Below are 60,948 nucleotides of genomic sequence, written 5' to 3'. Positions count from 1 at the left end.
CCGCAGAACTCGCTCGGGCTCCCTCCCTGTGGGAACATATACACTCAGTCAGTGTCGCTTCGGTACCTCAGAGGAGCCACTGACACGCGACGCTTATAATTCATAAATCATCCACGTGTACGTGCGCACATACGAAGTGAGACGAAGGGGTCCGGGGGGGGGAGCGATGCCGCAACTTGTCGAAAGCCGGCTCGCGGTGAACTTTGTTTGTCAGCGGACGAATCCGTCGAGCGAAACTCGGTACAGAGAAAGAAAGAACAAGGTTTGGTAACGTCAGGTACCGTAGCGCGAGCGTTTAAAGGAAACCCCTCGCGCGTTCTGTGTGTCCCTGATTAAACGTGTCAGTTTATGGAGGAATTTTGGAGCGCTTTCAGCGCCGCAACGCGTTGCAATCATCAAGGCAGCCAAGCGCGCGCGCACACGTGAACACACACACACACACACACACGCGCGCGCGCGCCCTTTCGCTAGAGCTGCGCACCTTCGCTTGGAACCGGTCGCGGGCTCCGCCGCTCCCGTCACGTGGTGCCGCCGTTAGCTCGCGGTGCGGTCTCGTGCGCTCTCTCGCCGTTTCCCGCCGCAAACTCGCGCTGCTGTGCAAGTGGCGAGTCGCGTGCGCACGCGATGCGCTCGGCGCGCGATCCGTCCCTTCTCTGACTTGTCCAAGTGTCGTGTTTTCCGCTGAAGGAGGACTAGTGAAGAATGCAGCTTCTCACCTGCACAACTTTTTTGGGATTTCTCCTTGGAACAGGTACGTGCCATGAACGCGTTGTGTGTGTGTGTTGAGGGGCGCGCAGGCCCGTGTGCGTGTGTGAGGAACCAGGAACGTGTGTGTTTCTGAGGCAGCTCTTGTTGGGCCCTGCTGCTGTGTGCGGATACATAAAAGTGTTAACTTGAAGGACAAAGGAAACGGGTTGGACGCGATGTATTGGAGATAATTTTTGAACACGAACGAACGGCACGCACCTCAGCTATTTTTATTCTTCAGTTTCTTGCGTGTATCATCATGTATGTACATACACGCGACATCATGTATTACAGTGGACACGATCAACATGTTCCATCGCTCGCTGAATGTGGAAAGCAGGGAAAACATCTGTCACGGAGGAGAGCATCGAGCCGGAGGAAGCAGGCACTGTCATGGTAACGGCGGTGCGTACCGTGTGTGTTGGGCGTGTGTGGCGGGCTGCGAAAAATCACACCGCGGCGCGAAGTTCGCCTACGTTAAGAGCGCGTGCGTCGGCACGTGCCGCACACGCCCCGCGCGCCCGCAGCCGAAGGTGTTTCGCCTCGTTTTCCTACTTGTCGCGCGCTGGACGGAGCCGCTCCTCACACGGTGACATCATGTGTGTGGAAATCACGCGCAGAGAAGAAAACGATTCCTGCAAATGCGGCTCTGACACTTGGATGCAGTCCGAGGGTCCCGCGCACAATCTGTAACTAACTCTGTATAGAACTCAATATATAACTATGTATATAACTAACTGAATATAACTCAGTATAACTAACTATATAAGTAACTGTGTATAATTAATTATAGCTCAGTATATAACTAACTCTATGTAAGTAACTGTGTATAATTAATTATATAGCTCAGTATATAACTAAGTCTATATAAGAAGTAACTGTATCATATAATTAGTTTTATTATATATAGCTCAGTATATAACTCACTACATAACTGTCTATAACTCAGTATATAACTAAGTCTATATAAGAAGTAACTGTATCATATAATTAGTTTTATTATATATAGCTCAGTATATAACTCACTACATAACTGTCTATAACTCAGTATATAACTAACTGTCTGTATATAATACCTCCCTTATGAAAGCCAAATATTTCGCAGCGTTAGCAAAGTCTGTCTGTATGCAGCAATTTAAAAGGTGAAAAGAGCAGGAGGATCTTTACACTGAAGGCGACTTCTAATTAAATGATACGCTGCCCTTCATAAAGGAAAACAAATTACATATAATCATATTCATTATATATTGCTGAAGTGAAATGCAAAATTCACCTATTAATTCTCAGTTTATCCTTGAGGAAATGATTAGTTCCAGTCTCGGTATTTTATGATTTTATGACGACTCATGTCCCTGCTGACAGCACATGACTGGTGGTTGGATTTCTCTGTCACACTTTAAAACTCTCTCTGTCCTCACACAGCTTTTGTTCTTTATGGCTCACCTTTTTAAGAGAAAATGTAATTCAGTTTTTTCCCCCTCTCATTTTCACATTCGTTAAATAACCGGAGTATGGTAAAGCATTTGCTAATGAATAAACTACATTTTTTAATAATTGAAACAACAATAGTTGCCATCGAGAAAAGAATTTTTCTGAAAAACAATTCTATATCGGTGCGAAAAGTATACTTCAGTGTAAATGTTATTACTAGGTACTTGTTTTTAAATTAAACTAATGTGAAAATTAACAAAAAACACGAGCACAATGAATTATTTGTGAATGTTTTCTCTTTTGATATTTTCAGTATTTTTTTTTAAGGAAAAAAAGGTAATATTTAAATATTCTTTAAACAGCCAGTATTTACGTGTTGGTGAATGGTGAACATTGTCTGCATTTTGGTGGCCAGCAAGGACTTTGGATGTGTCACCTCTTCCTGGAAGCACTTCAGCATAACAGCTTTCACTGGAAGCTCAAAGATGCTTTGTCATTCAGAATGGCTCTCGTGAGGATTTTTTATTTTTTTTTTATTTTCAAGTCTCCAAATTACTGGTTTGATGGCGACAGCATCCAAAGTGCACTTAACTGTAGATTCAAATGTAGCATGCAACACACAAGGTGATGGATATGTTTAAAATGCACATTAATTTCTCTTATGCAGCCTGATTTGTTTTGCTTACAGCAATTCCCAGAGGTGTGTATAAGTAACTGATCGAGTGGAAAAGATCTACTTTGAAGCCCGAGGAGAAAAGAATGTGTGATTAGCGGTGCAAAAGAGCGGAGCAAATAAATGGTTCCTCTCGCTGAACTGTTTGCCAGGCATTGCCCTGCAGATCCAGTGCTACCAGTGTGAGGAGGTGAAGCACAATGACTGCTCCTCGCCCGAGTTCATCGTCAACTGCACGGTCAACGTGCAGGACATGTGCCAGAAGGAGGTGCTCGTGAAGGAGGATGGTAAGAGCTCCGCTTTCTGGGTTGTGCTCAAGGTCATGGTGTTGCTGGAGTGCAGATGCACATGGAAAAGAGAAGAGGTGCTTAGAAGGGGAAAAAAAAAAAAAAAAAAAGACATATACAAATGTATACTCTCTACCTCTGAGGTTGACGGACAGCCTGTCGTGTAGAGCATGCTGACCGAACGGCCGTATTACACCAGCGGACGGTACTGCGAGAGTAAGACGTGTGTTTGCATCGACGTTTCTCCGTGCCTTGGTGAAATGTGCTGTTGTTTACTCCAAGTTGTACCGTGCTTTGGAGAAAAGCATCTCTTAAAGAAACAAATGTAAATGTGGACGAGTGAGATGGATATGGCTTATTTTACATGTGTATCTAAGAATATCTTGCAACAGGAAGTTACTCATTCTGCCTATTTATCTGCTAAACATAGTGCTGATTGAAAACCGGCACTTTTAATAGGTTAAAAAAGCAGACTCTCTGTTTCTGTGTCGTCAGTGATGGTACTTGTTGTCATTTGCGCATTCGACACACATCCCGTGAGGCCTCAGGCCTTTTCAACCGCCAATTCCTTCTTGAAAATAAATGAACAATGTGAGTACTTTATAACACTGTTTTCAAGGTTCTGGCAGGATGTAAAATCTTCCCTTGTTAGTTCGCTTTCTGGAAATCCACACTCGGCTTTCTTCGCAAACTGCGACGGCACCAAGAGATCATCATCTGTACAGGAGTAACTACTTTTCTTGAGTGCTTAAATTCATGTTTAAACTACCTGGGTGAAATGCAGTGGATGGAAGTGCGTCTTAATTAGCTGAAATTGTCGATACGCTGAGAAACTTTAGGAGAGCTTTTCATTTACAGTATACAAGAAGAATAAAAATGGAAGTTTAGTTATTTCTGTAATGGTACCGTAATTTCCCTTGATTCAGTTGACCTCTCTCTATTAGAGTCTTTAGGGGAACACCTTACAGTATTTATTTAACTCAGAAATTGAATAATTTGGATGTATGAAAGCTGAATTAATTTTTTCCAGGTTTTGCCCTGTGAACCGGTTGTTTGAAGATCATCTACGGTTTTAATGAGTGCGCCATACAGCATGTACGGTGGAGAGACCACCGTCTTGATTTCATTTAATACTTTGTTGTTGAAATGCTGAGAAAATGTAGACCATATTTAAACTATGGTTTTGTGTAGGCTTTATCCACAAAACCATATTAAAGAAAAAAACACAAGAAGGGAGAAAATGTTTTTCACGCATGTTGTTCATGATAGCTAACTTCCCTGAATCGAGGATTAGCCATCCACAGTCAGCGGTTTACCGGAATTCTGCTTTTTAAAACGGAGATGTTGCTGCACAGTTACTTTGAATAATAATCATTCAGCATGATATGGCATAAAATCGGTAGACAGCCATACGTACTACTACAGCAAGTGGTAGGTAACAAACTAGGTTTGCTTGAGACTTTCATGTCTGCAGCGCTCTCTCTTTCTCTTAATGTAATGCATAAATTGTACTTTTGCTGAGATGTAGGTTGCTTTGGACTAAAGCGTCTGCTAAATGTAGATGTAAATGTAAAACGCACTGTGGTATGGAAAGAAACTATATGGTAAGTGATTGTTTTGAAATACTTCCTGTCGGCCGCAAAGGCTTGAATAAAAGCGAGAGTGCTGGATAAAGACGAGAAAATTTTAGTTAAAATGAGCCTAATATTTCAGACATTTTATTATTGCAGACATGACCAATTCGTGTGCTTGAAATTCATAAAGTATAGTTTTTTTTACCGTATCTCAGGTATGAGGTATTGAAATAGTTGTAAATTATTCTTTATGCAAACCTGGTCGATGTGCCTTGTGTGATGTCTTGTGTTAATGTGTAGCTTTATTTGGAAGCACTATGCATTCTTTATTTATTCATTATATTTTCTTTTCTCTTGCATCCCTGTATGGGTGTCCTTCTTTTGTAATATGTCACTGTGTTGGACAGAGGGGCTATGATGCAAAACAAATTTCCAGGAAACCTGACAATGAAGTTGAGCTGTATGGTATCGTGTTAACTGATATATTGAACTGCTGTTTGCTACAGTAGGATTTCATTGTGAGGGTGGAATGGTGATGCGGCAGGTAGCTCATAAACTCCGCGGTCTGATCTGATCCACGGATGTTCTTGCGTTTCTGTGGGTTTCCTCTGGGTGCTCTTGTTTTCTCCCCCAATTTAAAGACGTTTCAGATGAAGCGGTAACTCTAAATTGCCCTTAGTGTGCGCTTGTGTTTTTCCTCTCACGGCCTCTCATGCTGTCAGGGTTTATCGCACTTTGTGCCCTGTGCTCCCCGGGATTGGCTCCACACTGCCTCAAACTACCACTGGATGCAGCAGCTGCTGAAAATGCATGGATGGACTTTTTTTTTTTTCTGAACGATTCAAGGATTTAACCAAATGAAAACCTCTTTAAAGCATTTAAATAAATTTTAAAGCTGAATTCTGGTTAAGTTTACCACACTGCACACAGTGTCTTACAGTGATTTTGGAGTTTTTTAGCCTTGAATGATTCAAGCAAGAATGGCTCTTCAAATAAGTCAAATTTGCAAGGGTATGCTGAAGGGTTTTTTTTTTTTCTTTTTTTAGAGGGAAAGTAAGTGTATGTGAACAACATCATAAAAGTGACAATCTGCCATTTATTAACCACAGCCACATCATTTTTAATCACGACCTGTTGTTCAATACACGTGACGACTCAAACGCATAATTACCTTTAGTGTTAATGGTAAAAGTATTTATGTTCCGAGCCCCAAAAACTGACACGATTTATGCTCAAATATAATTAAATCCAATTGAAATTCTCACAAAATGTTTAATAGTTAACTGCGTATCTTGGTTTTCCTTTTCATTAATTACTCTGCAGTACTGTATGGTTTTTATTATTATTATAAATTAGTAGTAGTAGTAACAGGAGTAGTAGTATCTATGGCTGTCTACCTGCATTCATTCAGCTCTTTCTGATTTACAACATACGTCACATGTGGATGCTCAGAAAAACATACATACATACATACATCCCTTTAATGCTTAAAAAAAAAAACAAAGGACAACAGCAAAGACAAAAAGAAAGTATGTTAACCATGCAAATAAATTTGTATTCACTGAGCAAACGGACGGGGTGTTGCAGCCCTTAGGCTGTGCAATTCAGTGTGAGCTCAACCCCAGCGTGGTGTGAGTGCGGTTCCAGTGGGTTTCTTCCCGAAGATGTGTTTCACTGGTGGCTCTAAATTGCTGGTTGTGTGTGTGTGTGTGTGTGTGTGTGTGTGTGTGTGTTTCATTGCTCTGCTGTATAGATGTGTGAATTAATGTAGGGAGTTTACTGTAGTGTATCTAATACTGTAAAGGTGTCAGCTAAATACTAATTAATAATCACTGTAATTCACTCGAGAGAAGCATACGTTAAATAAATAAATGTAAATGTAAGTGTCTTGCACTGCTCAGTGGTCAAGAGGTGCACAAAATCCAAACTTGGTCCTTGGAAATGCAATCAAATGCCTTCTGAGTCAAAGTGGGGTATTAAATGAACCTCCTTGTAAAGTTGAATCCTTGTAACTCGGATTGTGCCTGTCTTGGGGATGACCGTATTCAACGGTCAAGGAGATCAAGATAAAGAAATGAAGACGCAGCAGAAAAATAAAATTTAAGACACAATAAGTCATGTTCCGGTAAATATTTTATGGCAAAACTCTGGAAATGGGTTTCAAACTATCCTGCAGTAACTCCTACGACTTAATCCTCTTCGTCCATTATATTGGTGCCTTTGGCTTGGTAGTCCATCAAAGTAGTCCATCCTTAATAGAATTTCCGGATTTTTTTTTTTTCTTTTTCTACGATGAAATTAATTGACTGATTACAATAAAACAGCTTACAACCATTCGCTATATTGAAAACATCAAACTGATCAGCTGGTGGCGTAGTGGTTAGAGCTACTGCCTTTCAATTCAAAGGTTGCAGGTTTAGTCCCCACCTCTGGCTGTAGTACCCTTAGGCAAGGTACTTACCCGAAATTGTTCCAGTAAAATTATCCAGCTGTCTAAATGGGTAAATACCTTCACACTGTAAGTTGCTTTGGAGAAAAGCGTCAGCTGAATAAATCAATGTAAGTGATCGCTTCATTCTTACCTGTGGACTCTGATTGTTCTTTCATGTTGGGCTGTATTTACACTGCCTGCTAAATACATGGACATTGATCATTCAAATAGTGTGTTCAGACATTTGTTTATAGCTGACTTTATTACATTACCTTACTTTTGGGAAGTCTAAGTATCTTTAAATACCGTATGAACATTTCCTTACCAATCATCGGTGCTCAGGAAGGAAGAAGGAAGCAGGTTTATATAGGTTATGAGGAGACCCTTGATAGACAGCTGTGATTGGCAGAATGGTTTGCCACTGATCTTTATCTTTGCTGTTGACCTTTTTAGGCATCTGTATGTTTTGATCCCGTCCAGCCTGTGTGAGCTCTTTACCCTTAATTAGGTCGAGAACAGCATCGAAATCCATGTGCCAGAGAACCAGGCCTCCAGAAACTCACTACCATCTCTACAGCTGGATTGAGCAGAACCCTCACACTGTCCCAAAACGATAACCATTTTTTCTCATGATGACTGATAAGGCTCAAAAATGATTTTTTGTACTTGAAACACGTATACCTATGAGGTGCAATATGTTAAATACACTATAAATACAGATACGTTTTCTCATTACCATTTGGATTTCTTTCCACCTAACATTGGTGCCGTGAGTCATCAACATGGACTTTCTACCTTGAGACTAGATATTTGGGGAGATGGTTCTCAAACATAGCAGACTATTGCTGGAGTCTCATTAAAGTTCCAGGACCCAGTTACAAACAAAAGAAAGAGGTTTTTTTTTTTTTTTTTTTTTTTAAATGTTTTTTAGGGTTTTTAAATTTTTTTATGTCTAAAATATTTTTATGACAGGCATTTTTCAATCATTTTTCATGTCCGGCATGTTTGAATTAATCAAAGGACATGTTTAGATGTCTTTGGCATTGGTAGATGATGTATTAAAGATGGTATTTTTTAGTAATTTTTTTTGATAAAAAAATAAAATTGTCATACTTGAAGAAAATGGTATGTGATAAACACTTTAGGGTTCGTTTTTGAATTCAGGGTATGTGATTGAGTGAAAAGTAACTGTTTTTGTTTAAAAAGTATGAATTAGTTGATCAGTGATTAAAGTTGATCAGGGGTAAAGCACTTCTGAGTGCAGACAGGCCTACGCAGGATTGCAGACCACGTATGAGATGGGTTTGATCTGTTCTGTGAGGAGCCTAAAGGTACAAAGGTGTAAAAGTAGTAGCATGGCGGGGCTGTCTGCATCAGAAAGGAGCACGGTATCATTAGCGACTTAACAGGTTAATAGAGTTCCAGAGCTGCGGTGACAGTGTAAATCCAACAGACATTCATTCTATGGCTGTTGAACAAGGAGCGGAGGAGGAGATGGCGTGTGCCTGGGATACCATAAATAAACAGCCGAGGAGTTTTAAATGTCTCGCTGTATATCTGAAGGTAGAGTACTGTGCAAGTCTTAGGAACTTGGATGTTTCACAAAAATATTTGTTTTTGACGGTTATTTAATGTCTTCTGCTTTAGTGTCAATGGGAAAGAGCATATTCTAGATTTCCAAGCATTCCTTTTGCCAAAGGCTACAGTATTACAGTAAGGGTTTTGTGTGTCGTCAAAGAAAGAAAGTACACACACACACACACACACACACACACACACACACACACACACACACACAGTCTGAAACCGCTTATCCCCAGCAGGGTCGCGGGGAGCCGGAGCCTAACCCGGCAACACTGGGCGCAAGGCTGGAGGGGGAGGGGACACACCCAGGACGGGATGCCAGTCCATCGCAAGGCACCCCAAACGGGACTCGACCCCCAGACCCGCCAGAGAGCGGGACCCGGGCAAACCCGCCGCGACCCTGCTCGGGACAAGCGGTTGTTGACGATGGATGGTTACTAAGCTTTGTAGGAAGTTTATTAATTAAGAGCATCAGTTTTGGAAGCATTCTCACTTTACAGCTTTTTTCCCCCAAGTGCCTAAAACTTTTGCACAGTACTGTAAATATGTGTGGGTGAGTGTGTGTGTGTGTGTGTTTTTTTATATATATATATATATATATATATATATATATATATATATATATATATATATATATATATATATATATATAGGGGGGTGCGGTGGTGCGGTGGGTTGGACTGCAGTCCTGCTCTCCGGTGGGTCTGGGGTTCGAGTCCCGCTTGGGGTGCCTTGCGATGGACTGGCGTCCCGTCCTGGGTGTGTCCCCTCCCCCTCCGGCCTTACGCCCTGTGTTGCCGGGTTAGGCTCCGGTTCCCCGTGACCCCGTATGGGACAAGCGGTTCTGAAAATGTGTGTGTGTGTGTGTGTGTGTGTATATATATATATATACACACACACACATATACACACTGTATATACACACACATTTTGTGGCAACTATGATGTAGGAAATTGTTTCCAATGAAAATTCATTTGGAATTTGAACAACTGGAAACATTTGAATATAGTTTGTATGCTCAGGTCCCTTGTAATGGGACCCGGTAACAGTTTATAAAAATATATAACCTTTTTTAATACAATGGGCTTATGATCCAGTACAATGGAACATTTCTCATGATGTGGGTCATTTTACTTCCACAATGGGTCAAAAAAAGAGCTGATATAAAAAGGCCGGCGTCCTTTGCTCTGTGTCATTTCAGCAGGTTTTTAAAGGGACCGCATCAGTAGCCGAGGGCCTTTGAGGTCCTCCTCATGCACGTGTACAAAGCACTTTTATGAGGGCAACAATCACAAAAAGTGTGGACCCTGAAAAATAATTAATGAAAGAGTACCAGTTGGACATATTTTGTTTTTTTTTTTTTTTTTCTCCCAACCTGTAGCTTTTAGAGAAAACAAATCACTGTGTGGGCAGCTTTTAGGCTGTTGTACAAACTGTCATAAGGACAGTGCAATAAAAACAAAGTTAAGAACACTAAAAGGGTGCTCTTTACAAACAGCTCAGGAGATTTTCTCTCTGTGCTTCTGGGTGTGTGTGGGTTTTTCTTTTTTTTTTTTCTTTTGAGTGTGTTTGTAACACTGCTGTTGAGTTCAACAACAACTTTGCTGAAAGAAGTTAAAATGATTGTTTTCTTCAAAACACAATACGATATAAAAAAGGTAATCAATGATAAGAGACTTTGAAAAGGCGCCGAGTGTTTTCCTCCGTTCTTAGTACAGTACAGGGTTTCCCTGAAGGAGAAGAGCGGAGCTCCGTACTCCAAGTGCAGCTCCTTAAGCCGAGGCTAAAGTGTCGTAACAACGTGGACCACCGTGACCCTGCCTTGGCCAATTTCTTACTAATAAAACATGAATGAAAATATATTTTATGCTATACTGGAAATAATTTTTGTTAAAATACATAAATATTTAGTATTATACCTATATTTATGTTGATATTCCTGCATACATAAAATTTCCTTTCATTTTTGTATTTTAGTTAATTTTAGGTGACGTATTTGATATAACAGGAAGCAGTTGTTTTTCCATAAGAAATAATGTTTCTTTGATTTCCTCCCAACTGGAATGTGGAACAGGGTGATTTCACAGAATGAATGAACCCCATTAACTAAGGGATGGCTGTACATTTGGAATAGCGTGTTTTATACAGCGCTTTAGTTTATTAGCCGTTCCATCAATCGGTCCATTTTCAGGTCTGGAGCCTGTGAAGCACGGCTACAAGGCAGGGTGCTTTCCTGCACTTTCTAAACATATCTCCATTCCTAAGATATGGGAGAGCATTAAAATGCCAGGCGTAAATCCACACGAATAAAACGTAAACTCCACACGGACGAAGGCGGATCGAGCACAGAGCCAAAGAGCCACGTGCACCTCCGCGTGCATTACTGAACTCCACTCGCCAGCACAGATATTAGCAGCTTTTAAAAATAAAAAGAATATAAAGTTAAACCCAGGCTCGAGTTGCCTTGTTGTAAGTCGTTAAAACTACAATTTCAAAAAGTGGAGCAGCACTTAGACACATGAGATGCACTTTAACTTCGCTCAGTGTGTTTTTCACCCCAGGTTGGCTTCTGTTTCATTTCACGGCAGTTATGCCCTATTTCGCACTCAACTAAAGCAAGAAGCTAAACTTGCTGTGATTAATCAAATCCCATAGACATCATCACAGATTGGCTTTTTTCTCGTTTCAGTAAATCCCGTGAGCACATTATGCCTTAACGTCACTGAACTGAATCAAAGTATGGAAGACAGAAGATTAATCGATATGCTTTTCAGTAATTTGCTTCTCTTCTCTTTAGCTGCCTTAACTAACCAGGCATGTCACACTCCACTTTGAGAAAACACAGCCTTATTACATTTTTGAATATTTAGAATAACGCTGTAAAGAAGCTTCACTGTAAAAATGTTTGTGCATCGTGGCAACAAGAAACCTAAGCAGTAGAAGTACGGCTTGTACCCTATATACCTTAAGGTCTTGTGGGTAGCAAGTGTATCGGTTAGAGCTGATGCCTTACGGTTCAAAGATCTGCTCTTGAACCGTATTCCTGCTGTAGTACACTTGATCACAATACTTTATTTGTTCCAGTAAATATTACTCAGTTGTATAGATGGATCAATTATTATATTTATTGAGCTGATGCTTTTCTCCATCTTACAGCATTAAACTACCTACAGTTATGTACCCTGGTTATACAGCTGAATGATTGTCAACTTGATCAACGGTAGTACAGCAGGAGTTGGGATTTGAACCTGTGACCATCCTCCCCCCCAATGAGTAAGAAATCTTTGCACAAAAAAACTAATTTTGTAAGTAATTTTCCAGAAAAACATCAACTGCATAAATGTAATAAATCTGAAACAAATATTGAAGCTTAGGTGAAGGTTGAACTGTATTTATTCATCTTATGTTAAATTTTAAAACCGTATTACTCATGTGAATTAAAAATGAATTTGATGTTATAGCTTAAATTATTCCATTTACGTCGGTTCTCAAAATGGTTCGGAGCCGTTTGTACCCGCACTGAAAATGCCTCTATTTCTCTACATCCAACAAAATTCCGTTACAACGACTTCCCCGTAGGCCAGCTTCGTTCGAAATCACATATGCCCACGTAGTTTATTATGTTTACTGTAAGGACATATAATCAACATGCAGCGATCCTATTGTTACGCCCACACCATCAAGCCAAGCAACCGCACCCTCCACAAATCAGACGGGCCAGGTATAAAAGGAAGGACGTCAACTCACCGGGGTGTGGAACCATACAGAGCCCACCCTCTTGGCTTGCGATTCAGCGCACCTTCTTCTTCCACTTCTACACCCCTTGTTCCTTGTCCCTCGTCTCGGATTTACTGGCTTTTGACCTCCTGCTCGTCCGCTCAGTTTTGATTTTTGCCTCACCCTCAAAGACATATGCGGCTTGGAAGACACACGCCTGCTCACGACCTCGTGTCCGTTCCCGTATCCCCTCCCGAAATAAACGAACCTGCATTTGGGTCCGAACCTTACCTCCTGTCTCCCCTCAGTGTTCTTGACGCCTATACTGTATTGTACAAAAGGCCTTTATCATTTTTTCTCTCATTTCACACTTTATTCATGTTAATACAAATAATAAAATAACAAATACAGTAAAATATAATTGCTGCCCACACACGCACACAGAGAACATGCAAACTCTGTGCAGACTGAGCGGATTTGAAGTTGGACCCGGGCAACAGCTTTGGCCGATGTGCCGGCGTGTCGCTGCAAACAGCTTCTGTTGATGTCAAGTTTCCCAACTAAGTTTTCTCAAGTTTTTAACATTTCTAGCTCTTTGAAAACTCTTTTATACCCTTTAAAGAATGAATCTGTATCCTCTTGACATTTCAAAATGCGCAACACTATAATTCCCTTTTACCGCGATAGACTTTCGCTCATTTCCCAACTGCTGAGGGTTTTTTTTTTTTTTTTTTTTCACTGCTACATCATTCACAAGTGCAAGAAGCCAGGTAGAATCATTTCAGCTGTTACAATGTGGCAGCCAACTGTAATGATGTACTTGTAGCACTCTTTGCAGTTTGTCTGAGCAGGAACTTCCAGTATTCAGGTCGTAACAGTGAAACGGTTGGAAAGTGCCCGCGCACATCTTAGTGATGCTTGCAATGCCATGGAGAAGCGACGAAGGATTTGGGGAATTTACATGTACATTTTAATCCGCTGCAGTGTGAGTTAATCAGGCCTTGGTTAGACGTGTATTGTGCCGCACGCTATACTGCACTTGTCTGTTTCATATTTGGTTACAGGGCTCTGTGTCAGACAGTTGTAGTACACAGGAGGAAGGGATGTAGCCTGAATTGCTCCACTTACAATATATTGCTCCGTAAATAGGCACATAATTGTAACTATTGTTAATGTACAAACATGACATGAAGCTGCCCTGAACAAAACATCTGCTAAATAAAGTGTAGTAATAAATTGCTCCGTCATCATTGTCCTGAATTCAGACAAGAGTCAGTATCTCTGGAAGTTATTTGCTCTGATTTTTTTTTTTTTCCCCCTTTTGCTAAGTCGGAGTGACAACTACATTGATTACATCGCGATTTTAAAAAGGGTGAAATAGGTCATTCACAATGAGTGTTGGGGTTACATTCATAACCATTTGTTAGAATGTTGTGTGGAACAATTATAATGATCATATTATTAGCACTGCTACGAGAAACATTGCGAATTATGTTTTTAGCTGCACTTTGAGTATTAAACAAATATACTAAATATATTTAGGCTACAGCCCCTGCATTTAATATTACAAATTTATGCAACACAGATATATCACAAATGCGTTTTTCCACTAAAATATGAACTGCAAAGATCAGACATTAAATTAGTTTAAATGTCCTCTCGTCCTTTGAGTAATGGGTAGATTAAAATTAGATGTGTAGTGGATGAAGGGGCAGGCTAAAGTGTATCGTAGGGATTTTATGCTGTGATTGATTCAGAACTCTTATTTCATATGAGTTGCATTTACAGCAGACATGGAGTCTTTTCTCAGATGAGGAAAAAATGTTAGAAAAATGTCGTGGAGATGGGGGGGGGGGGGAAAAAGGCAGTAAGGAATCGTCACTTTATGCGTTCCTTACATGTGGCAAAAACCAAACATTACATTTCACAGGGTCTGGGGATGTTTTGCTGCTGCAGGACTTGGGCTCCTTGCTATTATTGAAGGAGCTCTTTTCAGTATGAGGAAGCTCTAAAGGAGAATATTGGGTCATCGGTCTGTGAGTTGAAGCCGGAGCACAGTTGCAGTCATTGCAGCTAAAGGTGGCACAACCGGTGATTGACTGTAAATGGTCAAATAAATTTTCACACGTCCGGTTACACGTTTCATTATTTTCCACGCCAAGGAGATGACATAAAAACAACGCTGGTGTCACGTTTTGTCTCTCGGGCTAAATTCATATACTGCGAGAACTGTCAAATAGACGTGATCAAATTTTATGTTAATAGAAGGGGAACAAATTCTTTTTCCACAGCGCTGTGTGTTTATGCTTCGGTTTACACCCTAGTTAGCTGATGTTACCATTCACTCCGTGTTCTAGTCCGCTGCTGTCTCTGTTGTTTGGCTCACACACTTATTCAGTTGACACACACTTATTCCGTTGACACTTGCTTTTTGTTTGGTGCCGTCATTTGTCATCACCGATGCTCAGTTTGCTCCTTTGTTCATTGCCCACCCCCTCTAATTTTGTCATGCTCATCACCGGTGCTGGCACTGGCACTACTTGTGATTCAGCGTGTCCATTAATCTATGGCTCCTTCTTTGATTCGCACCCTTGTTCATTGGTAATGATGCTCCTTGCTTTCCACCCTTATTCTGCATGTGTCTTTGCATCCTTATTTCAGCTATTACGTTGTCTATATTCATTGTGACTTCGGTTCGTGCCGCGGATCTCGCCGGTGTGGTTAGTTGGTTCACGGCATTTGCCTCGTGCCGCTGCTACACGGCCCATGTCATTGATGGGCTCCCTTGTTCACGCGCCTTGTCGTCATTCAGTGCGGCTATTAGCCATTGTGTGACTCACACCGGCACCACCGACACTGCCATGTTCTCCACGCTGTCGTTCCATCCGTAACGCGTCCTTTTCTTTGCGATTCTCTCGTCTTTGACGTCAAGCATCCGTACAGCTAATTTCTCTGCGCTACTTTTTAACACACAGTCTAACGTCTCAGTCGTGGTCATCGTGTCCCTGCCTTTTCACTTTCTTGGGAGCTTTAGTTTACTCTACTGTACATGTCTAATTTTTTTTTGTCTAATTAGCCACTCAAGGGACTTAATAAATTAGTGTAAATTACTGACCGTACAAGTTACCGTACTAGATACAGGAATCAGTTGAAGCAATAGATTTTTTTGTAAATCAACTCCCAGGGTTGAGGTTTCCTTGTCTCCCCATGATTCTTCCGTCATATAGACGGTAACTATTTGCCTTGTGTTGTTTCTAGGTGCCGATTACACTACGAGCTCTGCTTTGCTGCTTGGGACTACTAAACCCCTTACTGTAACGCTTCTACTTTCTCCATATCCACACCAAGCATTAAAGCTGCTGATGATCTACAGTACCATTCAAACACTGTAGTTACAGCTTACTCTCCTAAAGCTGGTCCCCAGTGAATGTGGGGCCAGTACTGTTGATGGTTTCAAAACTTCTTCAAGTCTCTTCTAAATCCGTTTTAGCTCTCGTTGTAAACCAAATCATTACCACCTACATTTACATTTACTTTCATTCATTTAGCAGACACTTTTCTCCAAAGCAACGAACATCTCATCTCGCCTCTGTTATCGAAAGTATTGTAAAGCAAAATACCAGGGTGGAGCAGGAGACGGGCGTGCAAAGTTTGGACCCGTCTGCTTAGCCTCGTGTCACTGTGACCTTTTGTAGCGCAAGCAGGAGGAAAGCGACTCACTGGAATAAGTTGAAAAATGGATCCGTCAGCCTTTTATCCACATCACCGTGTTCGCTGAGGTGTCATGGTGGTCCAGAGCCTATCCCAGATGCACAGGGTATGAGGCTGGGTGAACCTTGGATAGGATGCCAGTCCATGACACAGTACTCACTCACTCACTCACGGGGAGAACATGCAGGCTGAGCACACACTAAACGGGATTCAAAGTCACATCCAGTAGCATGGTTTAGGAGCTGCGAGGCCACAGTGCTGCCTGGAGTGTTATTCAGTAAAACAAGTGTTTAAAAAAGAAAAAAAAAGCATGAGAGAACTGCTTCCTACTTTCCTAAAGATCATCTTTACTTACAGGTTTACAGAACGGGATGTTTTTTTTTTTTTGCTTAGTTTCCATTTTTCATGTAATGTGTCCCAACACCATTTGCTCACTATTTTAGTGGAGTTTTTAAGAGGGAATGCTTCAGTAACTGGTGTACATTAATTTGAAGCAAGTTTGTTACGTTAAATTATTGAGAGTCACCCATGTGAGGGAGCGTATCGTTTCAGCGTTTCACCTCGTGTCTGTGTCCGCAGGGATTCACTACCGCAAGTCGTGCGCCTCGTCGGGGGCCTGCCTCATCGCTTCCTCGGGCTACCAGCAGTTCTGCACCGGGAAGCTGCATTCAGTTTGCATCAGCTGCTGCAACACACCGCTCTGCAATGGGCCGCGGCAGAAGAAGCGTCCGGTCCCATCGACGGCCCCCGCAGCCCGGCCGTGTGTCTCCTTCCGGCTCTTCGAACGCCTCCTTTTTTTACTCCTCCTTCTCTTGCTAACGTAGAGAATACGCCTTCTGAGACTCTGTTTCAGTACTGCTTTTTCTACATGCTCTGATCTCCAAAAAAAGGAGCCTTAGCATTCTGTGGTTCATTTTTGAAGTTGGATTTAATTAGTAGTTTGCTTCGCGCTCTTGTGGGTTCTCCTCTTCATCCGCATTTCTCACGCCAACCTTAACGCGCCTATCGTTTGAGCAGTTTAGTGCTACGTGAGCCTGTAGGGCCACACTGTATGACATTAAATCACAGCAGGTACACGGGCCAACGCTGGGTCGCCTGCTCTCGATCGCCGTAGCGTAGAGGCCCCGGAGACATCCACCAGGCGTTCGCTTCCTGCTGTGTTTGGGTGAGAAAGCACTGTGACAGTCACAGGATAGTAAATGCACAGTTCGAATGATAAAGCAAACCACATGCATCAGTCAACATTTACATTTTTTAATTATAGAAATACCTGCAAGGCACTGATCTGCATTTATTTATGAGGTCATTTAGACATACACAATAAAAATATTGCTTAAAAAGTAAAAAATATTTCATTTGCATCTCGTTACGTTACATCCTTTTATATATCTTAATATGGTTCGAGTGTAAACTCTGTATTAGTATATGAAAATCAAATTACCGATATTTTTAGTATTCTCTTAAACTGCTTTCTTGTTATGCTTCTCTTGTTCCAAGAGAACTGCCTAGAAGCAGTTCACTTTGTTGTAACCATAAATTTACATTTTGAACACAGAAGGGGTTCCTTGCAGAAATACTTTTATTGCAGGAAGAGACAGATTTTTCAGATTTCCAGGTATGAGCTCTTAATAACACCTGTATTTCACCAAGGACACTGGAAAATATACATTTCTGTGTTTACCAAATTTTTGCAGAAACTCCTTTGAAAGCCTTTCCGAAGTAACATTGCCAGTATTCACAATTTATTTGTCATACTGTTATGGTGTTAATTTGGTGTTTTAGCTCCATGGTAAACAACAACCTGAGGAACCAGGAGCTGGACTATTTACAGTTACTTCAACTTTTCTGCAGCAGGTATGCTTTCTAACAGTGAGTTAAGCAATTGGAATTGTTAATAATAACCATACTTATTATTCAACTATTATTATTATTTAATACAGCTGGTAGCGTAATGGTTACAGCTGCTACTTTTGGACCTAAAGGTCATACGTTTGAATCTCATCTCCAACTGTAGTACCTTGACCAAGATACTTACCCTAAATTGCTCCAGTAAAATGACCCAGCTGCATAAATGGGTAAATAATTGAAAGTATCTTAACATTGCAAGTTGCTTCGGAGAGAAGGATCAGATAAATGAATAGATGTAAATTTTAATTTGACTGTGTCTCAAGTAATGTGAAATGCCCTCTTGGTGGTTTTTCTTTTTTTTTTAAGTAACAGGTTTTTCGTTCTTTTTTGTTCTGTTTAGGCAATTGCAGTTTAGTAACTTCAGAACAACACATGGTGGGGGGGACTTGATGTATGCTATGGATACATACTTGACACACTTGACCCTCTGCAGCCTGCTGGTTGAGTGTGGAGCTCAGCTCTGGAACTTCGGAAATTATGAGTGGATGGATTCAGTGAGCTGAGTCAAGGGGGGCTTTGAAACATGGGACAGAGTGTTGGGTTCGCTGCTGGTTTCGGCAGGTTGGCCTTGGTGCAGCGAGCGGAGCATGAGGGGCCGCGTGGAGAGGGCAGAACCAGCATCAGGCTTCCGGACATGTCTCTTGTTGATGTGCTCTATGGTGAGCCTACAGCGCAGCACCTGGACAAACACCTGGCGGAACTGCTGGGAGGACAGGTTGTAGAGGAAGGGGTTTAGCACAGAGCTGAGGTAGAAGAAGGTGTCAGCGATTGGATGGAGGATCACGTAGCTCTTCAAGTAAGACATGTCCCAGTCTCTCTTGGTCTTGGCTGCTGTCATGATGCGGCGGATCTGGTTCGGCATCCAGCATGCAGCGAGACAACAGACAATCAACACTGATTGACAAAGAAGAGGGATGGAGGAGGGGTGAGCGAGGAATTGCAGAGAAAAAGGGAAAAGGGAACATGAATAATTTCAATTTTTAATGCGTTAATTTTTTGAGAAATTTTCAAATCAGTCTTCAGCTTTCAGTTTGTGAAGTACGGCTGGGAAAAAAAAAAGATTTATTTGCTGTACTGTTCTGTTTTTTTGGTGATATGTTTTCAGTGCTATGAGTTGTGCAGCCTATTTCAAGTAAAGCAGTTATTGCTTTGTGACGTTCTGCATTTACAGAAATGTATTGATGTAAGTTTTTCTACCATATACACAATTGTTAAATTGTTTAATCCAGGCAGATGTGAGGTGAAGAAGTTAAAGAAAATGAGTTTGTTTAATGAAATGTTTTGCTTACTTTGCATCTGTTATTTAACATTCACTATATACTTGTTTTGCTGAATTTCCATATTGAAATTTAAATAAAATCTGTTCCCTTTACATTTAAAATTTCTACATTAAGCAGTCAACCTGTCATATGACAAATGTAATTGGAGGACACTTTAACCACGTATTTAGTCATTTTGGATTAATCATTGAGTACAACAGACTCTGCTTTAAAAATATGGGATGACGAATTTATAAGTGCCAGTCAAGTGTCAAATTTTTGAGATGTCATCTTTTTATGGTGAGTACAGCGATGCAGAACTTTGACAATCTTTCAGAAAAAAAGAACAATGTAATAGATATTGTCAGTTTACTTTTTCTTGCCATATCTAATAATTTTTCCACAGAGTACAAAATAATCCATCACTATAAATCATTAAAATATCAATATAATATTACATTAAATTCCTCCTAATACAGAGCAAGACAATATGAAGGTCAGATTCACACTGAGTGAGATGGTCATCTTAAAAGTGACTTCTTAAGCATTTGTAGGGTGACAACGAAGGACAGTATATTTGTTGTGTTGTGATTTGGTCAAGCATTAAATTACATTGACCTCTGTAGGCTTTTTTTTTCTTTCACGGTTTACAATAAACATTCTCTACGTGTAGCTTATATCCAGTCATTGAAACCGATGCTGAGAAATGAAATTATAATTTAACAGTCTTTGTTACTTCAGGGTGTATTGTTATTTATATGCTCCAGTGTAACTGTAATTATAATTTTACTTACACATACCCCTTGCACAGCCAATAAGTATTTACTTGTTATGTACCTTATGACTTTTTACATCACTTATTTAACCTAAACATTAATACTAAATTCTATTAAAATCCATTTATGCAGTGGCTAAAATATATTCAGCTTTTTTTTAATTTTGCATTTTGTTTGCTTCCGTCATTAAATCCAAATTGATTTATTGTGTTGTTCGCCACTGATCAATATACTCAAATGCAGTAGAAGCGGCCTTAGCTGCAGCTTCAAGATGTGAGTCCTAGTATTTACATCTGGACATTGCAAGCTCTGCCAATTCATCTTTGTAATATTGTTCAAGCTCCATAAGGCTGAATGGAAGCTGTTGATGAACAGCAATTTTCATATTATACATTCCATGATGCAAGGCAATAAAATATGAAAAATACCAAAAGGAGTGAATACTCTTTATAGTTAATGTTTTAAGTATTAGTGAAAGTAAATTTCAGAAAATTGTTTTTTTCTGCTCCTTTTGCTGTGCTCCCTTTTCCAGTTCTCCTTAATGCTTCCTAGTTCAGTCATGTACCATTGCTCCAGCTCTTTGCGTTTTAAGGCAGTTAATCTGTAAAATTATCCAAATAATAAAACAAAAAAAAGATTGACTACCTTTTATTTTATTATTTACAGCTTTAGGAGTAAATAGCCAATATGTACATTTGATTCTGAAACACCATGTTATAAATTTGCTGAACTCAGATCTGAACAAGGTCAAAGCAGCTTAGGCCCCGATAGTGGCCATTCAGCAAGATTCCCGTGACTCTGTGGAAATGAGTGAACATCCTAAATGCAACAAACCTTCTCAAGGACCAGAGCTGAACAGCTGTGGCGCAAAAGATATTGTTTTAATTTCTGTGTCCTTATTGAAGTGAGATCTTTCTCAAGAGCCAACGGTCTGCATCAAGAGCAGCAGCCTTGTGGCTTCCACACAAGCTATCTGATAGCATCACACATAAGTAGGGGAGGTGCTCTAAAAAGCAACAGTTTCCCTTGTAAGAAACAGAAAAGTGCTTAAATGTAACTAAAATCCCACATGAGAAGAAAACACTGTGAACTGCGTCTTAAAAGTGACAAAATGCTGCAGTGGTGAACAGAAACACAAATCTAGAACAAGCATGCATGCAAGGTTATGTCATAGTTATGAGCCATAAAAGCTAAAACACACGGCATGTTTAAATTTGCAGTGTTCATTTTCACAACTCTAATTGTTAGATTGACTACAAAAGCAAAAATCTTATTGACCCTGATGGAATTTGCCGAAATAAATAATAAATGAATTCATTTACAGCGTAATTATATTCTTCAAATCTTAGAAGACAGTTTTGTAATAAAAACAGAAACAATTTTGTATGCTAATATGATAACTTTAATTTTGTGATTTTTCTTCACAAAGAAGAATTTAGTTCACATCTATAGTCTTGTGCTTTGCCTGATCATGCCTGATTTTTGTTGGTACTGCTCAATGCAGGATTTGCATCAACTGTTTCTTCATTTCCTCTTTCTGCAAAAGTAGCTCAAGTTTCAAACTGTGAAACACTTCCAACCACAACAATTTTCGTCCTCTACTACGTTTAATTATGTTCTGTAGCTCATGTTACAACCCGTGAAACAGGCACAACCACAAGAGGTTGTAAAAGTCAATACATAATATTGACACCTTGGGTCTTAGCCTGGCTTCATACCACATGCAGAATTAGACGCAATATATTTCTAAATGCCACACTTACATTCTGAAGGATGGCCTCGTCCCATTTTGAATTTTAATATATTTAAAAAAGGACCCACAAGTAACCTGGTTATATTTATGTGTATGTTTTCGTTTATTCCTTTAACAATTTTCTGTAAAGCAATGTTCAGCACAGATTAAGTGCATTACAGCAAATTTCTGTTAAATTCACCAAATTAATAGTAATTGTACATTAAAATTTGAAGAAATATCTTGCTCCCTGTTGTTTACTTCTTTTCACTTAGAAAATCAACAAAACGTAATTTGACCAGGGTTATCCAGACTTTTGCACATGACTCTAGTAGGTCCAATAACATGGTTTTTACCAGTGCACATCACACGAGTAGCTGCCTGTAGAATTGAGTGTGTTAGGGACTTGAAACGTGATCATCACAGATGATGAAATGTAAATTCATGGCGCTATTAGGAGAGAAGTGGATCTGATAGAGAGGCAATTTGTGATCCTTCTGGAATGCTGAGAGAGATCAGTTCTGAGAGAGAGTGGCAGAGCTCATGCCATGACACTGGAACCAAATTCAAGGACTTAGAGACTTTTGATTTTGATCCTCTCACAAAACAGACCAAGAAGTGGAGGAGGTAAAGGAGATGGCACTCTTGCTGGTATATGGGGAATGGTCAGGTCTGGTAGGTACCTTGTAGGCTGTAACCAGGGTCTTGAGCTTGATACTGGCAGCCACAGGAACTCAATAACAAGAAGCGAGGAGGAGAGATACATGAGAACACTTTGGCAAGTTGAACTTCTGCCACAAGAGGGTTGATGACAGAGTCCAAAAATCCAGACGAAAACACCAGACAGAAGGGAGTTGCAATAGTCCAAATGGAATATTGCCATGGCCTGGACCAGGAGCTGTGTGGAGTGTGTTGTGAGGTATAGACAAATTCACATGATATCTGGAGTATCAGGCTATGGATTCAATGTCCTGGGATAAGCACAGACTCAAGTTGATCATTACTCTATAGCTCTTGACCAATAAAACAGATGATATGTGCAGACTGCCCAGCATGATAGGGAAAAAAATGTGGATAGACGAGCTGGGACATGAAGGATCTCAGTCTGAGATCAATTTGGTGGTCAGTCATCCAAGATGATGAGATGTCAGAAAGTCTAGCTGCAATATGAGATGGCAGCTGGGGGGAAAAGAGAAGCACTGAGTGCTATAAGCATAGCAATGACAGGAGAATTCATGGGATGCAATGGGAATGCCAATGGAGGCAGTGAAGATGGAGAAGAGTAATGAGCCCTGTACCAAGCTTTTCGGAGCACCAATTTAGACAAACTGAGTAGAAGTCAGGGAGCAAGGTATGATCTACCTTGCAGGTAAGACCCAAACAATTTCAGTGGTAAGATTTGATTCCAAGCTGTTCTAGAGAGAGAAGTAAGATCCACTTAATGAGTCTCAAATGCTCTAGAAAGGTTAAGTGCAGACTGATATCCAGCGGGATTTGGGGGACATGTTACAGCAGGGATAATCCAGGGGATGACCTTTTGGTGGATTTGCTTGTCTTTACACCCAAAGTCTTAACACCACAATGCTGCCACTATGTTGCAACTGCTACCGTAAGACACTGAATCATGTACACCATCAGAGCATCAAAAAAATTTCAAAGAAAATGGTAGCACACTTGTCCTGAAACCCAGTTTAAAACCCAACCGAGATGCCGTGACACGGCCAGGTTTGTGCACAAAAACGCGGTCTACGGCGACACGCAGATGACACGGCAGTAACGTGATAGATTATCAGAAAAGCCACCCAAACACAGTGGAACTACAGCAATGACTCCACCACGCAGCGTAATCGTTACTGATCTTCTGCAATAGGACAGGACTTTTATATTCCAGCAAGCCAAAGAGCGAGGTGGTCTATTCACGGCGATGAGGATTACACAGACTCACCGCCGATTCCCAGCTGACATTACCTTTCCGCACACAAAGCTGAGTAAACACTGGGTCATGGTGGCTTATTTCCTCAAAGCTGCCCTCTGTATCAGCAGCGTGTCTCACACTTTGGTCATTTTTGGCCTCTGGCAAAGCAGCAATGTGTGATCAGAGCAGCTGGTTATTAAAGGCTTGGTGCAAAACAAAAGAGAAACGTCGCAGGTGATGTATCTTTCGAGGAACTGTGCAAGTGTACAGTCAGTGAAGAAACAGCTCACATCTCTTATTCCCAATGCCTCTGAGGGTGGGGGGGCGGTGGGGCAGTGGAGGTTAAAGCTGCACACCAGCTACAGCTTTTGTGCTTTTCATGGAACTCATGGCATCTTTCCTTACTAAGGGTTCGTTGTGGCTCAGCTGCGATATGATCCGTCTTACGTCTTATCAGCAGTCGGGTCTTCACTTTTGGACCATATTGGTTGCCATCACTGGAAAGGCCATGATACCTGAAGCCCTACCCTAGAGACACACTGAGACTGGCCGTTCCGACACCATCGGCTTATCCCTCCAAGCACCCGAGTGAACTTTCAGGCTATCTAGGATGTTAACAGGCAATGTCACACTCTGCCTGGGGAGAGTCAAGACTTCTGCAGATCACTGACGATGCAACTTGGGCCACATGACATACCAGCGATTTCCCTGAGCTGCAAGGTCAGAATGCAGTGTGTAAAAGTGCTGAAAATTTCTGCCTTATTGTATTTGTTTCGAGCCCTCAGTTTGGTCATTACCGTGCGTTTACATTTATTCATTTAGCAGACATTTTTATCCAGGAGAAGGGAAGGAACTGCTCATGATCAGCATACCACCTCATCTGTGAGGAATGGAGGTACTCTTATGGTGTGGGTATGTATGGCTGCCGGTGGAACCGGTTCCCTTTGTATTTATTAATGATACGAACGCTGACTAAAGCAGCAGGATGAATTCTGAAGGTTATGGGGCTACATTATCGGCTCAGATTCAGCCAAAAGCTTGAAAAATGAAAAATTAATTGGACGGCGCTTCACAGTGCAGATGGGTAATGACCTGAAGCAGACTGCGAAAGCAACCCAAGACTTTTTTTTTTTTTTTCTTCGCCAAACAAGTGGAATGTACCGCAAGTTCTGCATGTTCTGGCCAAGTCAGTGACCTGACCTGAATCCAGCTGAACATGCCTTTCACTTGCTAAAGGCAAAGCTGAAGGCAAAAGGCCCTAAGAAGAAGTGAAGGCCTGGCAGAGCATCACCATGGAAGAAAGCCAGTGTCTGGTGATGCCTGTGGGTTCCAGACTTCAGCCAGTCACCGACTGGAAAAAAACTGCAACCAAGTATTAAAAATGAGAATCTAATTTCTGATTAAGTTCGTTTGTCAAATTACTTTTTGGGCCCCTAAAACTGGGGGACTATCCATAAAAACGGTGTCATTCCTACATTTACATTTATTCATTCGGCAGAGGCTTTTCTTCGAAGCGACGTACATCTCCGGGAAAATACAAAAGTTGGGCCGTGGCTCACGCAATATTTTTAAGGAAACTTTTAAATTAAAGCTGAAAGTCCACACGTGAAGCAAGTCTCGATTGCTCCGTTTCAAATCCGTAGCGGTGGCGTACAGAGCCAAAACGATGAAAACCATGTCACTGTCCAAAGACTTATGAACCTGAGTGCGTCTAATAAAGGTTCCAGTGAGCGAACACGATGTCCCATCGGCTTCTCGTACCTCAGACAGCGCAGATTCGTACATTTCAGCCACTCCGGGTTGCGCCCACTCTACAAATGGCTAAGTGTGCCTGCTGCTATCTTTTCCCCAGCAGGTCTCTCTGAGATCCAGCACATGCATTTATTCAGTGCTCATAGGGAGCAGATAAGCACTGCTGGCTGCAAAGCGTAGTGAAGGAATTCGGTGGCCATGAGGACAGCATGTGCGAAAGAGATTAGCGACACTAGTTTTGAATTTCCGATCAACTGCTGTATAGTATTTCACGTTCAGGATCTTCGATACCTGCGAGACACATGAAAGGGTCTTCCATAACCTGCTGCTAACACAAGCAGCTTTGTAGGCACAGTGTGCACATTTTTAGGCTCTGTTTAATCCTTTCTATTATAGTTTCAACTAAAAGATAACTATGAATAGCATGCACAGTATACTCAGTTATTGATAGGAATAATTATTCAAAACCTGTTTCGACTCCCATCAAAAGGTGGGACAATGTGCCGATTATAAGACGGAGATATACAGGTAGAAATGTGATGAATGAATTATATTTTGCTGGTAAGGGAAAGGTCAACATCCTTTAACACTGTTATTCACTCTTTCTATTAGCCTTAGCCTTTTGCCAAAGTTTTCATGCACACTATGCGCTCTTCCGTCTATTTGTCCATGGTTCTGTGTCCTGGGTCTCTGCTGGAGCATCCAAGCAATGGCACAGCCAAGGAGCATCACCGTAAGATGCTCATATCTGGACGGCCTCCTCTGTACCTGGAGTAGCTCAACTCTCCGCGCCTCCCTGATTGCGGAGTTCTCCCCGAGTGTAAATCCCGTCGCTCTGCAAATAAACCTCTTGTCTGGTACTTTTTTCTGCATTTACCATATGAAAGAATATGGATGTACACTAACAAATAAACTTTGTCTCAGGATGAAGGTCCCACTTCACCACCACAGTGCGTAATGTTGCCACAACACGATTTGGCCCCACACGGGGAGAACATTAAGCTCAGATATGGAAATACTAACGTTCATCCTGACCACATCATCACAATCAGGTCTGAAATGTTATAGTGCACATCACAAATCACAGTTCAATGAAGCAAAGTGGTACGGGGGTGTGGTGGCGCAGTGGGTTAGACCGCAGTCCCGCTCTCCGGTGGGTCTGGGGTTCGAGTCCCGCTTGGGGTGCCTTGTGACGGACTGGCGTCCTGTCCCGGGTGTGTCCCCTGCCCCTCCGGCCTTATGCCCTGTGTTACCGGGTAGGCTCCGGTTCCCCTGTGACCCCATATGGGATGAGCGGTTCTGAAAATGTGTGTGTGTGTGTGTGAAGCAAAGTGACATTATCAGCAAAGAGCAATGCATTGTCCACAAGACCCAAAACCTTAGATGCCTCCATTGAACAAGTTTAATTTACATACTCTCACACACACACATTCTGTCTGAAACTGCTTGTCCCAAGTGGGGTCGTGGCGAACCGGAGCCTAACTCGGCGACAGAGGGCACAAGGCTGGAGGGGGAGGGGACACAACCAGGATGGGATGCCAGTCCATCGCAAGGCACCCCAAGCAGGACTCATACAAGTTTAATCTACGTACAGTTGTTTACCAGGGTGCAGCATGGTGGCACAGTGAGTAGCGCTGCTGCCCCACGGTGCCAGGGTGGTGCGAGAGAATGTAGGTTTGATCCCCGCTCAGTCTGTGTGGAGTTTGCATGTTCTCCCCGTGTCTGTGTGGGTTTCCTCCCACAGTCCAAAGACATGCTGTTCAGGTTCACCCATAGTGTGTGTGTTCCACTGATGTATGGATGAGTGACCCATTATAAGTAGTGTATCTAGCAGTGTAAGTCACCTTGGTGAATAAGGTATGTAGGATGATAACACTACATAGAGTTCACTGGAAGTTGCTTTGGAGAAAGTGTCTGCTAAATAAATAAATGTAAATGTATCTATTCATACAGTTGGCTTAAGGGTCTTACAGCCAAAGGTGGGATTCAAACCAGCGACCTGTAGGTCCAAAAGCAGCAGTGTTAACCTCTGCACTACCACCTGCCCCTATATGAAGCTGCTCACAATCATTGAATGAACAATTTAAAACATGCACTTGGGGCAATTTAGATTCACACGTTCACCTGAAACACACCTTTGGACTATGGGAGGAAATCCATATGAACACAAGGAGAACACACAGACTTCTCTCAGACAGAACAAGATTTGAACCCAAGTCCAAGCCACAGTCTAGGAGATAAGAAGCATCAGCACGAGCAGTTGTGTCACTGTGGCAGGAATCTGGACTAAAGCCTTTCTAGGCAGATACGGTGCAGTGATTATATGACACACAAGAAGCACACACTGTATTTTCTGAGGTCTGCATCACTTCGGAGAAAAGCTTCTCCTAAATGAATACATGTACTGTATGTGTAAATGTAAGTAATCCCAGTATCAATATCATTACAGAGTACTATGGAGTACATGGTCATGACTCCTCTCCATGCCACCAAACATGTTGATTGGATCCTAATAACCCTCTTCACTACCCTTACCGGGATAAACAGCTCGATTCACAACTACGAAACAATCCAAAGTGCTCCTACATCATTCCCGGAAATGTTCTGGAGTGTAATCCTCAACTGTCATGTCAAGGCACCTCAACAATATCTATTACTGTCAGGACATATTCCGGACAACTCCATCACTACTACTCCACTATTGTAGGGCGTCATATGACTTCCAGGTAGGGGAGTGTATTTGGAGTCAAGAGGACCTGGGCTGTGGTCTCCTGACCTTGTTGGCAATACCACCAAGTGTGCACCTCATTCCTGGGAGGGTCTCCAAGGCCTCATGTTTCCATGCTGACTGTGTTTTCAGCAGGTCTTGGGTACCATGGATCAGTGGAGAAGCCAGAACTCACACTGACCCACATCGCCACCTGTCACTGTTCCCGTCACATATGTGGGCTTCAACACATCTCTACCACTTGCTGTTACTGTCATAGAGACAAGCTGTGTGACGCCACTGCTGCTCCTGCTGCTACAGGCACTCGGGAGAAGACTGCATGTCTTCCTCTCATCCAACCATGGAGGCAGTCCTTCAGCCATCCAGACATTACCTTCTCCTGGCCCTGTTGCTGTCGTGGAGGTGGGCGTCACATCGTCACTTGACCCCGGCAGCCAGGCTGTCCACTGCATTAGGCTCAGTTTACCTCTTTAAAGCTGCCTTGCTTTGGTTTCTTGAGGAGTCGACTTCCTGGCACTCTTTTCAACACAAAGACAAGCAGTTCAGGAATGAAAGCCCACTGAAAATCTCCTGAGTTTAAGAGCCAGCAAAATGTAGGAGATTATTAAAAATAATAAGGCAAACCTAAGGGACATGAGAGCTGCTCTTTAACGACCCATATGCAAATAGGCCAGTTGAAGCACTTTTGTTGATCAGGGAATAACTAATGATACAGTAGTTTGCTTGTTTACAATGTCTGTCCATGAACAGGGACGTTACACACGGTGATATCGGGTGGGAAGGGTTGAGAAACACACACACACACACACACACACGTTACACTTGTCTGGGAGGTGACAGGGGGGAAAAGAAACATATTTCTATTCCATAAAGATTTAATTAAAGTTGTGCTGACTGTTACTCAAGACCAAGTGGAGATGATTGTTTCACCAGCGATATGACACACCAGAGCACTATCTGCTGTCTGACGCATGTGTTTTGACTGTGCTGCTGATACACACTTTTTGTGCACTTTTTTTCACTGACAAATTCCTTCTGTTTACGATAAAAAAAAAAGCTAATTTCCCCTTTCTTTTTTTTTTTAAACAGTAGATTTGACTGCTGCAACGCGTTACTTTACCCTTGCCACGTTACCATGATTCCGAAATACTGAAGCATTAAATTTATTCATTTAGCTGACGTTTTCCCCAAAGCAACTTGCATTTATTTATCCATTGATATAATTTTACAAGAACAATTTAGGGTAAGTGCGTTGCTCAAGGGTTCCTCAGCTACAGGGAGGGAGTCAAACCCGCAACCTTCAGTTCTAAAGGCAGCAGCCTTACCACTACGCCACCAGCTGTCCCAAAGCATTACAAGAGCCATAAAATAACAAAAACTAAAAAGACTCTCAAACACAACAGCAGAGGTAAAAGCTGTTAGTTTTGCTGCAACCTTTACCTTACGTCTACATGTATTCTTCTAGCAGATTCTTTTCTCCAAAGTGACAAACATCTCTGAGAACTACACAAAAAGGGATTTACACCAACAGGAGGAGAAATCTGGATGAAGGTGCATGATTTTTGATCTCAGAACACCTTAAAGCAACATATGATAAAGAAAATGATTAAATGTTACAGATTTCCAGAATATAAATGTACCGGTAGTTCAACTGTAGCGCTTAAATAAAAAAAAAATTTTTAAAAATGTCAAAACTGTACATGAATGATATATAAATTTTATACCGTATATAACTATTACATCTACTTCAGTAGCAAAAATGAACACAGTATTATTCACTTAAGGTCACTAGAGGCAATAAAAACAAGTCACAATGTAAACCTTTGATAGACTGCAGTAACGATAATATTACGGTGTATTTATTTTACTGAATGCTACAGAAAAGCGTCACAACACAGAACGACAGATCAGTTCGATCAATGACCCCATCCTCAACCTTGTCCCCTTGACTTCATCAAGTGGCAATTAACTTTTCGGGTTTTGGAAAAGACTACATGCCTGTGAGCCAGAGAGGAAAAGAGGGGCACCGGGAGATTTCCAAGTTAAAAATATTCTGCGTCTAGATACCATGGAAGCACAAGCAACAGTGTCAGTCTTTTTGGCTGTGAGAGGAAGATTTTGGGGAACACCAAACATTGACATAAATGGGCACATACTGAGCGGGGGACAAGGCACATTCTCTTGCACCAGCTCAGCACTGTGTTTTACATCACTTAATCCTCTATTTACCTCTCCCTGTGGCTCGGCCATGTGTGTTTCTACATTCGTTTGTTGTGTATGGTGTACTGCTGCAGCCAAACAGAATTTCCCTTGGGAATTAATGAAGCTTCTATGATGAAGAGAAGGTCGGTCGCCTGGGTCATGTACAACTGTTTACAACAGGATGCCAGCTAGGCAGACAGGCGGCAGCATCAGCACTCGGCAGTATCAGCTCCACCATGAGCTTGTTCATGCTAAGTATCTTCCCCTGAACCCGGCACTAGTGAGCTGCTGCTCTCGGCTGGAGATGGCAGAGCAGTTGCAACTGTTGTAGCTCAGCAAAGCTCTCACACAGATACTTGTGTAGCACAGCGGTGAAGGGCTTGGGACCAAATTATAGCCACTTCTGTGATGCGGCACCCATTCGACAGAAAGCTTATCGTCTCCCACTAGCCCTGAAGAAGGAGGTGAATGCCAAGGTGGCAGAAATGGCAGTCGTTGGCATTATCTGATGCTCCAATAGCCCCGGGGTCTCAATGTCATTCCAGCTAAAATGAGGATGGCAGTGTTAGGTTCTGCACTGGCCATCAGAGACTAAATGCAGCAAGAAGGTAGGACTGCTACACCCTGAGCTGCATCAACAAAGCTCTTGACCACCTATCCAAGTTAACCTGGGAAGGGGGTATCGTCAAGTCCTGCAGGCACTGAAGACTCACCCCAAAAGAGCCTTTTCTTTTGGTTATAGTCTCTGGAAATTCAAAGTGATGCCATTTGCAGCACACATGTGCTGAGTGACCTTTCAGAGGCTGAAAAAGTGGAATGAAGTCCTTGTCCTGCATAACGTACCTGTCGCTGCCACATGCCGCTGATTTCACAGCTGTTGCTGAGAACCTGACGGCAGTGTTTGAGCACGTGGAGAAAGTCCAGTTCTCTCTCAATCCCAAAAACTGAATGCTGAGGAACACTGCCTTCCTTCTCCATGTTGGCAGAGCTAGAGGAGCAGTGACAGACCCAGCTAATATTCTCGCACAGCACTGTGGCCAGTTCCTTGTTTTTGAGACACACAGATTTCTAGCCTTAGAGTTCTACTACTCAAGGAATTTTCCAAGATCACCGGACACTCCCCCATCTACCAGAGAGCCTATGATGAGCTGAAGTTAGCCATGTGAGCCTGGGGGCTGTGTTCTCTCAGCAGCATGGAGAAGAGAGTGTCATCACCTCCTCCAGCTCTTCCTTGACCTCGCGAAAGAGGAACTACTCTTTTACCTAAATTGCTGCTGGCAGTGAAACACATCAAGCTATTCCTCTACGGAAAGACCCTCTTTTTTTGGACCTGGAGGTGCCCCAGACTTACCGTTTCTCAAACCAGGAGACCAACACAAGTAGACTGAATAGACTGCTTCATGGAGGGGCTATTCATGAGTTTTGAGATTCCTGGCACATTACACAGCAATCACGCTTTTAAATTCTCAAGTCAGTACTGTTACACAGTATTTCATTTATTACAGCTCTACCTAAGGTCTATCTAAGGAACGTAACCCATGAATAATTTCTCAGGCCTTTTGGCTCAGCTCACATACACTACTGGCGAATTGTGCTGGGGCAGAGTGGAACCCAAGGGATGTCAGTGGGTGGCTTGACTGCTGCCGTCAGAGCGCAAAGATCTGTCTCCCAGTTGGTTTTTGTGTTATTCTGGAAAGTCTGTTGAGCCTAAGGTGCTGGATTTTGGGAGTCTTTTTCTTTAGTTAGACCAGATCTACCCAGGCTGTGAGCAACCTTCAGAATGGAGAAGATTACTTCCATGGCTGGGGCTGACACTGCGAAGGTGTGGACCATCATCACAAAGTTTATAGGCCAATTCCAATGCAGGAACCAACGTTAACTTTTCCCCAGCAAAAGATATTGTCCAAGGATTGATGGGCCTTACTGTGGCGAAAGTGATCTGGATTCTGCTGGGATAGTGATAGTAGAAAGCCATAAATGGAATCGAAAGAGACTCAGACTATTAGTGAAGTATACAGGAAACGCAAAATCAGGTAAACAAACATGTTAAGGGAAAATAAATGCTTTACCCCAGCTAAATATGGTAAAATCTTACATTTCTAACTGCTAATAATATTAGTTATGGATATTGTTATTTATGATAATTTTGGATATTCTTTTTACAGCATAACTCAAAGTGTCATTCACCATAAATGAGAATTCTAAAAAGAAAAGGTTATTTACCTTATTTTTCAATGTGAAAAATAACTGTCAGTGTGACCTTGGTCACATGTTAAAATAAATCTTTTTTAAAGATTTCAGAATGTTTTACTTCTACAACAGCATTCAAGGCTGCCATTGTGGTTTGTCTGGTCTTCATCATGAAGCACTTATTGCCATCTGCTGCTCAAAGGTGGAATGAAATGTTGCTACAAACATTTTTTCTGACCCTTTACATTTATTCCTTTCGCTGACACATTTCTCCAAAGCGACTTACAGTGTTAAGGTACTTACAGTCATTTACCCATTCATACAGCTGGGTCATTTTTACTGGTGCAATTTAGAGTAGGTACCCTTCTCAAGCATACTACAGCTGGAGGTGGGACCTTGACCAACATGGTATGCAGAGCATGGGAATCATTGTCATGATGGACCGAATTTGTTTAGAGTCTGAGTGACCTTCACCAGGGACTCGGGTTTCACTCCCAGGATAGAGTCGGGCTTCCTGTTTAACTTGTTGATCTTGCTGGCCTCACCTATGGTACTGATACTGCCCCAGCATTTCACTGCAAACAAAAAAGCATCAGCAGCAACTAGCAACCAGCAGAATACCTCCAATGTTCTGGTGAAACCTGTCACTCCAGTTTGACTATCAGTGCCGGAGGGGTTTCTATTTTAATATGTAAAAGTGTGAATTTTAACCACACAAACTGTTTCTGATCCGAGAGGTAAAGATAGAGGTAGCTAGCAGGTAGGTTCTTCATACAGGATCAAGAACAATATCCAAATGTCTTCCAAGGAGTGGTTAAGTTACACTCAGTAGAGCAGTTTGTACACTGAGCACAGTGTGAAACCAGTGGCCCAAGAGTAGCATTCAACGTTAGAGGACCTGCAGAGATGGAGACGGAAGAAGTGCTAGTATTATGTAGAGTGATGAGCTAGTCACTGGTCCCTCAACACAGGTAAATGTGGTGGTAACTGTGTGCCGAATGAATGAATGTAAATGTAAACATGAAGAAAGACAAAGTGCAATGATGAGAATGTATGGGATCCGGCCAAACAAGATAACGGAGTGTAGCGTCACCGAAAAAAAATGTTCAAATACCAACGCCAAGGCCTTGCATCATTGTTTGTAGTTCTGTAGCCCCACATTTGCCAACCTCTGTTACAGCAATGATCAAATCTGGACCCAAGATAGAAAGAAAAATACCCAATAGAAATATATTAATGAGCAACATAAGTAGTTTAGGATTTTATTTTAGATATTTTGCTTTTTATTTCTTTTGGGCTGTGTTCATACATGTTGCTTGTTTTAAATGAAGCAACACTATATTTAGCCCTTTGAAATGAGCACTTCCCGTTTTTGGAGTGCTGCTGAGGGAGCGAGTCCCTCATTACATCAGATCCAGATTCGAACTGAACTATGATCAGAAACCAAAGAGCAAATGAGAGTGTTGGCAGTGTTACATAGAGAGATGTGTCCAGGAGTCACTGCAGAAGAATACAGTAGTAACCAGTAGAACCAGTATCCACACAACCCTTCAGCCAATCTGGAATTTCATCTTTAGGCAATAGGATTCACCAGCTGAGCCACTTCTGTGCTGCCCATCCATAGAATATCAGTGAAAGCCATAGTTGTTGCTTGTTTTTTTTCTTAATTATAGTAATAACATGGTAGATCTGTAAGCTTTTTCACATAAGCAAAAGTAAATGATTCATCACTAATACAGTAACACTTTATAGATAAAGCATAGTTTCTTCCACTTTCGAAGCAGAACACATGTGTAATTAGGGTTTAACCAACACGGATGCTTAAGAGGGTTTTAAAACATTTACACTGAACCTACATATTTTCAATTAAAAGATGTGATATGTACTGTATGTATACATTTGCTAACTTAGCCTGAACAATATTCATCAGAACTTCAATAGCAGTTACTTTTGTAGCTCTAATATTTCTATTGTATGGGGGGGCGCAGTGGGTTGGACCATAGTCCTGCTCTCCGGTGGGTCTGGGGTTCGAGTCCCACTTGGGGTGCCTTGTGACGGACTGGCGTCCCGTCCTGGGTGTGTCCCCTCCCCCTCCGGCCTTACGCCCTGTGTTGCTGGGTTAGGCTCCGGTTCCCCGCGACCCTGTATGGGACAAGCGGTTCTGAAAGTGTGTGTGTGTGTGTGTGTGTGTGTGTGTGTGTGTGTGTGTGTGTGTGTGTGTATTTCTATTGTGACCCTGATATTACTGATAAAACTAACTGGCATATAATGATATTAATGACAACTATAATGTCATACCAATCAATTTAAAACGCAATATTAAGAACTTCTAATGAAGCCTGCCCCTTGGCAACACTGGTTTATCAATCAGTTTATGAGCAACCTTCCATGAGGCCTCATGTGTTTTATTATATCCTTTTTAAGGGATTGAAAAACAGGGATCTGGGGGGGGCAGCAAGTAGCACAGTGATCACCAGCACCGCATTCCATTCAAAGGCTACCGCTTTCAATCCATCCTGGTGTAGTTCCCTGGAGCAAGGTATTTACCTTAAATTACTCCACTTTAAAAAAAAAAAAAATAAATAAATAAATAAATAAATAAATAAATAAAAATCCCCATGTCATGTCCCACTGAAATATTTTCATTTATTTCCAGTGTGTTGTTATGTGGGGGCATGGTGGCGCAGTGGGTTGGACTGGGTCCTGCTCTACGGTGGGTCTGGGGTTCAAATTCCGCTTAGGGTGCCTTGTGGCAGACTGGCAACCCGTCCTGGGTGCGTCCCCTCCAGCCTGTGTGTGTGTGAATTCTGTATATTGTCAGTCTCTCTCATGAACCACTTGTCCTTATCAAGACCACAGCAACCTGAGCCTATCCCAGGAGCCAGATTAGGAGGGGGACACCTATTGTAGTGCAGCCACCCATGAACATACTGTATTCAAACACCATGAGTGATTTAGAGGCACAAATCAAGCTCAGATCTGTGTGTGGACTTTGGGATCAAATGGAGATGCAGAACAGGCCATATCAACTCCACAGAAGCTCACCTGGATTCAAACTCATACCCAAACAGACCATACAATGTGGGGTAGTGGTGCCACCCACTGTGCTGCCCAGCACATTATCACATACTGTGTGCCCATTTGTCAGCATGATACAGTATTACTACCATAAGACCTGGAAATTTCAGACTGTTTTTTTGAAGATATCACAAGTTTGAACACAAAGATTGGCTGAAGTTTATAGTGTTTTGATTATTTTGATAAGAATATTAGTTCATAATATGAGCAGACATTTAGCCAGGGCCTTAAACCTATTACCCTAAATAGCATTCCCCAAAATAAGACTTTCTGAAAAACCAAAACTAGGGCTGTCAGACACTTTACATCATCCCTCTGATTTGCAGAGCTGGTTCAGTGTTAGATTATTTAAGTTTGTAAAAAGTGCCACACACTTCATCGCAATACAGGAAGGAAGAAAATTAAGGGTTACCTAGAAAGATGATGGTTTGTTTTCTGGACTCTTTCATCTTTGAACTTTCATGTTTGGGAAGAATCTTCATGCTGTTGGCGTCTTGCTTGGTAGACTTCCTGTTTATGCTCGAAAGCACATAGATCATCCTCTTGCACATGATTGCTACACTCACCAAGACAATGATGTAAACAATGAATGCCGCAAAGATGCTAAACCTGTACATCACCCACATCGAAGTGAGATTCGTACAAAAGGTCAAGTTCTGTATATCAATATTTCCCACTTGATTTGGCACTAATGTGGAGGAGGACTGATTCAGCTCAAGTGGCACATCTCTGGGACTTTGAGTCCCCGTAGCAAAAAGCAGTGGGACGGCAACAAGCACCGATGTCACCCAAGCAAAAACAATGAGCTTTACGGTCCACGAACCAATGAATGACTTGTATTTCAGAGGGTGGCAGATGGCAACGTATCTCTCAAAGCTGAGCGTGGCAACATTGAGGATGGTAGCATAGCTACAGGCTTCAAAGAGGAAATTGTAGACTTTACAGGATATATTTCCCGAGGCTGAGGAAAACGGAAACCATATGGCACTGTAGAGTTCCACAGGCAAACCAATGAGCAGCACCAGCAGGTCTGAACAAGCCAGGCTCACCATGTGATCAGTCACATTCTTCTGCAGGTATCCATTCTTCATTAGAACCTGGGTGACTTTGATGGTCACGCTGTTCCCCACAATCCCTGTCAGCAGGATACAGATGTAGAGAATCGTCAGAAAGATCTTCACAGGTGTCACATGTTCCAGGTCCTTCCAGTCTTCCAGTTTCAGTGTTTCCCCCATCTCATACTCAAGCTCCATTGTCCATACAATAAACAGCAAGTTGTTCAAATTGTCTTGACTTTCAAATATACACTTCGGCATACAACCTGAAAGAAAAACATGTACTTCGCTGCACCGCCTAGTCCTGAAACACGTGGATTATCCTACTCTTAAAAAATATCCCTTGTACTTGAAAAGTAGCTCTTCCTGCTTCCTAGCTCTCTCCAGCATGAATCTGACCTCAAAATGTAAACTTCTGTGGAAATAAAGAACATAGTACATAAGCTGTATTTGGTCGGTATTTCTACCAGACACTACAAGGCAACTGAGATTGTTTTATCAGGGCTGGTCAAGTTATACGTTAACCAAAGCCGTAAAAGGAACGGAGGCGTTTCCTTTGGTTATCATTACGGAAGTCAGAGTTATTTTAAGAGGAGTGCCATCTCCGAATGGGTTGAGACATGCCTGTTTCGAAAACACAGGTGGAGCTTATGTAGAAAAACAGGAGGACAGACAGTATCTGCCAAAGTGTAACATAATGTCAAGGCTTCTTGTAGGGCATTAATAGCTATAATATTTTACAACTTGTTAGAGAATTACTAAAATACATTAAATAATTGTAGAGTAGTATTTTAAAGTGATGTGGAAAGTCAGAGATACCTTTCTGATCCCAGAGGGAATTCAGTCAGGAGTCATCTGCTTTTTAGGAAAAATATTAAGTGAAAGGGATGGCACTGAGGTGCAGTAGGTAGTTTTGAGAGGTGTGGGTGGGTGGGTGTTGTACACTCATTCGTTGACCCATACCAGTACAACTGCCGTGTGTTGACTAGTGTCCCAACCATGGTATATCCTGTCTCATATCCTATAACTCTGGAATCTCTACTGGGACATATTGTGACAGTGCAGAGGGGATTTCTACTGTGCTTTGTAAAAGTATTCAAGCCCCCTGTAAGTTAGCACTATTTCCTGAATTTCAAAAGATATGTAAATGTTCTGATCATTTATTTTCATAGCCACAGCAAATAATTCATCAAAATGTTTTTTTTTTTTTTTTTAAAAAAAAAAGCTGGAAAAAGCGTTTGCATAAGAATTCAACCCGCACACATTAAGAGTCTCATTTTGCCCCAAAACACTTAATTGTGGCTTGAACCAGCTTTACACATCACTCAGGAGTGTCCCATTCTTCCAAGTGGATTTTCTGCTGAGCATTTTAGTTGGCTGGATAGCGCTTCTAGAATGCAATTTTCAGAAAAAATGTCACAGATTCTCAATGCGGTAGAGATCAGAACCTTGACTAGGCCACTGTGGTACATTTCCACTTTTGTTTTTGAGCCCCTTCAGTGTTGCTTTGGCCTTCTTCTTCGGATCATTAACTTGCTGGAAGGTGATCTTCCTCCCAAGCCTCAGTTTCTGAGCTGACCGGAACTAGTTCTCTTCTAGTATGTTCGTCTATTTAGTTCCATCAATTTTGTTAAGATTCCCAGTCCCTGCAGATAAAAAGCATCCCTACAGCATTATGCTGTAACCACTATACTTCACTGTAGGGAAGGTGTTTTTTGAGAAGTGTTAGGTTTGCCCTGTACACCATGCTTTGAATTTTCATCAAAAAAAGCTCTATCTTGGTTTCATCTCACCTTTTCCCACATCCTAGCTGGGCTCCCCTCATGCATTATAGCAAACTCCCGACATACCTTTTCATGGACATTCTTGAGCAATGGCTTCTTTCATGCCATCCTCCACCACAGGCCAGTGTTATGGAGTGCTCTTGATATTGTGGACTCATGCACATTATGTTCAACTCCTTTACTGGGTGATTTTTATATGTAGAAATGCCACCTTTAATTGCTCACTGGTAGAAACTAATTATTCAGTTATGTCCAAATAAGAGGCAGATGTGCCTTGTTACAGCACAAGAGTTTGAATACTTAAACAAAGAGCACATTTCAGTTTTACATTTTATTTTAATATCTGAGGATAAATAACTCATTTTGGTTTTTAAAATAAACTAGTAATGTGAAATAGAGCTCAGCAAAAATAATGATTCAACGATTATTTGTATGTAGCTTTTGAAGTCCAGAAAACAGTGCTAACTTTCAAGGGGCTTGAATGCTTTTGCAAGGCACGGTAAATAGCTGTAACTAGCTGTGTTCTTTGGGCTACTGGCAGCCCCCCCGCAGCAAAAAACGAAGCAGTGGAGGCGCTGTGGAAGCGTAACATGGACGAACTGGAGGAGAGCGAGCGGAAGCAAGTTGGAGCTCTTGGAGTTGTTCTTGCACATCTTTGTAGCTATAGATAAGGGCTGTGCTAGGATGGATTTGGTGTAGTGATGCATCAATACTGGTGACATGACCCCCAGGCACCTGCAACCATATCGTTCAGCTCTGGCCAAGAGTAAGATTGCGGAGAACAAGGTGAAGGAGGTTACCAAAGCGGGAGTAATAAACCCTTCCAGTAGCCCTTGGTTGGCACCAGTGATTCTCATTTGAAAAAAGGCAACAACTGACAGTTTTGCATGGACTGCCGCTGCTTGAACGCAATGACCAAGCAGAATTCCTACCTGCTGCGTTGGACAGTGGTGGTTCATTTTTCTGGGCCTGCGTAGGTTGCATTGGCTCTGGAGTCCCCTCGAGAAGACGGTATTCACCTTGGGGTGGGGTCTCTTGCACTTCACCATCATGAATTTCAGTCTCCGTACAGTGGCCGTCATCTTCAAGATGTAGAACCTGCAAATGTGCTGAGGAGTAGGTGCATCACCCACCTGGATGACCTGCAGGTCCATGCACCCTTCTTTACATCTGCCCTGGTGAACTTGCCTTGGAGGTGTCCTGTACCATCTGAATAGCTGGTCCGAGACTACGCCCTGCAAAGTGCGACCTCCTCCAGTGGCAGGTGAAGTTCCTGGGCCACATAGTAGACACAGTGTCCATGGACCCCAACAAGGTGAGGCAGATATGATGCTGGCCCATGCTGCGGGACATGTCGAAGGTCCAGAGCTTCCTGGGGCTGTCGTTGTGGAAGACATGTACCACGTCTCTGTACTCACGGAGCAACAGGCTGGAGGAGCATTTTAATTATACACTCATCACATAACTCTCTGTCCTTACCACCCAACACTGGTACAACTAGGAGTGGCACCTGCCCCTGGTTCTATGGGCATGTCACTCCACCGGCCAGGAGTCCACTGGCTGCACCACCGTCCTGCTCACGTTTGGTCATGAACTAAGGACCCCAGTGGACCAAACTTCGGCAGCCCACTGGGGTCTGAAGTGGGTGGGGAGCTGGGGTTGAGGTGGCCATAAAACTATAAAAACAGTTCAATTTCACTTTAGCGAAAACAGAGCAAAGACCAGTGTCTGCTATGCTGTAAAACACCTGTGAGAGGAATAATTAGATGTCTGCACCCATTCAGAGGGAATAAGGTTGTAAACTGATTATGGGGACACCACTTCAGCCTATCAGACACTGGAAGAAGTGTAGGACTAAGTTCTCGTTGATCGTACAGCTGCTTTAGATGCACTGCCTGGTTACAAAGACATTCAAATGAACTACAAATAATGACACGTTTGCTGATTGCAGTCGTTGTAGCTTATTGTCACTGCAGAGGTGTAATTTCAAAGTGAGTAGTCAAAATTAATTCTGCTTAATATGGTACATTCAGAAAAAGTTAAATGGCATTCTAATTTTCCCTTTTCTGTTATTTTGAAAAGATCTGTTATAATATCCAGTAACTGTGCTAACTGTCCAATTTATTTAGCTCACTAATTTTATGATTTCAGTTCCTTTTTCACTGTTTGCTTTTTAATACACCTAATACAATTGCATTGTAACAATAATAAAAAAAGCAATATGGGTCCATGTCTATCTTCTCAAAGTGAGGATATTTAGTGAATTAAGTACCTCTTTAAGATTACATTTTGAAGGTAAAATTAGAAATTGTTGCCTGATGGGATAGAAAAATTGCATCTCACTCTGCCATTAAAAATAATAATAATGTATTAATATGTAGTTGTGTGCAAAGGCTTGGGCATCCCTGGTCAAATTGCATGTGTTATTGATTTTCTAAGTGAAAAAAGTTAACACAACCAAACAAGTAAAAATATATTGTGTTTTAGCTTATTCGCTGTAGAAGCTGGATTTAATTCCAACTTTTGCCTCAGTATATGTCACTACTGTCAAAATGTAGTCAGAAGAATCTTGTAAAAATTACTCTGTTAAAAGAACTCTGCATTTCAATGTAACTTATGGAGCGAAAAGGACTTGTACAGGGTTTACTTGGGGCACAGCTGCCGTCTGCATTGCGACTAGAGAGTGCACACTAATTTCAGTACACGAGCGATCAATCACTTACTCGCTACTGATAAGCACTTACTGTATGTTGAAGACAGGGTCACGGAGGTTTGGAGCCTATTCCCAAAGCACTGGACACTACGCTAGGCAGGGTACACCCAGGAGAGGATGCCTGTCTGTTACAGAGTGGCCACACCCATTACACGTTCACACGCTAAGGACAATTCAGAGTCACCCATCCATGTGAAACACTCAGCTTTGGACTGTGGGAGGACAACACAGCATCTGGAGGAAACCCACATAAACACAAGGAGAAGATACAAACTCCAGAGAGACTAAACAGAAGGTAAACACACACTCGATTGCATAGCTGTGAGACACTCATACTGCCTGCTGTCCAACAGTGCTATGATTCATTACTAGATTTCTGCATTTAAATGTAAACATCGTCATGTTTAAAGTATCCATAAAGAACAGTAATATTTATAACATCGACTTTTACAATAACCTAGTATTTTATTAATTTATAACAAATTTCACAACATACGTGATTTTGACATGGTACAATTTACAACAGAGATGAATAACAGATGTACTACAGGATGTAGTGTTGCTTAACAATGCATATTAGTGTTACGTAAAGTATTTATAAAGGGTTCACTCAGTCTGCCATCACATTGTGTAATTTCAGTGGAGGAAGCAAAAAAAAAAAAAAAAGGAAGAAAAATCAACAATTTTGATCAGAATGATAACAGTATTTTTCTGCAAATGACTGACGTGATATCCCTATTGCGTGGTGTTACATTCAGTGTACTGAGAAGTGCATTATCTCCAACAGTACCACTTACAAATTGACAATGAGGTCCATCCAAACAGGGTTCCAGTAACAGGCTGTGTCTTAAAGGGTTCGATTTGTCATCTCGTTCAAGACATCTATGAGGCACTGGGAAATAAGGAATACTTTAAGGAATGGTCTTGAATTGTTCCATTGCCATTTATTACTCTATCCCAATCTGGAACAGAAAAAAGAAAGTCTAAGCTAAGGTCAGTACTGAACACCTTAGAAGAGCAATCCAGAAATATATGGATATCAAGTTTACACACCGTTACAGTAATTTTGGCTTTTGTAAGGTGGTTTTGTACCAAACAACAGATAAGTATAAAAGAATAATTCATAAGAAAAAAAAAACAAATATTTTGTGGAAGCATCTTTTGCTTGATTACAACACATAGCCTGGTGTGACAAGTCTTTATAAATGTTGTTACGACCCCAAGCTGTCTAGGGGATGCAGCATTTAACATTAAGTTGCCTGAAGACCAGTGGTTTGGATGGTGACTAAAAGAAATGAGGAAACACAGGACTTTTGGTGCAATAGTGATTTACTACATACATAAGTGAAAAGTAGGCCAGAGAAAAGTGTGTGTGTGTGTCTATATATATAGTATATAACCAATCCAAAGACACATAGGGAAAGCAACATAAGGGGTGTCAAAGGAAAGAACAAATCAAAACCAAACAAATCTAACTAAGGTAGCACAGACTATTCTAACTAGAACAAAGAAACACAAACAGAAAAACCAAACTCTTAAGCTACAGCAGCATTTCACAGAGGGCCAAAGTAAAACACTGGAATTCCCAGAACTGGGAACCCTGTAGTACTTGGAACCCCAGAGGTTTATTTTTCTTTAATTTCCTGGGCCTTTTTATTTTCCTTTCCTCAGCTGCCAAAATGCCATACTTCTACAGTACATTAGTAAACTGCCAATATTTAGTGTCTCTTTGCTTTCCTTTACCACTTATCACTTACGTGTTACTGCATGTGCTCTGTTGTTCAGCGCTGTGTTGCTGTTCAGAAGTGCACCTTATAAAAATCAGCTGAACTAACACTGAACTGAATATAACCCCAAAGTGCTGCATAAAACATGAGTGCCAACAATACGCACTTATCTCCTTAATTCAAGTCAAGGACATTTACCTCAATTGTACCTCAAAAAGGATGGTCAAAACTAACTAAAGAAGACCAGTGAAGATCACAAAAGAGGTTTCCACACCTTATGACTGCACACAGGCTCACGAACAGCTCCCTCCATTATCCTGCAACACATTATGCAGGGGGATAAGGCTCTCACACTGCTCACTATCCTCTGGTAACCTGTAGGAGAGAACATGAACAGAGTATGGGTCAGCAACAGTCCCTGTCTCTGTTTGCCTCTGGTGGCCCGCTGCACCAGTCAGTACAGTAGGATTATCAACAGATCTTCCAGTCACAAAATTAACAAATGTAGTACAAGTAATGTCGTCAGTCAAAGTGAGATGCATATTGCTTGGCTTGTGAAACACAAGAGGCAAGAGTTTCAATGACCTGTTCTTAATCCAAGTTTTTACAAGTTCTACATTCATTCAAAACCAAATGAAAATGTAAGTGAATTGAAAAAGAACCAAAACGTGGCTAAAGCTCACTAGAGAGCCATAATTCAAAAGTGTTGCTTCTCTAGTTTGAGTACAATAACCCATTTGTATTATTAAAAAGGCAGATTTTTTTCAGCATCTCAAATGAGCAAAAGCAGTCCATGAAGTTGTATGAGCTTTGTTAAAAACAATGAGCCCTGTATGGCACCATGAAGTGATACAGCCAAAACTGTTTGATTTAATCAGTTTTAACCTAAACTAAACCTCATAAGTAATTATTGTTTTCAACCTCGCAAATTATGCATAACACATACACGTGGTGTAATGCTTGCCTTTGAATGCGGTGTTTTCGACATACAAAAGCAAACACCCTTCGCAGTCCCACCATCACTGGGTCCCAGTTGTTGTAGTGACTTAAAAGAGTTGCAATAAAAAAAGACAGAAATACAGGGATAGCACCAGCAAAAAACAGCCAGGAAAACTGCACCTAGAAAAAAGGAAATAAACTAAATTAATTAATTCTGCTTCTTTGTTAATGATGTTATAATTACTAGCTTGTTTCTACATTTCTTTGCTTCCATTTCAAGGCAGTTTATAATTATTACATATTCATACAATTGTTACACAGATTAAGTACCTTCTTCAGCAGTTTGTGCAGCACAACCACTTGCGGGACATGAAACTGCCTTTCAGACTAACAACAGAACCTTGTGATTGCAAACCTGTGTCATTAACTGCTTAACTTCAGGAAAACATTCTGCTTCCACAAGGTACTCAAGCAAAATAATATTAAGGCCAATACTACGAAACAGGGGTACCAGTGCAGCATTATAAAGAGAAAGAGATCATGTGTCTCACTACAAACGACAACGTAAGTACAGTGGAGTTCTGGTCAGTTTGTAAAGGTCTGACAAATGGTACTGCTTCCCGTACATGAGATGTGAATAAGTGACATCAGTTTGGGATACAAGTTTAGGTTTACTTCATACACTCAGCATGACTCCACACACTACAAACTGCCTACAGTTTACAGCCCATGTCCTGTGTATTTATTGTCCTGTACTCCTGTGTTGTGTTGCACCATGGTCTCTGGCGAAATGGCATTTTGTTCCACTGTACACAAGCTATATAGAGGAATGACAATTAAAAACAACTTGAACTTGATATACCTTCTGCATGCACATGTCGGCTATAATGGACAGCGGTATCGTCAGGCTCAGGGCGAGCGTGCCTATCAGAGATGAGGTGAGAAAACAGCCCCTAAAGAAGAGAGAATTATAGAGCATCTATACATCTCTGCTACATCTTTGTTAAAAACTTCTAACTGCTCAAGAAGGAGCCATTCAGTTTTAAACAACAGCACAACTGAACATAATGTACAGTAATGTCAATGAGCAAAAAAAAAGCCAAACACTTTTTGCAACACTGTCAAAAAAGGAAGTGGCACACCTGACCATTTAAAGCTAAAATTAATATACCTATGTAATTCTATTCCTATGTAATATTCCATGTAGCATGTTAGGAATGTTTTGAGTAAGTGTGAGAATTTTGGGATTTTTTTTTTTGTAGTTTGTGATTTGCTTTCCACCAACAACATAGCTTGTCTTCCCTTTTTAGAGAAATGTGTGGCTAAATTGAAAACTCTTCAATAGCGTGTCTGGAGGGTTAGGCCTATCATTCTCAGAAAAGTAGCAAAATGTAAGCGTAACAGAAGGAAGTTCACTTAAAAATTCATGAAGGTGGCAAAAAAGTTGGGGCTGGTTTGGAAATTCACAAGAATGTAATGTGCTCATTTCCCTGTTATATCCACTGCAAAAAAAAGGCATTAAGTGACAAAATGTAGACAACAACAAATAAAAAAAAAAAAAAAAAAGTCCTCAAACCATTTGTGTCACCATGTAATTGACTGAATTTCAGTTGGTAAAAAGATACCTGAACTGATGACTAGCAAAAATAATTTACTATATATTATAATTATAGCTGCAGGAAGTTACTGTGACTTAATAGCATCTACAGTGTAGATTCAAGGTGTTTTGGTCACTAGTGTGAGCCACGAGCAGCTTATTACATGTGCAGGTAATGCTTGCAACTCACCACAACCAGAGGAACTCGGAGAGCACGGTTCCTACGAGGCCATTGACAATGATGTACATCCATACCAGCTTGCTGGGCAGCTCGAATGGCTCGAAACCCGCGTAGTGCAAGAGGAGGAAGCCAGGCCAGAGCAGCAGCAGATTGAACAATCCTACAAAGCCTTCGGTGGAGGAAACAACACAACAATACATACATTTCTCAGAAAAAAAAAAAAAAAAAAAAAACTAGCTCCAGTCCTGCTTCGAGCTTACATCAAATCCAAAGTATTAAAAACTTACTGACAATAAACATGATGACCTACGGCAGTAACACGCACATCCAAATGCCGAACAGGATGCTTATTAATTATTTTCTTCAGCTGTGGTCTTCATGACTTTTCAATTCGCATAATATTAACAGTGGAACTGGAAAGCTTATTTGTCACAGTAAGTGTGCTTGAGAAATTGTTGAGGAGAACGCGCTTCGCGTGCACCGCAGGCCTCTGTCTAACAGGACGCTGGCGTTTACCAACCGAAGAACATGGGGATGTCCAGCCTGTCTTCCCGCTCAAACTTCCGCTTGATCATTACAATGTAGACAGCGTAAAGGACGGCCCCGGCCAGAGACCAGAGGATCCCTGCACGAGAGCAGAAAAACAAACGTTTGGAGAGAAGTGTTGTCTGCAAAGTAAGCAAAGGGTCTCCCCCTCAGGGCAGAGTACTTCTTCTCCCACCTCAGGAACATGTGTAGTCAGGTCCTATTCACTGATATTTCACTGGTAGATGACAACGTGGAGCAGACTATAGACCGCAGAGTGCAGACCACACAGCACAGACTACAGACAACAGGCCGCAGAGTACAGACTACACCGAAGATTAAACCGAGTCAGTTACCTAATGCACCTTCCTCATCGGAGCCGCTGGAGCTGGAAAAGCTCACAAGGGCCACACCCCCAATGCTGATAAGAGAAATGGAAATGAGTATGGCCTACCATTTTCAACAAGATATGTACTACTGCACTGTACATCTTTTTATTGTTGATTGATTGATTGATTGATTGGAGAGAATCAGCCAATTTCATCTTTACTTTCTCCAGAAAAATTGAACTGAAACTTTCCAGCCCTACTTTCAAACATTTAAAATAAACTCATTCATTCACCCACCTTAGCACGACTGCTAGAAGCTTGGAGAGCGTAAACCTGTCACTGCTGTTGCTCGGGAAAATGGCAGCCAGGATCAGAGTAAAAAGACCTATGAAGAAAACAACTAAACATTTGTTCCGCTGGATGTTCTATTCCACAAAATATATGAGTCAAGCTGTTTAGAAATGTTACACACCCACACAGATTCGTCAGAGCTCAACTTTTAAGGTTGGGAAAACATTTAAACATTACGAACCAGCAAAGCCTACTCATTAAAAAGAATTTTAAAACAGACCAACCATCTGATAAATAATTTTACTGACAGAAACAATAAGCTACACTCCAATCTTTAATTATGGAAACTTTACTTGTTCTTCATTACCCTTCTGTTAAGTGTTCAGAGTACTCTGCTACAGGTAAAATATTTAACTGGTCCTGTGAACACTACGTCACACATCTGATTTGAGGGGAGGGAAATGCAGTTGTAAATGTGGTATGTATTCATCGAAACTACTTTCATCAATCTAGTTGAAATCTATGTGTATGACAAGGTAGAAATTGAAGTTTGTTAAATAAGTTAGCTTCAAGATAATAAAAAATATTAGCCTGTCCTACTCACCTGAAGTAGAGGACAACATGTTCACAATGGCTACCTGCGTATCAGACAGTGCTTCTTGGTAGGAAAGGTTTGCTAGGAACCACTGCAATGTTGAGAATGAAAAGATAATAATAAACAGCCTAACGTGACACTGTATATGCAGCACAGGTCACTCAATTCAAATAATTTCCAATTTGAGTTTTGATCAAATTTATCCAAAAAGATGCAAAAAGGTGACTATAGAAGATTCAGACAACTTTTAGGAAAGTAGCTTTAGCGAAAATCTGAATCTATCTATTGCAATGAATTAAACACTTACCACAAAGCAGAAGAAGAAGCTAATTTTTGCTACTTCAATCACAGTAAGTTTGCCAACCGTTTTTAGCATGGACTCATGGTCTTTGGCCGCTGGATAGGACATCCGTGACAGTTTAGCCTCCAGCGCCTGGGTGGACGGCAGCTGCCGAACCTCCATGATGTTGCTAAAACGTACCCGGTGCTTTTTAGGGGCTGTGGAGGAAAAAATAAACACAGTATTACATTTTGTGGCCTTGAGTTACAGTAGCACCAGGCTGGCAATTAAAATCGCACAAAGAGATGGTTATTACTGAGATAACCTATGGTGAGGAAGAAAACATCAAAGTAAATCAATGCATAGAAAGTGACAATGATGTTACCTTGACTGGGAACAAAAAGTATACACCAAAAATGCCAGCAGTTAACCCATACATTAAAAAAATTCTCAAAAGGTGTGACTATTACAGTTATTTTTTATGCTGAAGACTGTTCATAAATTCAGGACCCACTGTATTGGTTTTACTTACATCGTTCAGAGTTTCCCTTGGCATTACTGGCCTGTTCTGCTGGTGCATCTTGGAACTTGACAGGAACGTAGAGGGGTTCACTCTGAAATAAAGTAAATTTCAAAAGCTATCAGTTTACGTTTGCCACAGTTACAGTGATCAGTAATATTTGTACCAAAGAAACCAAAAATTAAAACAAAGAAAGACCTCAAATTGTACTTTACTATAAATAACCAATTAATGTCAATGGCAAAATTATGGCTCCGAGACACAAATAAAATTATAAGAAAAATTAAATACTATTAAATAACTCATATATGTTCAATTATCATCAGATTATTTAAACAAGGACAAACTTCAGTACTAAGTATCATAGCACAAGCTAACGATGAGGTTTAAATACTTCCTAAGGCTTGAAACCAATCACGGCAGAGTGACTGACCTCAGAGATAATCCCTACAGATGTTAAAAAAGAAATAAAATCAAGATGCACACAGAGAGGTGCACTTCAATCTTTCAGAAGTTTGTGTTTATGCCTTGAATCCTCGAAGTATGGCCTGGATAGTGTCGTTTCCACCTCCCAATGACATCCTCAGCTGAGGTCAACACTGCAACCTTCTGCTTTGTCCTTGTGTTTCTGTGCACTCGAAAGTAACTTCCAAAAGCCTTCCACACCCCTCCCGCTTCTGGGCTTTGCCTCTGCAGCCACTGCTGCCGTAGCTTTTTTAGCACGGTAGCGACTTTCTACTGAAATTCTCTGCACTAGTAATGTGTGCCAGGCCTCCTTCTTCAACTAAAAGCATCTTTTACAGTTGGTGTCCAATGGTTTCCGATATTGAGTTCTACCACCGCGACAGGCTCCAGTCACCTTACAACTGGAGTTATTTGCAGCAACAGACAAAGACAAGGAAGATCTATACAAACTGTTTTTAAATAAAAAATATACAAACTTTTTTAAAACTTTCAACTTTGACATGAAATGCATCTCTCTATGGCTCTTTCTTTTCAATTTAATATAACATAGTACTTACTAGGGAATTACTTAAATTGTTGTCTGTAGTGCAAGTGGTTAAGTAGGCTTCTGCATCAGCAAACTACAAAAAATAGAACAATAAAACATCAAGTCAATCAAAGTTCAAGGGCTTCTGTTATACTATAGAACAGAAAGTTATGCCACTATGGCATTACCATACTTGTCACATCAGGTTAGCTTATCCATACACAGTATACATACTTGTACCTCAAGTTACAAACATCCGAGTTATGAGTTTCGAATATACAAACATTTATGAGTCAAGCAGGAGAAGCCACATCCCGTGTTTGGGGCAAAGCGCTTGACTTGTGTGGCGGTCAGTGTAAAAAGCTCATATTTTAGTCCTTGTACAAGGAATGTTTGTTAGACAAGGGAAACATCTACTTTATACAACATCTAAACTTCCCCAGCTCTGCATATAATAATAAGATTCTAATAATATTACACTATAGATCAGAGATTCTTAACCTGAGGTCCACATATGGGCTTCAGCACATCTACAGAGTTCAGGCTTGTATTGAAAATAACTAAACAAAAATGATTTTTTAAAACAAATTTACTGCAATATTTTCTCCAAAATGATTTATGGACATTTTTCTCTGAATTATTCCTCAGCCTTCATCAGCTTTGTTAAGGGATCTATAGCCTAGTGAAGGTTAAGAACCTCTGCTACAGATGATGATCAATAGTCACAGAAACTGTAGCTTGGATTGGTCTACAATCAGAAGAATGTAAGGTAGTTAAGGACAGCTACTGTCCTTTAACTAGCCTTTCGTACTGGTATACTGGCTCACAATATAAAACTAGAGAACCCATGTTCTATGTTGCGGGAAAACCCATAACCTGAGTTACTGCTTCACTAAACCATCAAATCTACAGCTATGTAGAAGTATCAAATGTCCACAAGATTTTGATGAAACACAGCAGTAAAGTGTATGAAAAGTTGGGGCCAGCACTCACAAAGGCTGTGGGTCGGCCGCACAACCTGCCCGAACACTGCTGTCTCCATGGTCGCCACACCAGGAATCCCAGCAGGTAGAGGACGAACATGGATGTCTTGGCAAAGGTGCTGAAGAAGGGCTTGTTGTAGTCTTGGTGCTTAAATATATACTTGAACAAAAAGTAGAGCATGATCAAATCATTGCACAGTCATTTTGTCAAATGAGACAGCAGTACTCTAACAAGGCTATGGAATCCATGGATTCTACAAATACTCACATTGCGGAAATACTGCAGCAAGCTCCCTTATACAACTTTGTATCATCATAATATGATTTAAATCTGGAACACAGATACTGTTATTTTATAAAAATTACTTCACAAATGTAATGGCTTCTAAAACATTACTTGACCTACCACAGTACTTACCACTTCAACAGTTAAAAATAAAACCTAATAATTAGTCCTGAAAGTGGTAAAATCATATGACAGTCTGATTACATACATTACATACTCAGTCTTAATATGTAACATGATGCCACCTTACATGAGGGATAAAACATTCATCATCTGGTAAACTATATCATCTGGTAGACTCATGACCTTCAACGATTTTCAATGAGCTTTATTGGGCTTTATTGGATATTTACTGCGTCCATCACTAAAGCAATTCTCTTTATAACTCCAATGCACACACAAGCATTTATTTGTAAGCATTATTGTCCACACACTCTACATAGTAGCAAATATTAATAGTTTTAGGACTACTTCAGCTGCACCTGCATCACTCCAAAAGCTGGCCTGAAAATCCTTACAGTACGTGACAGGAATGAATAGTTATCACTCATTACCAATTACCATTACCATCCATTACTTACCAAGGTGAGTTCTGAAGAGGCCACCCAGATAACATCTACGAGCAGGAGGATGATGATGCCCAAAGCCATGCGCCTCCGCTGGGCCAGCACACTGCTCTGGGAGCTGCTCATCCGGTTCATGATGAAAACCAGCACCATTTGGAGGCTGTCAAGAACATATGTGTTAGTTGTAACCATTAAATAACACTGGGCCCCTTTCACAGACAGTGATTAAGTCTATATTAAAGCCTGGACTAAAAGAATTTCCAGCACAGAATTTCAAGTGAATCCAAGACTAGGCTACATCTTTGCATCCTTGAACAATTGTGATGTGTTCCCCTACACTAAAAAACAAAACAGAATGCTAAGTGGCCACGTGCTCACAATGTATGAGTATCTGAGAGCACCTAAATTAAGGCAGATTTGAGGAAGAAGCTTACAGCGGAGTACTTCTCACTGAGTGCGGCTACCCCCGTGCTGATACCTCGTGACACCGCCTGAAGGCACATTTCACGGTGGAGGTTTAGTTTAACAAAAGCCGGAGAAACACCTGCTTCTCCTCTGAGAGGATGTTCGGTGTATTGAGGAGCCGCTTTGCTCTCTCCCCAACGGCCGCAAACCACCCCACGGAAAGTGAAACATCGCTGTCGCTAGTGCAGTCCTCCATAACTTGGCCAACAGTCAGGATGAGCCCTGTTAGCCTCTCCCACACTGAGCTGCCCAGCTGCTGGACAGCTGGCTCATCTCAACACCGCAGCCGGACCCAGCGCTGGAGACATTGCGGCCACTCCGCAGGTTGTTGTTGTTCTTAACCTAATCTTAACTGCTTCATATGTGGTTTCATGGTTTTTTTTTTTGATGGGGGGGTATGCATTTGAAAGAACACCCACGCCGATGAGAAATGAAAAATGTTTTTGTTCAGATAAAGAGATGTGTCTGTTACAGTTTGCCTTTATGCCAAAAATAGAGAAAAAACAGGTTGTCTCTACTAGATTTCTGCAGTACTATTGCATGGTTTCTGTCCAGACCTGTTCACTTTCTCAGACCAGTGCGCTGAGAGGTTTAAAGACCCTAAATGAATAATTCAACAAATAACACTCTCTAGCTTTACAAGTTAAGGCAGGGTCCTAAAAATTTTAAATGTATTTAGTTGCACAATTTTGCCTTTGCTTGAGACTTACGTCAAAGTTGCCTGCAGAGCACCACATGCTGTGAAAGATGTTAAAGTTTTAAATATTCAAAATATCTGAGCTGGAGAAGTGTGAAAATTGCAGCTGTCTGTCTCTAACCTCAGCTAAACCATGCGCAAAGGAGATGTAAAATAAACAAGAGAAAAAGTGAGCTGCACTTAAACTGTAAGCAGTCGAGTTTAAGAACTCATGGGATTGTTTCGTTTTTCCACTTTCTAACGCACAGCTACGCTAATGACAGAGCAATAGCCAAAGTGTCTTTATGCAGTATTAACTTTTCCAGATCTTACAAAGCAGCAGTATGTCCATTGAAAATGAAAACAGAGAGAGGGCAAATTTATCAGACAGAATTTTTTTAATGACAAAAAAAAAAAAAGAAAAAAAATTCAAGGGAACTGATGTGAAGAAAAAGGAATATGGGAACCTTTATGAAAACAACACGTTTGTGTTTTGACCGTACTTTCAGATATGGGGAAATGTAGCTGGTACCGCATTTTGACATAAAAGCAAAATCAGTTTGCTGTCGTTGCTGGTAACGCGGATGACGGACAATAAATGCCACTCTACATGCGTACAGGTAAAATGACAACTTGGAGAATTTATTTGGATTATAGCGGAACAATAGCGAATTGTATAGTCTACAAAACCGTGATGTAAAGTACTCCGTTTCAAAGAAATAAAACATTTACAATGACCGAAAAAGGTTGTTTTTTTGTTATTTGACAGAGTTGGGATTTGACGTACCTGTATGGGTTTTTCTTCAGGATTCTGCAATTTCAGTCTTCTAATCACATCTACTGTGTAAAAACTGAAATCAAACAAATAAAAAACTTAATACAATTAAACTGAAATGAAAAATATATTTCTCTAATTAGCCCAAGCCCATTGCTAAATCCTGCAAAAATGCACAAATTAAGTTAATGGGGGGGTGCGGTGGCACAGCGGGTTTGGCCAGGTCCTGCTTTCTGGCAGGTCTGGGATTCGAGTCCTGCTTGGGGTATCTAGCGATGGACTGGTGTCCCATCCTGGGTGTGTCCCCTCCCCCTCCAGCCTTGCGCCCAGTGTTGCCGGGTTAGGCTCTGGCTAGCTGCAACCCCGCTTGGGACAAGCAGTTTCAGACAGTGTGTGTGTGTGTGTGTGTGTGTGTATTATCAACAGCTGCCACATATCCAGTTCAGGATGATGGTGGTGTGGAAGCACAAGAAATGAGGAAGGGTACACCTTAAATAAGATTCCAATATACACAAAGTGGTAAAGTTCATCTTTCATTAACAAGTGAAATATGTCCTTCAAAGGTCTTCTCACAGGGAAACCAGTAACAACAAGCAATTTAAACCAAAAAAATTTAACTTAATTTTATATGACATGCACGGGGTCATTCCAAGACCAAATGTACCACAAGCAGTCCATAAACCCCTGAGACGACCTCATTTAGGACCGCAAATGCCACGATAAAGAGCCCTGAAACCAACTGAGTGTCTGCAGACAGTTTTGTGGCTCAAAGTGTTTAACTCTGCGTAAAACCAATGCAGTGTGTGTATTTGTAATATTCCTGCAACAGTGTTTCTTATTATTTTGCAATTTCTGATTAATACTCACTCTTACATGAACCCCACTAACTGCTTCTTTGGGAAACTAATAAAAGACAAGTCACAAAATGTCAACATATACACACTGTCTGAAACTGCTTGTCCCAAGCAGTGTCACGGCGAGCCGGAGCCAAACCCAGCAAGACAGGGTGCAAGGCTGGAGAGGAGGGCACACACCCAGGACGGGACGCCAGTCCATCGCAAGGCACCCAGACCCACCAGAGACCAGGACCCGGCCAAACCCGCTGCGCCACCGCCCCTCATTCAACATATAAAAAAATACACATTAAAATTTTGATACAACACAGTGGTGCAGTGGGAAGCACTTGTGCCTTGCGGCTCCTGGACTGTGGCTTTGGATGTGGGTTCAAGTCCAGCTCAGCATTTGCAGAGTTCCCACGTTCTCTCCACACTTGTGTGGATTTCTTGCAGATGTTCTCGTTTCCTCCCGGAGTCAAAAGATTTCAGGTGAACTGATAACTCAAAGTTGCCATTCATGTGTCATTTGCTAGTTAATGAGTATGGGTAACCGGAATAGACTTGCGTCCCATCCAGGGTGTATCCTGCCTCTTGTCCTATGCTTCTAAGAGAGGTTCTGGAGCACCATGACGCTCCATTGAATGAGTAGTTATTGATGATGGGTGGGATATAATAAACAATTAAAAACCAGGAATATTACATTGTATAATACACATCATCTGCACACATCATCTGAAACCGCTTGTCCCATTCGGGGTCGCGGGGAGCCAGAGCCTAACCTGGCAACACAGGGCATAAGGCTGGAGGGGAAGGGGACACACCCAGGATAGGACACCAGTCTGTCGCAAGGCACCCCAAGTGGGACTCGAACCCCAGACCCACCGGAGAGCAGGACCCGGTCCAACCCACCGCGCCCCCTACATTGTATAATAGTGCTTTGTTATATTTTTTCACTAATTTCAAACATGATTCATGTTGAAACAGTACAAACACAGAATCATTTAAATACAATACAGTACTGTAATTATATTTTGCACTGTTATTTTCACCCCCATTTCTAGGTGCAGCATAGTGGTTAGTACTGCTGCGTCTGGACCCTTAAAGTTTGCACCCAAAGATTGCAGGTTCAGATCTTCAAAGCAATTTATGATGTTAATCTGCCTACAATTTTTTACCCATTTGTACTGAGCAATTTAGGTAGGGTAAACGCCTTACTCAAACCTACTACAGCCGTGGGATTCGAACCTGCGACCTTCGGGTGCAAAGGCAGCAGCTGTAAAAAGCAGTACGCTGGGAACGTGTCTCTCCCACTGTGTCTGTCCACTCAGACCACTCACTGTCCACCACTGTCCACTGCCACTGGGCCACTCTCTCTGTCCCCACATTTTGATTTTCTTTTTCACCCACGTTTTGTGCTAGCTTAGTCTTGCAGTTGCAGTAAGCGGACACGTGCAGAGAGAGTACTCTCAGAAATAGTCCAGTGAAAATCTTAACAATATATTTCCAGGCCATAATCATATGCACAGCTATTTCAATCCAACTGACTGTGTTGTTGCTCAGCAGCAGGTCGAGACACAGGAGCCAGCCACCAGTTGTGGTGTTGTGTGTTGTTTAGATAAATATAAATTATTCAGGAAAAATAACTAAATGCTGAGACTCGTCGGATACCATCTTGCAAAGGTCTTAGGCAGACACTATCACTTCTTTGCCATACCTCTATCCTCAGTAGAAGATGCATCTTCAATATTTGCCTGCCAGCTCTCCTGCTAGCTAGGATGTAAACATCACTGGTCTTAGTATTTCCTGCTCGAGTGACTTCACTAACCGCAAATAAGGATAGGCTTGTATAGGTGTCGGAAGTGCACCGCAACTGCTCGGATAACCTTGTGACTATATCATGCGGCTGGTCTCACTGCTCTCCCCTTTACCGTGGCAGGGGATGCAGTTGATATTGAAATCCGTGGGTCTGCGCAGTTGCTGTGCCATTAGGAATTCCATGACTATTGTTGCACAGTTTGCTCTTTCGGGAAATGTAGTTTTACACTCACGCACTGTCACCCGCACGGAAACGTCATTTAAAAGACGACAACGTCGGCGTTTCCGGCGGAACGGGCTGCGCGTGCTCCCTGATGGGAAAATTACCGTGTCTTGATTTTAAACCCAACAGTTTTACTGCGCCGATATCTTTCTCTGGGGCGACACTATAAACTCGCTGAAGGTGAAGCGTGTTTTAACAGGAGTTCATTATCTAGGAAATAATCGGTTTAACCTGATGAGCAAGAAAAAAAAAATGTGCGAGTACTGGTTTTGGCCACCAGGTGTCGAAGTAGTTACTGATATCGCTCGGCATTTATTTAGCACCTTCCTTGTGCACTGTCAAAAGTACTCAGAATGTAAGATTGTCACCTCCAGCTTTTACCAGTTACTGGGCATTACAGTCAGTGGTTTCTTTCTGCAGAAGTGGGATTATTCTGATTTTAAAGTGTTAAAATGAACCTGACTAAACCCTGATCACCTCCATGTAGCAGAGAGCTGCTGGTGAACAAACGACCTGGAGGACTTGCCATGTGGTAGCAGTGTGCTTTGTGTCCATGTGTTGTTGTCATCAGAGCTTCAATATATATTAGTACTTTAAATGAGACAAAAAGTGATTTTGAGGCTGAAAAACCAGTATACATGAATGAGGGATCAATTGGTAGGGATGTGAAAATCAACTGTTTGGTTCTTTGTTAAGAAACAAGAATGTATTGGTGTGTTTAGCAATAGCAAACAACATGGTAGACCATGGAAGACCACTGCAGTGCACGACCGAATAATACTTCAGTGGTAAAAGACTGTTGGACAAATCAAGAACACTCTCCAGGATGGAGGCATAGGTGTGTCAAAGACTACCATAAGGAGAAGAATACAGCAACATAATCTTAGAGGGTTCACCAGAAGATGCGAACCATTGGTAAGTCTCAAGAACAGAAAGGACAAGCTGCACTTTGCTAAAAAAATACATTTAAAAGCCTTTAGGATTCTGGAATAAAGTGACAAGTGAGAAATATATTAACCAGAGTGATGGAAAGAGAAAAGTGTGGAGAAAAAAGGAACTGCTTATTATCCAAAGGACACCAGCTCATCTTTGAAACATGGTGGTGGTAGTGTCATGGCTTGGGTATGGCAGCCACTGGAGCTGGGTCGCGTGTCTTTATTGGTTATGTGACTGCTGATGGATGAATTCTGAAGTCTGCAGAAGCATATTCTCTGCTCAGATCTAACTAAAGGCCTCAGAACCCAATGGACGGTGCTTCACCTGGAAACGGGACAATGACTTGAAACATATTGCTAAAGCAACTGTGGAATTTTTCAGGGCCAAAAAGTGAAACGTTCTTCACTGGCCAAATGGGTCAGCAGACCTGAATCCCACTGAGCAGAATTTCACTTACTTAAGACAAGACTGAAAGCAAAACGCCCCCGGAATCAGCAGGAGCTGAAGATAGCTGCAGTACAGGCCTGGCAGAACATCTCCAGGGAAAATACCATGATCTGGTTATGTCTAGGAGTCACAGACTTCAGGAAATCATTGGGTGCCAAGGATTTGTTACTAAATATGACAATTTTATTTAAGATTATGTTAATTTGTTCATTACTTGTGGCCCCTCAAAATGGGGGTTGGAGGGGTCCATGTATAAAAACATCTGCAATCGCTGCATGGTTCACCCAATGGAGATGCAAATACCCTCAGATTAAAGTCTGCACTTTAACCTCATAGTTAGTGCTTCATTTCAAATGTAATGTACTGGAGCACAGAGCAAAAGTCTAACAGTCCAGAAGCTTACAGACTATCAGTATCACTGTGTCAGAAATCAAACACAGTGAACATTTATTCTCCAAGCAATTTCTCATTGTTTATTATAAAAATATAAATGTTTCCATTTCACATTAACACAGCTGTAGTCTAGGCCATGCATACGGATAAATTTTAAATAAAAATGGTCTTGTAAAGAAGGCTGACAGTACCGTATTGGCCTTTATCTCTGAGAAAACGCGTACACACAACATTATTTTATTTGTAGCCACAAAATCAAAAACTTCAGCTGTGATACAAATGAACCACTCAGTTGTTGACAATGTACTCGCTGTGTCTCCCACTGCATAGCAGGTCTTAAGGTGTGCGGAAAAACGCTGAGGGCACAGCGATCGCCAGTAGGCGCGGCTCTCTTCTCCGGCTCCCTCTTTGTCTGCGCTGCCGCCTGCCGGCAGTCAGTCCGCCCGCCCGCCATCTTGGCTCAGCCCAAGGCTCTGACAGCGAGTGCGGAAGCCGGAACTGCCGCGCTCGCGCTGTGCCTTCCGTTTCTGCACAGCAGCAGAGCTCATCCTGCGCGCTGACAGTAGTACCGCTATTAAAACCCGCACGCAAACACATTTCATAGAAAAAGAAGAATGGCGGGACGGCTGCCGGCTTGTGTCGTCGACTGTGGCACAGGGTGAGCTGCTCTATGATCATGTTTTTTGGGCGGCGCGGCGGAGTGGAGTGGAGTGTGGAATGGAAGTGGGTAGTGATGCGTTTTCCGGATTTAGGGTGTGTTGTGCAGGATTCTGTGCGACTCGACTCCATTCTTCCATTCATTCAGTGTCGTGCGCGACATCTTAGAACGGCTAAGAGGCTCTTTCTGCGAAATTTGCCAGGTTAATTCGTATTTTGCAACCCCGAGGGCTAGACAGTGCTAACTGTACGAGGACTACTAGGGGGAAAGCTAGCCGTTTAGCCGTTTTGTTTGTTGTCACCGGCGTGAGAAAGAAAGCGCTGCTGCCCCCCGAGTGCCGCCACTCACTCGACCATCACTCGTGAACGCTTCCATTTCATGATATACTACTCGGCGAAATAGCGCGAACCTCATTCTAAAGTTAGATAGAGGAAGTTGGCCTGCTTCCTAATGTGTGTCTAACGCTCTGTGTCCCTGCGCTGGCGCCCCGGTGTGAGCACGCGCACACGGCCGACCTCCTCGCGCCGCTTCCTCGTTCTGCCTTTTGATTCCATATATGGTCGTTTTCGGCGCCCCGATGCTTCCTTAGGTGCTCCGCTTCTCGGAAGCGCGGAACGGCACGGTACTGAGGGGCGCTAATCCAGGTATCGTGCCTCAGGTCACAGTTAATAGTGAAAGCTGCGCGAGGTGCTTAATTCCTCCTGATCATCATGTCTATCAAGTAAAGGCGCATCGCCGACTGTAACTTACAGTTAGTTACGTGTCACTGGCCACGTGTAAAACAGGTTTTTAAAGTTAAAATACACGTATTTATAGAGTGATCGTCGCATGCCATTTGGTGTCGGTGTGTGGTAAACATAGTCATTGTGGACTCTTCTCGAACTGTCACTCACTACATGTTTGGTTGAGGCCTGGCTGAAGATGCAGCTGCTTTTCAGTGGAAAGTTCCTTGGCCTGTTGGCTGGAACCCCTGTCTGAATCCGTCCGTGGACCTTCGTTCACGTTCCACCTGCTGAGAGCTGCTGTGTGCCTTTGGTTAGCAGAGGTTGTAGGTTCGAATCCCACTTCCAGCTCCTGTAGCAGTGCAGGTACCTGAAAGGGCTCTAGTAGGAAATTACTCAGCTGTATAAATCCCATGCTGACAGAGGATGATGTCCATCTGCCGTGACGATCGAGACGTTCCATGCCAAGTCGGGGATCCGAGATTCCGTTCACCAACTTTATAATTACTTGTTAAACACTAGCTTACAAATTGTTATTTTTTTAGAATGCCCAGGAGGGGTGGGCTACCACTGGCCCGTAGACCCCCAGAGGTTTTCTTTTTCTCCCTCAACTTACAGTTGGGAGTTTTTGTTCCTTTCCCTGGTGGCCAGTAGGTATACTCATAGCTCTATAATAAGTTCTTCATTATGGTAGCCATAAGTTGACCGTCTTCTTTGTTTGTATCTGTTTTTCTTGCCTTATGTCCTGTGTTAAAGCGCTCTGTGTCACTGCGTGAGAAGAGCGCTCTATAAAAAAATAAAATAATAATTTAAAAAAATATATAAATGGGTGAATAACTGCAAGTATCTTAACATTGCAAGTGACTTTGGAGAGAAGTGTGAGCTAAATAAATGCACACTTTGCCCTGGAGTGTAGAACCCATTCGCAGTATCCCTGTAAGTCACTTTAGGCATCAGCTAAGATTAATAATAATCACTTCTTTGATAAGTGGCGTGTTAAGAATTTACAGCCCAGATTGTTACAAATGTTTCAGAAGAGCACAATCTTAAAGTCTTCAAGTCTTTCTTTTTTTTTCTTCCAGTGAGTGTGGAAGTGTTTAATTTTTCTCTGTTCTTTACTGTTTTTATTGTCTTCATCAGTCTGCTTTCATCATACAGTTACACTTGCTTTTGTTTGTTCTCCAAAATATTTCTATAGTGTTAAAAATCCTATTAAAATCCCTTTTGTCACTTTGCAAAATGAGCACTGAGGCTAAATGTATGAATGTCTTAACTGCTTCAGCTTATTGCTAATGATTTTGCACATAAATGAGTTGTTGGTCAGATACAGCACATATTGTTAAAAGCCTTTTAAAAGGCGTGTGTGTGTGTGTGTGTATGTGAGAGCTTATATGTGCACCTTCTCAGCTTGTAAACATTGTGAACCTAGTTGAAACATCAAGCATTGCATGTGGTTGAGATACTTACAATATTGTTTTTTTCAGATACACAAAACTTGGATATGCAGGAAACACAGAGCCTCAATTTATTGTTCCTTCATGTAAGTGTTACTGCTCATTGCTCTTGAATTCACCCTACAGGCCCATGTTTAGGTTTTGCTTTTTTTAGACCTGTAAGATAAATTGGCTTTTTTTTGTGGTTGTTTTACAAATGGCTTGCATTTTTTAAAAATTGAATATTTTGTCTGTTAGTTTGGTTGAACTTTAAATTCAACAGAATTCTGCAGTTATCATTTAATTCAAACAACATCAGGTGAAATTAAGTTTTGGGGCAGATTTATGAAGCTTTGCACAGCTAAAAAAAAAATTACACCACTCATTTCCATGAGACGTAGCATATCAAAGTATTGGACCTTCCAAGTTGGCTAATGCACTCTGTCTGCAAATTCCAGTTTGGTCCCCTTCATCTGTATATAGTGATCATCTTCTAACTACTTGCAGTTTT

The 60,948-nt window shown here is 41.7% G+C and overlaps 4 protein-coding genes across 11 annotated transcripts in view; 2 read left to right on the top strand and 2 right to left on the bottom strand.

The window, feature by feature from the left end:
• The first annotated feature begins 487 nt into the window (after positions 1 to 487).
• Positions 488 to 18,667, top strand: LOC108922299 (ly6/PLAUR domain-containing protein 1-like). 6 transcript variants are annotated; one of them, XR_001965121.2, is made up of 6 exons: positions 488 to 751; positions 1,042 to 1,152; positions 3,004 to 3,138; positions 16,736 to 17,771; positions 17,939 to 18,010; positions 18,405 to 18,667. XR_001965121.2 is itself a non-coding variant. In XM_029251293.1 (4 exons), exons 1-4 carry the CDS (start codon positions 703 to 705, stop codon positions 16,978 to 16,980), a joined length of 531 nt encoding a protein of 176 aa, XP_029107126.1. In that variant the 5' UTR covers positions 488 to 702; the 3' UTR covers positions 16,981 to 18,132. The 6 variants fall into 6 exon arrangements, 3 of the variants coding, with proteins under 3 accessions (XP_029107126.1, XP_018587864.1, XP_029107133.1); XR_001965119.2 differs by having other exon boundaries at positions 16,736 to 18,010; XR_003797630.1 differs by lacking the exon at positions 18,405 to 18,667 and having other exon boundaries at positions 16,736 to 17,321; positions 17,712 to 18,132.
• Positions 18,259 to 37,263, bottom strand: LOC108922298 (G-protein coupled receptor 39-like). The gene is made up of 2 exons (XM_018732347.1): positions 36,109 to 37,263; positions 18,259 to 18,958 (listed from the first exon to the last, which is right to left on the bottom strand). The coding sequence occupies exons 1-2, from the start codon at positions 37,010 to 37,012 to the stop codon at positions 18,540 to 18,542; spliced, it is 1,323 nt and encodes a 440-aa protein (XP_018587863.1). The 5' UTR covers positions 37,013 to 37,263; the 3' UTR covers positions 18,259 to 18,539.
• Positions 37,264 to 41,764: 4,501 nt separating this feature from the next.
• LOC114910431 (solute carrier family 35 member F5-like) lies at positions 41,765 to 55,757 on the bottom strand. Of its 3 annotated transcripts, none has more exons than XM_029251266.1 (16): positions 55,739 to 55,757; positions 52,987 to 53,050; positions 51,074 to 51,218; positions 50,217 to 50,366; positions 49,255 to 49,317; positions 48,245 to 48,326; positions 47,740 to 47,930; positions 47,442 to 47,523; positions 46,844 to 46,931; positions 46,574 to 46,638; positions 46,213 to 46,317; positions 45,702 to 45,861; positions 44,777 to 44,867; positions 43,940 to 44,094; positions 43,250 to 43,350; positions 41,765 to 42,210 (listed from the first exon to the last, which is right to left on the bottom strand). In XM_029251266.1, the coding sequence occupies exons 3-15, from the start codon at positions 51,209 to 51,211 to the stop codon at positions 43,269 to 43,271; spliced, it is 1,452 nt and encodes a 483-aa protein (XP_029107099.1). In that variant the 5' UTR covers positions 51,212 to 51,218; positions 52,987 to 53,050; positions 55,739 to 55,757; the 3' UTR covers positions 41,765 to 42,210; positions 43,250 to 43,268. The 3 variants fall into 3 exon arrangements, with proteins under 3 accessions (XP_029107099.1, XP_029107096.1, XP_029107107.1); XM_029251263.1 differs by lacking the exon at positions 55,739 to 55,757 and adding an exon at positions 55,525 to 55,616; XM_029251274.1 differs by lacking the exon at positions 55,739 to 55,757 and adding an exon at positions 55,525 to 55,616 and having other exon boundaries at positions 41,765 to 42,140.
• A 2,334-nt stretch (positions 55,758 to 58,091) lies between these two features.
• Positions 58,092 to 60,948, top strand: part of LOC114912293 (actin-related protein 3) — a 9,985-nt gene continuing 7,128 nt past the window's right edge. The window contains exons 1-2 of the mRNA XM_029258432.1: positions 58,092 to 58,282; positions 60,489 to 60,544. Coding sequence (XP_029114265.1) covers positions 58,239 to 58,282; positions 60,489 to 60,544 — 100 coding nt within the window. The 5' untranslated portion in view covers positions 58,092 to 58,238. The remainder of the gene's footprint in view (positions 58,283 to 60,488; positions 60,545 to 60,948) is intronic.

This window comes from Scleropages formosus, chromosome 1, assembly GCF_900964775.1.
Source record: "Scleropages formosus chromosome 1, fSclFor1.1, whole genome shotgun sequence".
In the NCBI taxonomy this organism is placed as follows: Eukaryota; Metazoa; Chordata; class Actinopteri; order Osteoglossiformes; family Osteoglossidae; genus Scleropages; species Scleropages formosus.
The sequence above is the reverse complement of the archived record's forward strand: the minus strand, read 5'-3'. Positions and strand labels throughout refer to the sequence as shown.

What these genes read in the sequence shown, in the direction of transcription:
- LOC108922298 (XM_018732347.1), bottom strand. Translation starts at nt 37,012, where the DNA reads ATGCCGAAGTGTATATTTGAAAGTCAAGACAATTTGAACAACTTGCTG. An exon ending in ACAAACCATCATCTTTCTAG is followed by an intron (nt 18,959 to 36,108) that starts GTAACCCTTAAT and finishes TTTGTCAATCAG; the next exon opens with TGTTGATTGTCTGTTGTCTC.
- LOC114910431 (XM_029251266.1), bottom strand. Translation starts at nt 51,211, where the DNA reads ATGGTGCTGGTTTTCATCATGAACCGGATGAGCAGCTCCCAGAGCAGT. An exon ending in CAAGGGAAACTCTGAACGAT is followed by an intron (nt 47,931 to 48,244) that starts GTAAGTAAAACC and finishes TTTCCTCCACAG; the next exon opens with CCCCTAAAAAGCACCGGGTA. An exon ending in CGATGAGGAAGGTGCATTAG is followed by an intron (nt 46,318 to 46,573) that starts GTAACTGACTCG and finishes GCTCTCGTGCAG; the next exon opens with GGATCCTCTGGTCTCTGGCC.
- LOC108922299 (XM_018732348.2), top strand. Translation starts at nt 703, where the DNA reads ATGCAGCTTCTCACCTGCACAACTTTTTTGGGATTTCTCCTTGGAACA. An exon ending in GGGATTTCTCCTTGGAACAG is followed by an intron (nt 752 to 1,041) that starts GTACGTGCCATG and finishes CATGTATTACAG; the next exon opens with TGGACACGATCAACATGTTC. An exon ending in GGTGCTCGTGAAGGAGGATG is followed by an intron (nt 3,139 to 16,735) that starts GTAAGAGCTCCG and finishes CTGTGTCCGCAG; the next exon opens with GGATTCACTACCGCAAGTCG.